The sequence below is a fragment of the Cryptomeria japonica genome, chromosome 1 (genome assembly GCF_030272615.1).
Source record: "Cryptomeria japonica chromosome 1, Sugi_1.0, whole genome shotgun sequence".
In the NCBI taxonomy this organism is placed as follows: Eukaryota; Viridiplantae; Streptophyta; class Pinopsida; order Cupressales; family Cupressaceae; genus Cryptomeria; species Cryptomeria japonica.
Window position 1 is genome coordinate 238,441,914 of NC_081405.1, and position 72,089 is coordinate 238,514,002.

Sequence of the window (72,089 nt, forward strand, 5' to 3'; positions counted from 1 at the left end):
CCCAATTTTCAATTTCACCAAACATTGCTCACTTACCAACAACTTATGATCATCCTGAATCCATGCTATCTGATAAGGCTTAGGGTGTTTCAATCTTTCCAAATTCAACTTATTCACCATCTCTTCTAAAACAAGATTATCCGCACTACCACTATCAATAACAACTTTACAGCTCTTACCAGATACCTTACATCTAGTTTTGAACAAATTCTTCCTCTGCAAGGGATCTTCATCTCCTCCTGTATGACACAAAGCTCTCCTCCTCATCAACAGTTCTCCATCTTCTAGTTTATTAGTTGATCTGGTGGGATTTTCTTCCACCACTATTGTTCTTCTGGTATTCTTTGTCTTCTTACATTTGAAAGAACGATGTCCTTCTCCTCCACATTTATAGCAAGTTCCTCTAAACACTCTCTTGTCTTGTCTTTTGTCATCTTTTCCAAAATTCTCATTCTGGTAGTCATTCGGTTCTCTCCTTCGGTAGAAATTTCTATCATCCTTTCGGTATGAATTACCTTCTTTGCTCAGTTTCTTATCCTTAATCTGATCCATACAGGTTCCTCTACCTCTGGTATATCCTCTTCCTCCTCAAAATGTTCCTCCGGAAAACCTTCCACCTCTACCTCTCTGTCTCTTCTCATGTCTTTTGTTCAGTTTCTCGTCTACTTTCAGGGCATACTGGTAAGTTTCTTCAACACTCTGCAATTTGATCAAATTGAGTTCATCTTGTATGGGCATCCGCAATCCCTTCAAATATATTGCAACTTGTTCAAATTCATCATCAACATGTCTGGATCTGATATTCAACTTGTAAAATGCTTTAGTGTACTCCTTCACACTAGATTCCTTCTGCCTCAAATTCTACAACTTTTGGAACAGATTCACCTGATAAATAGCTGGCATAAATTTTGGTTTCAAATTAGCAACCATCTGATCCAATGTCTTGATCTTTTCTTTACCTCTTCTCTATCTATCAACCTGCAAATGGTCCCACCAAAGAGATGCATGACCTTTCAACCGGGTACAGGCATATTTCACCCTTCTTTCTTCTGCAGTGTTTTCAAAATCAAAATATTTCTCCATCTCCGAGATCCAATACATCAATTCATCTGAATCCAACTTTCCATCATATTCTGATGGGGTAAAATGAGGTTTAGTATTCTCCCTACTCAAAACCCTCAAAAACCTCTCTTCATCTGGATCAGTCACTGGTGGTTTTATTTGTTTTACCGAGGCTTCTTCTCCTTCATCTTCACTCACATCTTCAATATGTTGGCCTCTTCTCTAGGCTGTCTAAACGGCTTCCAACCAAGTTGCAATTCCTCACAACATTTCCATCACAGCAAGGTCTACATTCACACATGCTCCACCACTCCTATTTCCTCTTCACGCCATCTTCACGCCAGTCCTCTGCAATTGCAGGTCGGATCCATAGTCTGCCACCCTATAACAAAATTTCTCAGGACAATACAATCTCCGGAATGAAAGATCACTCTGATACCACTTGGTGCAATCACCGGTTAGGATGGACCTCAAAGAGATCAATATGGACCAGTCAGCAAGATTAAACACAACAGAAACACAAGGATATGATGGAGGCAATGCAAAACTGAATGGATTATATAATGAAAATTGTTTACAATCAACTGGTAATAATCGTGTTACAAAAACCGGCTCACTAGCCTGCTAAAACATGCTTAATTACAGAACAGGTCACAACTGGGACCTCAAATTTTAAGATCTATATTTTATGTTCTATATCCTAACTTCTCTCTACTTATCTACATTCTAATGCTCAATTACAATGATTTATATGATCCAAGGGGATCCAGTCGGCCCAAAAAGGATCAAATGTTGAAGAACAAAACCTAACGTATAAAAACAATAAGGTCAACCTCCGCCAAAGAAATTCCTCTAGAAAATCCAAAGGATGAAGTTTATATGAAAGGGAAGGTCGGCCACACCCCAAGGAACATCAAAATCAACGTTCAAGGCTTTTGAAGCTACGAAAGGGATCTGGTAGATCCTGGTAGATTACAAATGCAAATAGGTCCAGGCAACCAGTGCCAAAAAGCTATCTCGAAAACCAGTAGCAATAACTTGTCGGAAAATGATCCAAATGATTTGCAGTTTAGGAATAAGGTAGATGATCAAGTCCTCGAGAAAAATACAACTCCTTAAGATCCGGTGAGCCGATTCTAGAAAATGCAAAATGAAATATTGAAACTGCAAGAAAGCAAAACAAAAAGGAAATATTTTTGGTTGATGCAAGATTGCCAAGAACCGGGGATGCTCCTACATCATCTTGTCTTCCTCATCCAATTCACCTTTCTTCGAGAGCTTCCTAAATTTATTTTTCATCATGCTTTGTCTATAAACAAATCCCATAGCCACTTTCCTCATAATTCCATCAGTGATGGCACACAAAGAGCTTAAGGAGTGCCCATTTGATTATATCTCTGCCTATACTTTTTAATTTTTTCTTGAAGGTTCATCACCCTAACTTACAGTTTTATTATCTGGTTTTGCATCTTCCTAATGTATCCTTCTCCGTGCCAGCTTGGATGAATCCTGATAGAAGGGTACTAGATCAATGTCATCCAGAGAGTTATGGGGTGGGGAAACTAGTTCAAAATCCTCCCTATCCTCTGAGGATTCACTCTCCCCTTCCATTTTCTCCTTGTAGTGTTCCTCATGTTCTTCCTTTTCCACATGAAACTCCTCATCAGATCACTATTCTCATTAAAGGAAGCTTCAGCCTCTTCTAGGTTAAATTCATTGGCAATTTCATGAGTGGCCACTTTAGATTCAATCTTGACCCTTCTATCTTTGGCCAGGAGACGAGTAGACCTTCTCTCTTCAAAGTTGCTCTCCTTCTTTTGCTTCTCATGTTACCTCTCCTCATCCTTCTTAGAGTCATGTATGTCAAGGTCTATGGTGATGCTTTTTTTGGAGGAGTCTTTATTGAGCTTTATGGCTTTAACAAGACTATTTTTAGGGGTTTCCAATTTTCTTTTATCGAGATCAATTTTAAGTAGGGCCACCTCTAGGTTTTCTTTTTCTTGTGCAGCATAGGGCTTATTGCCTTTGGATTTGATCATAGGAGTACTATCAGGAGAAGGCAGGGAATTGGTCTCAATGAGCTCAATTTTAATAGAGGAGACATGGGCATCTTCCTTAGGTTTAGAGTTTCCAGGAAGGGTACGAAAATAGTTTTGATGGGGGGAGTGGTCAAAGGCATATTTATACATAATATAAATAAGCCCTTAATGCAGTAGAGGGTTAGCGCCATTAGCAATACTAGCCACAAGTGAAGTTAAAAGAAAATAAGGCAAATTAATCTTATCACCATGCCTAATGTGATTCGGGATGGGAAAATGGTAGTCATGCATAGAGGTGTAGCTACCTTCTAAGGTAAAACATTTCATAACAAAATAGCTAACAATAGCATAGGGATTAGGAAGGACAAAACGACCATACCCATTTTGCACTACCACCGGCCTCTCTCCTTTCTCAAAGAATTTCTTCATGTAAGGCTTGTAATCTCCAAATCTTTTCCTTTCCACTTCTCATCCTCATTCTGCAACCCTCTAACTTCCACTATGAGCTCCGGTGAAACAACAAAGGAAATTTGACCAACAGACACCTCACTATTCTACCAAGAGTTGCGGAATCTCGCCGACAAGGCTCTGTTATAACCCTTCATGGCCATAAAGAAGGGTATCATACTAGCTTTGTGAAAAAGACCCACACTTCTTTGTTTTTTTTAAGTTCCTTGCAACTTTTAGGCTCAGTCCTCTTCAAAGGGGCCCCTAGGTTTTTGGGGGCTTAGTTAAAAATAGGGATAATTTTAATTAGAGAAAAGGTTGTAAGTATATGAGCTTTGTAATTTTTGAGTATTCAAAATAAAGGAATCGTTGGAGTCTGTGTGCTATTAATGATTTTGTATTACTATTTCTTATGTGTATAATAATTATTTTAACTTTGTTATTTTCAGATTGATTATCATTTATTTTTAGTTTGAAACTTAGATTAGTTTCATTTTAAGATAGTAAATTAGTCTATGTTCTAATTCTTATTTTGAAATTGAGTCTATGGTTTAGATTACTATACACGTATCTTTTGGATTCCAAAATAACCATCTATAAATTGTTATTATGATATATCTCTTTTTCCTTTTAAAGTTTATTGTATGTCATAGAAATATTGTCTTTTGGTTAACAACTTATGAAAATTTAAATTCCATCATACAAGAGAGTTGTACCTTTTAATTAGCTTATCCAATTATTAGTACAATGTGATGTCTCAATTGTAAAAATGTGATTTTAAACGTTTTCAAACAAACAAAAAAAACAAAATATATATTATTTTCAAGCAACCTACATTGAAAATTGACAGAGCCCATCGAACCTAAAACACCCCCAAAGTCTAAAACACACACTACAAACTATACACTACACATTTATGATTTTGACAGCTGAAACAATGGATGAAAAGCCATTAAAGCTTAAAGCAGTCAAAAGGGATTATGAGCAATTAGATAACTTGCATGTTTAATACTTCAACGTTGAATTCCCTGACATTCAATGCATGCAAGAATTTTAATATACAAACACAAAACGCCAAAAGGTAGTGGTCAAAATCAGACCAAACTTCGTATAGAAGATCAGCCAAGTGCAGAATTATGCAAGTGGATGAACTCCAAAATCAAACATTGGAGTGTCACATATATTTTATTAGCTTGGACTGGCAAGTTTCTATTAGCTTGGACTATATTCATGCCAAATATTTTTCTATCCTTACACAATATCACATTTGTGGTCCGATTCTAGGAATTCAAACATTTTTTCTTCTTTCCAACATTTTTTCAAACAACATGTTTGTAGACCTCTATCTTTAGTACCAAAAAACACTTTGGAATTTAAGAATAAAAAGTTAAGTTTTTGAGTTGACCAAAGAAATTATTTGATCAGAATATTGAAGTTTTATTGTCTATGTCTATTTTTATTTTTTCTTGTTTTCAAATTTGTTTTTCAATAATGTGTATTGACTAGTTGTCATATTAGTTTCCATCATATTCTTGATATATTTGAAGTCTCTATATGTATCAAAGTAGTAACACTTAAAGTTGTTTGTAATGTTTAGGTGTGTAAGGTGAATTTTGATTTTGATTATAATTATCAAATGATTTGATTTGTTTATTTGAAGAATTTTCTCGAGTGTCCAAGCCTTTAAAGGAGAAGCGCAAAGTCATGGTCATGAAAGGATCTTCTTTTCAATTCTCTAATAGATGGAATGTGAGTTGTACTCTTGTTAAGTTGTTTTAGGTTTACAAATTTGTCTCTTTGTAATGTTCGAGTTGAGTTGTTTGATGTTTAGTTGATTTGAATCTGCTTCTTTGTTTGCAAACATGAATGGTTGACATATTTTTTTGCGATTTCATTCAAATCCTCTAAGCATGTCTCTTTTTTCAACACCTTATATAAGGATAAACATATTTTATACAAGTTGTGGGTTATGTCATTGGTTTGAATAACTTTCTAGCTATGAGAAAATCTGTTTTTTCCTTCCAAGGCTGAAAAAACATAAGCTTTCCTATAAATAGTGATATGCAACTATGTCTAAACCTGAGTTATGTAAGGATTATCTTGTGCATTGAACGATTGTGTATTTTAAACAACATTATACGTTTGAAAACCAATTTAGTGCATCACCCAATAGAAGTAGGATCATTTTATGTCTTTCCATTTCCCTTTTCCCAACAAATCAAGTAGGATAGGTGAAGCTCTGACAAAACCAACCATCTTTGGAGGTTGGTCTCAACTATCATAGCCCACACTATATGAAGTGGCTAAAAACTATTTTGTAGGTGAAATAAAATATTATAAGGCTTTCACGTGTAAAAGTAAAAAATATCATGTTCTTTTTTATAATGTGAGCGCATTAAGGATCAATCATGTTGCAAATGTATTTAGGCTCAATAAGTCCAAACCTAAATATGCTCACATTATAATATGAGCATGTTATGATGACATAAAGCCAAAACATAGAATAACTAAGGGCTACATTATTTTATTTTACCTTTTTCATTGAGATCAATACATAAGTGGAAGAAAGTATAAGGCCCCCAGATGTATGTGCCTCATCTTTCTACTTATTTTGTTGTGAATATAATTACCACACATTCTAATGATGTTTAATATTTCTAACAAAATATTTGATTGTACATTTTGGATGCTTATGCTATTACTTTATATGTTTTCTTACTATATGTCATGTTTTAAATTACCATTAAATTTTAATATATTAGCAATATTTTGTATTGGTGTCCAATTCCTTACAATATTTTGTATTGAGGTCACAAACGGGGGACCTCATCCCCACACTTCACTTGTTCAAATCCGTGAGCACAACAGCCCAGCGAAGGCACAAGGCAGGCCCAGTAGGATTTGAACCTCAGTGGCCACTTCATCGACGAAGTGTTTTAACCGCGGCACTACATGTCCGGAGCCTTTTTTTAAGGGGTAAACGCTTTTAACCCGGAGCTATGAACCAGTGGGGCTTGAACCTTGCTGGCAAGAACAATAACACAACAACTTAACCATCACAACATGCCACTATTGACAACTATTGTAGTGTATAAACTTCACTATTTTCGTTAAATTATTTTATGTGATTTAATTATGATATATCTAGTGTAACATTATAATTGCAGCTTATTATTAATTTTACATCTTATTGTCTAGATCATGATTATCTATAGTCTAAAGTTTAGAATTATATGTAATGATTAATATCATGTTAGGAATTATACAAAGTTGGATGCTTTATAATATGCTTGAATCATTCTTTTATTATATAGTTACCTAAAGGTGTGTGAAAAAAGATGGAAGGGGGACCAAAATTTGTCAAGCCCATTTTATATTGCATTATGTATTTAACATGGTCAAGATCAATTTGTTAGAACGTTTTGTTCAATGTCTGAAGAATTCATGTGCACTGTTTGACTCCATGGAAGCAAGATTGCCAGAGCAATATAGTTCTGCAACACCAACAATGGAATGTTTATTCATGGCTCCAATCATATGCAGGCCCATTCATTATTTGTCACAGGAGGATCAGAGTGATGGACATCCCACTGTAATATAAACTACCATGAATGTAAAGCTTATGTCAAAGAAAGAAGAACATTACAGAATGGAAATAGAGGATAATATCGAACAATCTTAAATCTAGAAATCAAAACTTAATATGTATGATTTAAACCGTCCGAACAATAACCAGCTACTTCTACTATATCAATCTTCTCCACTTGAACACCAGCAACAGAGCCAATTTGTACACAAGATCAATTAATGTAAAGCAATTTAAACTGTAAGAGATGTGAGAAACTCAACAGAAAATCCTTACAGCAACAAACCAAATATAGAATTTTATAAATTGTCATATAATATCATTTATTTCTGCATGGAACCTAATTTATCTTGAGTGCAGAAGAATTTTTTAACGGATGACGAATGTTTTAGAAATGAGAGCATGAGATGGCATGCAACGTCAGGGGTATGCATGCAATAAAAAAGGCAATGATGTTCAATGCATGCAAGAATTTTAATATACGTAAAGGTAATGTTCAAATTCAGACCAAACTTTGTATAGAAGAACACCCACGTGCAGAATTATGCAAGTGGATAAACTCCAAAATCAAACATTGGACTGCCACAGATATTTTACTGCCTTGGACTATATTCACAAGTTTCTATTACCTTGGACTATGTTGATTGGAGAAATTTATCCTTAGACAATAACACATTTGTGGTCCGATTCTACTAATTCAAAAATAGTTTCTTTCTTACCAACAGTTTTTCAAACAACGTGTTTGTAAACCTTTTATCTTTCATATCAAAATATTTGGTATTTCTTTTATTTTTTATATCAAAAGACTTTGTATTTAAAGATAAAATTAAGTTTTTTAGTTGACCAAAGAAATTATTCGTTCAAAGTATTAGAGTTTCAATTGTAAATATCACACAGCCAATTTATTGTCTATGTCTATTTATATTTTTTCTTGTATTCACATTTGTTTTTCAACAATAAAAATTGACTAGTTGTCAAATTAATTTTCATGCTTATTCTCTATATACTAAAAGTCTTTGTATGCACCAAAATGGGCACACTATAAACTAGAGTGAGCAACCGTGACTTTCTGAATTTGGGTCAAAGCAAGCTACTAAGGTTGGTTTGGAATATCAAATAAGAGACCCAAGATAAAGTCTAAAAATATACACAAGATATATTTTAAAAACTCTCAATGAGACATTGCGATGGTCAAGAAGTTCAGTTGGCAAAGCATTGGGTTGATTTGACATGTTTAGGCAAATTGATATATTTTTCAATGTTCTTATTGTTGGGATGTGGCAACCGATCATGCAAATATTGTACACTTGTAATGTATCCTTATCGGGTCGGGCCCTAAGCAGGGGTTTGGAAAAACAAAAATGGCATTATTATTTTTTCTTGAAAAACCAACATTGAAAAAGCCCTAAAAAGATGACTTTGTAGGTTGCCCTAAAATTGCATGTTATAAGCGGTTGTAATGAAAAGGGCATTGTAATGGTATTGTATTGTTTTACTAGATAATAAGAAAAGATTGGACGGTTGTGTTATGTGGATGTAGCCCACCTTGGGTGAACCACATTAAATCTCTGTGTTATTTGTGTTGTGTATTATTTTGCATTTTATGTATTCAAATCTTCATATAATTGTTAATTTGTATTTGCTCCAAATCTACCAAAACCCTAACAATTGGTATCGAGAGCCATGTATTTTTGTAAATTGGCAGGGGCTTTCATATTTGAGTGGGAGCAATGGAAGAAACCAAATTCAAGACTGAGAATTTCAATAGACAGAATTGTCAATTATGAAAAATGTAGATGGAGGATTACTTGCATCAAAAGGATCTATAGTGGCCATTGCAAGGAAAGTCAAAGAAAGCTTCCATGATGTCAACTGAAGAATGGGACATTTTGGATAGAAAGGCACAAGGGACCATTCAATTGTGCCTTGCAACACCATCTATAGCATTCAATATATCAAAAGCAACAACGATTGAAGCCATGATGGTGGCACTGGCTAAATTGTGTGAGTAACCCTCAGCTTTGAATAAGGTATTTCTTATGGAGTGTTTTTTTAATATAAAAATGAATGAAGGAGGATTTGTAGTAGATCATTTAAATGAATTTAACACATTTACTAGACAATTGACTTTTGTAAATGTCAACTTCGATGAAGAGGTTAGGGCTCTGTTAATTTTATGTTCTCTGCCAGAAAGTTAGAATATCTTGGTTATGGCTATAAGTAACTATATCTTTGGTACAAGCACTTTGAAATTTCATGATGTTATTGGTGTTACCGTAAGCGAGGAATTGCGACAAAAAAGCATAGGTGAGACTTCAACATCATCAAGTACTGCTTTGAATGTAGAGAGCAAGGGAAGACCAAAGGAAAGAGGGAAAACCCCGAGAAATCATGAGAAGTCATGAGGAAAGTCAAAGAAAGGACGAGCTCTCAATCCAAAGCAAGAAAGGATTATTGGTACTGCGGAAGCCAGGACATTTAAAGAAAGATTGTTGGTCTTAAAAAAAAATAAGAAGACATAAATGAAGATGACAACAAGGAAGCCAATGCTGCAAGTAATACTTTACAAGATGTCTTAATTCTTTGTTTAGATAATGTTAATGATTCTTGGGTAATAGATTCAGGGGCTTCATTTCATGCCACACCCCATAGAAATTATTTTTGAGATTATGTTCAATGTGATTTTGGACAGGTATATTTGGGTGATGATGAGCCCTGTCAAATTATGGAAAAAAATCAAGTTGCAAAATGGAAATGATTGTTTGCAAGAAGTAAGGCATGTCCCTAATCTAAGAAGAAATTTATTTTTTGACAGAAAACTGGGTAGTGAAGGTTGCATAGTTACCTTTATAGATAATGTCTGAAATGTCACTAAAGGTACATCAGTAGTAGCTAAAGCTACAAAGGTAGCCACATTGTATTTTTGTACTAGTAATACTTATAATATCTTAGTTGCTACAAAAAAAGTTGCTACAGGGATAGCTACAATAGATGTTGCAAGGATATATACAAAACTATGGCACCATAGACTTGGGCACAAGAGTGAGAAAGGGATGAAAATCCTTCACTCTAAAAATTTGTTACCAGGACTGAAGCAAATTTATTTAGAGTTCTGTGAAAACTATGTTTATGGTAAATAGATTAGAGTCAAATTTCTCAAGGTTGGGAAAGACAAGAAGAGTGAGAAATTAGAGCTTGTGCATTCAGATGTATGGAGACCGACTCAGGTATCATCTCTTCGTGGCTCTTGTTATTATGTTATTTTTATAGATGATGCAACTAGGAAAACATGGGTGTATTTCCTAAAACAAAAATCAGATGTTTTTGAAACTTTTAAGAAATGGAAAACTTTGGTTGAGAATGAGATGAGAAAAAAGTTGAAGTGTCTCAGATCTGATAATAAAGGCGAGTATTGCAACAAAGTATTTGAATATTACCGTTCTTTCAATAGAATCTAAAGGTAGAAGACGATTCCAGGAACCCCACAAGAAAATGGTGTGTTTAGGAGAATGAATAGGACCATCATGGAGCATGCAAGGAGCATGAGATTGCATGTTGGACTGCCCCTACATTTATGGGCAGAAGTTGTACATACTATTGTTTATTTGATAAACAAAGAACCTTCAAATCCTTTGGATGGTGGCATTCCTGAGGAGGCATGGACCGGTAAAAAAGTAAATTATTATTTTCTGAAAACTTTTGGTTGTGATGTATTTTTCCATGTTGATAAAGAAAACACAACCAAGCTTTTTGCTAAATCTCAAAAATGTACCTTTGTTAGATATGGAATAGATGACTTTAGTTATTGATTATGGGATTTTAAAAATTAAAAAAAAATTAGAGTTATAGATGTTATATTCAATGAGAAGATCATTTATAAAGAACGGATGGAAGAAAAGAAGCATGAACGGGTCCAAAAGGAATATGTGATGTTGGATGAGATTCCTAAAAATAAAATGTCATTGGTACCTGATGCTCAACAACAATAAAATTTCCCAGAAACTCCTACAAGTGCTAGACATTCTACGAGGTTAAGTAGACCTCCTGAAATATTTTCTCCTTCTTTATATTCTATTCTACTCACTAATTCTAGTGAACTAGAAGGATATGAAGAAGCAATGCAGGTGGATGCCAAACAGTAGTGGGATCTATGTATGAAAGAGGAAATGGATTCCTTGATGTAGAATCAAACTTGGTACTTAGTCCCATTACCTCTAGCAAAAATAGTCTTGCCAAATAAATGTATTTACAAACTGAAGGAGGAGGATAGAGGACATAAAAGATATAAGGCTAGACTTGTGGTAAAAGGTTTTGCACAAAAATAGGTATAGATTTTGATAAAACATTTTCTCCACTTGTAAATATGACTTCAATTAGAATTGTTCTAAGTGTTGAGGTTGCAAAAGACTTGCATCTTGAACTGCTAGATGTTAAAATAACTTTTCTCCATGGGGATTTGAAAGAGGAAATATGCATGCAGCAACCACAAGGATATGAGATTAAAGGTAAGGAGGAGTTAGTGTGTAGGTTGAAGAAGATTTTGTGTGGCCTAAAGCAAGCACCCCGGCAATGGTATTTGAAATTTGATAGTTTCATGGTTGAACAAGGTTACCATAGATGTCATTTTGATTAAATTGTGTTTATTTTAAGAGATTTGATAATGGTAGTTATATTATCTTGTTACTTTATGTTGATGAAATGCTTCTTGTTGGATCTCACATGAAGCATATAAATAAACTCAAACAAAAATTAGCAAATTCATTTACTATATGAAGGATTTGGGTGTAGCTAAGCAAATCCTTGGCATGAGGATTTTACAAGACAAGAAAAATAGAACATTAACTTTGTCCCAAAGTGAGTATATAAAGAACATGTTGAAAATATTTAACATGCACAATGCAAAAGAAATTGGTACACCTTTGGCTACTCATTTCAAATTGACTAGGGAGATGTGTCCAAAGCCACATGAAGAGGTAAATAAAATGTCTAACATTTTGTATTCATCAATTGTTGGCAATCTAATGTATGTGATGGTATGCACACAGCTAGATATTGCACATGCAGTGGGAGTTGTGAGCGGGTATATGAGAAATCAAGAATGGAACATTGGAATGTTGTCAAATGGATTTTCAAGTATTTGAGAGGCACTCAAGGCATTGTGTTTCAGAGGATCAAACTTTGCTCTACTAGGATATGTTAACTATGATCTAACAGGTGATATTGATACAAGGAGGAGTACTATAGGGTATGTTTTTACTGTAGGAGGAACTCCAATTAGTTGGATTTCTAGACTGCAAAAGGTCGTTGCACTTTCAACCATTGAAGCTAAGTATGTAGTTGTTACTGAAGCTAGCAAGGAGATGATTTGGTTACAACATTTTTTGGAGGAATCAGGCACAACAGAGGAGGATAACCCATTGTACACTGATAGCCAAAGTGTCATTCATCTTGCAAAGAATTATGCTCTTCATTCAAGGACAAAACACATTCAGCTCAAGTACCACTTAATATTGTCTGGTTTGGAGGATGGCCAATTACCGCTTGAAAAGATTCACTCAAGTGACAATCTTGTAGATATGTTCACGAAGGTATTTACATGGGAGAATCTTATTTCCTCATCACTTTCTATTGGCCTTCTTGACTAAAAAAATTGGAATTAAGGAACAGTCGAGTCCAAGAGTTTTATCCAGTGGGAGTTGCAAGTGCAGTAGTGTTGTGTAGGATCAATCTCCAAGTGGGAGGATGTTTGTTGTGGAGCCTAATCAATCTTAAAGTGGGAGGGAGGTTGTTGGTATGTGGTGACTGATCATGCGAAAACCAACATTGAAAAAACCCCTAAAAAACTGACTTTGTGGTTTGCCTTAGAATTGCATATTATAAGTGGTTGGAATGAAAAGGGCATCGTAATGTATTGTTTTATTGGATAATAAAAAAAGATTCATCAGATGTGTTCTTTGGATGTAGCCCACCTTGGGTGAACCATGTTAAATCTTTGTGTTATCTATGTTGTGTATTATTCTTTATTTTGTGTATTTGAATCTGCATATAATAATTTGTATTTGCTCCAAATCTGCCAAAACCCTAACAGTTATGTTATCTAGAAATGTTGAAAAGATGATTATAAATATTTTCTTGAAAATATTTGTGAAAAGTTCAATCATTATTCATAATATGTATTGTTGCATGGTATAGCATGTTTAAATGTTATGAACTTATAGGCATTGAATGGCTTTAAATTATTCGTGGTGCTTCGGTGTGTAAGGTGAATTTTGATTTTGATTATAATCCTCAAATGATTTCATTTGTCTATTTGAATAAGTCTCTCAAATTCCTAGGCCTTTAGAGGAGAAGCACAAAGTCATGGTCATGAAAGGATCTTCTTTGATTCTCCAATAAATGGAATGTAAGTTGTACTATTGTCAAGTTGTTTTAGGTTTACAAATTTGTTTCTTTGTAATGTTTGATTTTGTTTGATGTTTACTTGATTTCAATGTGCATGTGAGAAAAAAAAAATGTTGGCTTGTTCTCTTAGATTTGTATAAAATGAAATAATGAATGGAAAGAAACTATTCTAAACATAAAGAATAGTATCAATATAACAATCTAACAACCTAAGTAATTAATGAAATCAAACTAATAATCACATAAAACTAGAGTAAACTGTACTAAAATATTCAAATTTTAGTTTAATTAAATATAGACCAAGAGTAAGTTTGATTGAAGAAATGGAGATGTTTATGCCAAAGTTGATTTTCCTTGGAGGAAACTCCCTCTTTGCAAAATTTTGTGAACAATTAATTGCATAGAGATTCCTAAAAGAAGTTGAGCGTGGTAGAAAAATATTTGGATAATGAAATAGGAGTATATAGACTATCTAGTTGTAAAAATTATGAAATGACAAAATGGATCATAAGCTATTGGAATATCTAAGTAAGGAAATCAACAAAAAGAACTTGTTGTAACTTGTTTGGAGTCTCGTAGTGTATCCACATCACCATTTCTACTAAATTATTTTATTTGATTTAATTATGATATCTAGTTTAATATTATGATTGTGGCTTATTATTAATTTTATATCTTATTATCTAAAGCATACTATTTATAGATTATTTACAATTATGTGTGATGATTGATATGAATTATACTAAATAGGATTCTATATGAGATGCTTCAACCATTATTATATAGTGTAGTACACCTAATGTTTCATGTAAGGGTGTGTGAACAAATATGGAAGGGGGACCAAAAGTGGTCAAACCCACTTTTTATCCTATTATGAGTGCATTATAACACACTCATATTTTGTTTTTCAAATAATAAACAACACATGCTTTTAAATTATCGCATTATAGCTTGCCTTGGAAACCACTAATCCTTAGCATTGGGTTTGCCTTGGGCATCCAACCCAAAGGGTTGGCATTACATGTCAATGGCCAAAGATGTGTATTTATTAAATATAGAAAAATAACTAAATCTTGAGCATGCTCTACATTGGGTTTGTATATTTTTTTATGTTTGTTGCCTAAATTTTTATTTTCATGCTCGAGTTCCCCAAACTAAATAATTGGATCTTATTTTTCTTTGAATGTTAAAGTTTATTGTGTCATTGGAAAAATCCCTAAGTTTCAAAACCTGTGTCGATTCTCAAGGATCTTGTCAGAACCTTTTCAAATTTTGAAAAGATTATTCTAACCATGTTAGAAGCTGATGATATTATTTCAACTTTCACTTAAATGAAGAGTTCATAGTGCAATACATTCTTTGGGATATCTAAGATCTAGAAGGTGATAAATTTGAGTTAGCGGATTCCATATATCTCAATCACATACAAATACTTTCCAATTTACCTATCAATTGGAGTACCAAAGAAGTTAGAAATATAGAGGAGAGAATAGTAGTTGTACTCAAAATAACAAAGGAGTGGATAATAAAAAAGACAACAGAGAAGTCAAGTCCAAGAGTGTCATGAATTAGAGGAGCTACCTAACAAGAATAGATAAGTTAGGTGCATCTTTCTCCATGTCAACCAAAATCATCTTTGGCAAACCCTCAAACCACTAGACATGGAGATGGAGATGAAGAGTCGCATGGAAGGAATCCAAAGAGGATTTGCAAGGACAATCCAAAGAGAAAAAGTACGAAGTTGAAGGATAAATAGAATAAGACACTGGAGACAAAAAGTTTAGCTTACTTACCTTCATCTCCTTCCTAGGTGCGTGACTCATTTTTACCTCCTCACTCTTCATCAAATCTCTCTCCTCCTCACATGTATCAAGTTCTCCTTATCACCTCTAATCCATATGCCTCCTCCTCTCTTGATACATCATTTTTCACCACACCTCCTCCTAATAGATCATTAAAATTTTCCCCTTGTACTACTAAAAATCCTATTAATAACCCTCCTAGCACATCCACCTCATGATTACAAAAAACATTGTCCAAAAAGAGGAAGGTAATAGAGCTAGATATTCTAGAAAATTGTATTGTTAAAAATATCCTCAAGAGAATACCTCAACCTATGAAGCCGAAAACTAATCCAAGGTTGTTGTCAAATTTGACTTCTTGACACATGTACATGTGAAGATTTCTCACCCCTCTATAACCAAGAATGTAGATAAAATGGTTACTGGAGATTTTAATATTACCAAAGTTAATCTAGGACCTTCTTCACAAGATGGAGATATTCATAATTTTCATGTATCAAGTACCAAGTTGGTGAAAAGAGTTGAAAAGGATTTAAACAATCTAAAGATGAATTGAAATAGTAGGTGAATTCTTAATTCCTTACCTCAAATCCATATATATGCATCAACATAGCCAATCTAGGCCAAACTATTTCTTCCTTGATCCCAATTCAACCAATAGAAATTAAATCATTAAAAATATTCACAAATATAAATTCTATGGATAAACGATTGATGAAATATGAATGATGTTGTGCAAAAGGCATCAAAGTTCATGAAGGAAGCCAAGAAATTATATAGTGAAATTAATAATGATATTGCAACCTCAAATAGGAAGAAGTAAATTGGTTGAGAGTAGGCAAAAATCTTAAGGAAATGATAGATATGGGGACCAATAAATTGGTTACTAAGTGATTTCTTTCCAATACCAATGATGATAGATCCTTCATGAGGAAAAGAAGTGTGAAATGGAAAGTAATAGCTTTTAAAGAGAACATCCAAGAGCAAACAAAGTTGCTATAAGAATGTAATGAAATCAAACTGAATATTCAATCCGACTTCCTATCTATCAACTCAAATACTCAAGCAAGCTCTCAAGGTACGGATATCCAAATTATTGGAAGCAGGATTGCAGGAGAAAAATGGTTTTGCAAGAGCAACGATGGAACATTTATTTATGGCTCCCATGGCCCATTCATTATTTGTCAGATGAGGATGACGAATTTGTCAGAATGGTGGACGTCCTTACTGCAATATAAGCAACAAAAACGCCATGAATGCAAAGCTTATGGCCGAGGAAGAACATTACATAGTGGAAATAGAGGGCAATAACCTTACTAATTTTGGTCAATGGAAACTTACTATTTTTAACTAAGTTCTATTTTTATAAAAAGATACATGAAAAAGTACTTCCTTCTTAAAATTTCTTGTCTTCAACTGAATATAATGCTCCATGATGATATCTTGTCAGATTTGATTTTAAATCTGACTCTAATGCCTTGGAATGAATCAATTAAGTTTTCTTCCATGGAAAAGAAGATCCGGGATGTTTTAGAGCTCTTAGATAAGAGTGATGAAACAATGATGGATTCTGAAAGGCTCTGTGAAGATAGAAGAGATGTTTCTTGTGGGGCTGAACAAAATTATTATAGTGTAGGAAATACATCAATTCATGTATATGATCAGAAACAAATTTGAAGTATCGAAAAAATATTTTCATATTTTTTTCTAGTTTTTTTTACATGTTAGTAATTGGGTTTTTTGAAGGCCTTCGGGGCATTTTCAGCCCTTGAAATTTTGGTCAGTCTTTAAGAACATTGTCTTAGGCCGGTTCTTTCAGGACTTCGCCTTCAACTCTTGGAGACCTTTCCAACGAGTTAAACGGCTCGTAATTGTTATATGTTGGATTTTCGAATAGAATGGATTAATTTTTGGCTTGCTTCAATTTTGCGTTTACCTTGTTTGTGTAAGCAAATCCACAATACCACAGGTTCTCACTCAGATATTGTCATCCAATTCCATAATTTGAATCAGTACAAAAAGTGATTCAACAGACTAAAGGGGACTAGCTCTTGTACATCTTCGAGTGATTCAAATGGAACCCATGATCTTGTTGAAGCCATCCAATGCATGTTAAAAGAATTGGTTTATCCAACTGGAATGCAAAAATTATGGCCAGGGAAGGAGACCATTACAGAATGGAAATAGAGGGAAACAACCAGCTACTTCTACTATGGCAATCTCCTCCATTAACATCTATCTCCATTTGGAAACCAAAAAAAAATTGTTTGAAGAAATCTGATCTACTTCAATGTTCAATGCACAAAACACCAAAAGATCGTGTTCAAATTCACACCAAACTTCGTATAGAAAAATACCTTCTTGTCTGAGGCTACATGTATGATCTAAAGGTTGTAATTTTATGATTGTTCAATCTCTAGCATACATCAAGATGATATTATTTAATATTGTACTATGACTATATATTGGCATCGACTTCTCTCTTGGTGACAATATTAAATAGCAATAACGATAAAGTTGAAAGGCAACAGTCTTTCAAGGACAATGTTTTTTTTTTAAAGCAACATTTACTAGCACCTATATCTAAAGGAGGTTCAAGGGTTACGTTGCTATTAAAATATTTTCTGGATAATACATTGGAGGATACAATATATTCTGATAATTACAAGAAGTTATACAAATTTTCTTTAAAATATATCATGTTTCTAAAATATATGTAAAGGATTAACTAACAAAATCAATTACATTGAATATATTTGATGGTTATAGAGTTATTTTCATAATATTTGTCATAATTCAAAAAATATACATAATTTTTTAGTATCAACCTCATTACTCTATGAACTTAATCATTTGTTCTCTTGTCATCCAAAATCTTTTTAATTTTAAACACAAATTTGGTTGTCTTTCCTCAAAACCTATAGATAATAAGCAACAAATTTATTAGATGCCCATTTTATATTGATTATTGATATTTCCTTCTTCTAATTAATGTAGATTTCTAGCAAAAATAATATTTTTTCTAAAAGATAGCATATAATATATAATATGGTAAAAAGTCCAGTAATAAATAAATAGAAAAAAAGAAAAAATTAATGCAATAAATTATATAATAATATTTAGAGACAAGTATTAAATAATTAGCAATATCTATTTTTAATAAAAACTATAACGCCCCGCTATGAGGCCCAGAGGACTTAAACAAATAATTCAAGGAAAATGCAAATAATAATTTATTTATTTTTAGATAAATAATACATATGCAATGAGCTACATACAACATGATAAGACAAGATATTCAATAACAACTATCAAAATTCCTCAAGGCCCAACAATGTCATTACTAAGCTATAACAATAACCCAATATACATGATTCAAGAATCATCACTAAATCTTAGAACACCGTTATTTATAAAGAATCATGTTGCACATTACATAGCCATGAGAATTTACATATGATCATAAATTACATTACATTGCATCCATAAGCATATAATCTCCAAGAGTACAATAATGAAATGAATACATGGATTTGGATCAATACGAAGGCCTTCAAACCTGCACTCGAGTCATCACGAACATGAAGAAGAACGAACAAAACCCTATGGGTGTCAAAAGCACTCCACCCAAACATGTGGTACCATTAGGTCCAACCCCCATGCTAGGAGGTATCAGCCAGCAAAAAAAATTATACATCATAGCAGCGCCTTCCATTGAGTTTTTTTGGTGACTGACTATGCATCATAGTAATGCCTTCCAACATTGTTCAATCATCATCAACCATCGCCTAGCAGTCATACTCATCCATTTAGGTTCTTTGTTCAAACTTCACAAGCTATTTCTCAATTTGTCATAATTGTAATTATTATTCACTTAACAAATTTGACCTTTGAGAATTGTAAAATTCTCTATTTTGGAGGGTGTCTATTTCCTATTCATATTTTTGCACTCTTATATATCATGGTAGACCCAAGGATTGAATTTCTTGAAAAGAAAAATCATGAGTTTTGACAATTACTCAAGCTACATAACATTTATGTTTCTTCTACATCAAGTTTATGTCCTCCCAAACATGAGGATAAATCTCTTGATTGCAAAGAAGAGGATTATGCCTTGATTACCACTCATGGCCCTAGGAACATTGATTGTGATCTTTTGGAGATTTTAAACACCTCATTTGATGTTGTTTTGGAGTTTCCTAAATCTTCTTCATAGTCACTGAGTGAGTCTTCCATCATTCTTGACCAACAAGAATACCATTGTCCTTCACATTTTGTTAAACGAAATATTTTAGTATATTCATCATTGGACCTTGCTCCATATCAATTTCTACATAGTTTTATCTTGTCACTTTCTTGCTTGTTTGGGTATGTGCCTAAATGGACTCTGGCATCATCGTCTTTCATGGACAAGGAGACACAAGTAGCTTTTAGAGACATCATCTTCATTCATTCCATATCCAGAATGAGAAACGTCCCTACATCTATATATGGTTTTGTTTCTTCCAAAGGGGGGACAATTGGCTTTCAAGTGTTGGATCATGTTTTTTCTTTCAGCCACTTACTATTATTGCAAGCATTTATTCACTATAGAGGGCTACATTATCTCTCTCTTTTCCTCCTATGGGGGAGCTATCGATTGTATTCTTGTGATGGATGTAGTTCTTGGGGGGCATTGATATAAGACCTCTATACATCACATGATCTATCACTTGTCTATATCTTGCATATCTCTTTTTTTGGAGAGGATTATTGTCCCATGAGGTTTTCTCCTTTTCTTTGTTTATAAGAGATTAGTTGCATGATTAGTTGTGCATGGGTACCAGGCATGGCCTATTTGTTGAGACCCATGTATTGCAACTTCAAATAATTAGTCTTGCATAATAATTTTTCTCCCTAAGTTATACTTAAGGGGGGTTGCTAGTGTGAATAAGAACATTTCCTAACTAGTTATTGATTAGCACCTATTCACACATGTTAAGTTTACTTAGGATAGTTTAGTTGTCACATGATGCAATCATTCATTCTAGTTATATTATGTGTCATTCTAGATAAAAATGAGTTAGAATTTGACATTTAATTTCATCGTAGGGTTGTTGTAACTACCCCCTTTTTACTTACCTATATAAGAAAACTCATCTATGCAATGTATCATATCAATTGATCATCAATTAATTTCAATTCAATCTCGTTGTTCTTCATTGCTTAAGTTGCAACATTCTTGTGTGTGGTTGGATAGTTTCCCGGTTTGATCCCTTGAAGTGTTGCCAACTTCACGATAGGCTCCTAATCTCCCCAACATAATGAAATAGGAGTACATAAACTATTTGGTTGTCGAAACTTTAAAATGACAAAATTGACAAGCTATTGGAATATCGAAGCAATAAAAACAATAAAAATAACTTATTGTAGTTTGAGTATGATGAACAAGAAGCAAAGAGTTGGTTTTATAGATGATATATAGAAATTTTGTAGAGTACAAATTATAATAGACGAGTAGTAGACTATTAATTTCATCCTCTAATGGAAGGATAAGTTTCCAATGAAGAGTAAATGACTTCCTAGAGAAAAAGACCCCTAAAATAATTTCTAAATCATGTTTAAATAAAGAGAAGGAGATATCAAGATGACATAGACATGCCCAAAGAAGGAAGGCCAAATTTCAATTTCACTAAACTAGTGAAATTATTGGAGGCACGTTAGAAACTATCATGGTAGTTATGAAATAAATGGGATAATTATAAAACCTATTGGCATTATTGGCATTAAGTTGTCATTGATGTCAACTGGTTGGGCATGATCATCGGTGAGTAAGAAGTGGTGACCGGTATAGGAGAAGTAAGATATGATGATGTCAATCCATATGTAGGTAAGCAGATTGAAGGTAAGTTACCAGTACACATGAAATATATCATCTATCGGTAAAGCAGGATCACCAGCAAGACAAAGCAAGCAAGAGAAGAACTGAAGGATGTAAACCGGTATACTCAAAGAATATTAATGGTGTCGGTAAATGGATTGAGTAATAAGGCCAACATGTTTGATGGAAGGTCCAGTTGATCCACTGATAGAGAAGAGGTATGCACGTATGAATGCCCACTAGTGGAGTTATGTTTTACTGGTAAGGTAAGTTGAACTAGTAGTCAATCTTCGTCAATGAAGAATGTCAAACTGACATAGAATTCAAGCAGAGGTGGATGTCGACAAAGATGACAGCTAGAAGCTAGGTGGTCATCATGCACGAGTTGGTGAAGTGTGCATCGACATAGCAATCAGCAAGCAGGTCAACTTTTATAAAGAACCCACAATTCATGGAGGATGCCAGAAGATTGCGACTCGAGGAAGACAAGCTGGCAAGCGATTGAACTTATCCTACAAGAAGATCTGATCTTTGTACCCGTTTGCTGAAGGAAATAGTCAAGCCATTAATGGCGTGTAACAGACAAAAGCAGAAAAGCATGGTGCAGAGCTCTAGATTTAGAAAATGCACATTGGAATGCGAGGCGTTGGTGGTACTAATCAATGACATGCATATCATCTCTCTGGAAAAGAAGATCGAATCAAATCCAATACGGATCGAGTCAGTGAAGTCAAAACCTAACACAACACTATTTGAATGTTGTTTTGGCGAGAACACTAGAAGATAAATATGTGATCTCGAGACTGAAATCAGTTGATGCTTGATGCGAAGATTGAGAGAGAGAAGAGAGCTTGAGAAAGGAGAAAGATCATCTTCCTAAGAGTTTGTTCTAAGAAAGTTGCAGATTGAGTTAGCAGGCGAACCAGTGAGAGGGTCTAATCGGTAGAGACAGAGTAACTAGTAAATTATTGTAGGTCTAACAGTTAAGATAAGTAGTGAGGTGTGATTGGTCAAGAAGGCATCCGAGAGTGACATAGTGTGGTGTGAGGATGTGGGAGAAAGAAGAGAGGCTAAGAGTAATTGGTGAGTGATCAAAGAGAGTAATCTGATAACCTGCAGTGTGAGAACTAGTGAAGAAGAGGAAGTTGTTAACTGGCAGAAATCTATTGTTCGGGTGTTGCAGAACTCATTTGCAACCCGGTGCTATAACTATTTCTGAATTGTATTTCATTATATAACACTAAGTTGGAGCTTGGTGCAGGGGTTGGTTCTCCTTGGGTTGGTGCCCTAATTTAGTAGGGGTTGGTGCCCTAAATCATTGTAATCCATTGTTTTACTTGTGAGGCCGGATTGGAGTAGTAGACTCTAGCAGTATTTCTCACCGAGGTTTTTCCCACATTGGGTTATCCTCGTACATCTGGTGTTGTGGGTTGTATTTGTGTGTTTGCCTCTTTTGATATCTACATTTGTCTTACTGATTTGATTGTTTAGTGCTTAGGGTGATAACCGGTATTCCAAGGTTGTTTAAAAAAGAAAAGAATTTAGGAACCATTGATTCACCCCCCTCTCAATGGTACATTGTGTTCAACAAAACCATCATGACAATTTTAAGATTGATGAAAAAAAGGACAAAAATCATAAAAAAATATTATAAATGAAAAAAATAGTGGCCTTTGATAAAAATTAACACAATGGAAAAAGAAATCTAGAAGATTGAATACAAGGAATCTTAAGAATTAAAAATAATTGTCACTAAAACTAAGAAGCACCATTTATCTTCATATACATAAGTGCACAAGTTATATAGTTTCAAAAGAGTACTTAGAGAAAAATTTTGTGCAAACAAGACTATATAGCATTTTAGGAGGAATAGACCACAAATACAAACCTTTTAGGCAAAAACTATATTTTGTTATGTTCAAGATTCAATATTAGATTTCAATAACTGACTACATTCATCATTGGCTATCTAAAATAAAAAATAATAAACTTTAAATCCATTCTAAGTTTATGATCTATTCCCGAATGAATCAAAAGACAATCTTACAAATCAGCTAGTGATCTAGAATATTATAAAATATTTATAAATAGAAAATAGAAATACAAATCCAATACACATTATATATGTAGAAGTCTTATGATAGATATGCCACTTCATTTAATAATTAATAAGGAAACTATGTTCATAAGGGTTACAATGAGAATCTTGTAAGTCGTCTTTCCAACTATACACAATGTACAATGCAGGTATATGTACTTAATATCATATTTAGGCTACTAGATAGGATTTAGGTATATGTGACCAAATGTTTGATGCATGTAGTCAGATGACACATGTGGATGAAGATAATGACATATGGTGTAGGATCACTTGGGCACATCTACAATCAGCACCAACCAAAAAAAAAATGTTTCTTCAAATTTTGATTTATCCCAAAAGCTAACAATTGGTGGAAACTTAATTGGTTCTCATAATTTATACAATTGATAGCCACTCTTGTAGACCTGCATACAAATTGACATCTATGTGCTTGAAGTCACAATTGATATAACAAAAGAAGGCTTCACAAAACAAAATTAGCAGATATAAAGTTGAATTCCTCAAACAAATTGATAGCCATCAAGGCACAATGTTATTACTGCCTTGGATTTCAAATAAGTCGATATAAACATATGCAATTGGGAAGCTTTGATTGAACGCCAATGCCAACGTTGAAAGAAAGGCAATGTAGAGGATTCAATTCCCATTCCAATTTAAAGAAATCAATTAACATTGGAAGAGGAAATGAAACGGCAAAAAATTCATTGTAGATTAGTGGAATCAATTAATATAGCCAATGAGGTAGTGTGATAAGGTGTGTATGGAAAGAAGACAAAGGTAGGCGTTGCATGGTAATAGAGGAGATAAAACCCCTACACAAAGAGAAGAAGATCAAACATAGAGTTGTGTGGTAGTTTGACACCCTACGTAGGGAATCCAAAGAAATTATCCCTTTTGTTTGGGCTGCCAAAGTCCATAAAGTGTGAAAAAATTCTTTCTTTTGAGTCTATGTTGAATTTGTGTTGTGATTGGAATTGTGTGTTTATTCTATTTTAAAATACAAAGGGTTGAATTGCATCAAATGATATCAGAATCAAAGGTTCTAAGTGCATATGAAAAGCGTTGAATGTGATGCAGCCTATGTCAAGACTACTGGGTTGATAGAGGAAGCACAGTAAAGAAGAAGAGCTCGAGAGACCTATTGTAGGTGAGAGAGGAAACCTAAACATCAAGAGCTTGAAGTTGTTCATTAGAAGGGGTAAAGATGCCACCTTGAAGAGGAATGCCTAGAATTGAGGAGGTGTTGCAGTGATTTCAAGAAATGATACGAAATTATATCAGAGATGATAATGAAAATGAGATGAGATTAGCTACAGGAAATAAAAGAGATCATGTGAGTGAAGAAGAAAGTGAATTCGAAGAACAAGAACAAGGAGGGGAAGAAGAACAGCCTATGGTTGTTGGAGAAGATAAAAAATTTAGGGCTCTTTCGAGATTCACAAAGAGCAACAAAATGGATGTGCCGAGATTTTGTCGAACATTAAATTTAGATGACTTGATTCATTGGATAGGGGAGTTGGAAGAACACTTTGAAATGGACAAAATTAGAGATCCACAAAGGGTAAAGTTAGTCCAAACAAAGTTGAAAGGGCATGTTGTATTATGGTGGAAAGTGTTGCAAAGAGAATGAGTAATGAATGGAGATCCTAGAATAACAAGATGGAATTAGATGCTAACCAGATTGAAGAGAAAATTCATTCTTGGAGACTATGAAATGGAATTATTCAAGAAGCTGCAAAATCTGAAACAAAAAGACATGAGTTTAAAGGAATAAATGGAGGAGCATGAGATTGATAGGGAAAAGGTAGCCAAGTATGTGAATGGCTTAAGGTTCAATATTCAAGACAAAATGAGTAGGTAATACAATTTGGGATTGAGATGAATAATAGAAATTTTTTGGATTTAGATATAGATAGCTTATGGAGGAGTGGATTTGAATACACTTCTTTGATGTATTCATTTTTTCTTTAGGACCTACATTGTATTTATACTTCCCATGTGATGGGTGGGACTATGTTTTTTAGATTGATTTTGATTTTGGATCATATTTTTATTTGCACATGTTGACATGTTGCAACATGGTTATCCTTTATTTTTTGTGGATTCTTTGTTTTATATGTTTGTCCATCCAAATTTCTTGTAAATGCAATGGTATGGTCCCATGGAGAGGGATTATTTTTAAAAACAAAGACTATTGAAAGGATTTTCTTGATTTTCTAAACTAAGAAAATCCATCCACAACAACTAAAGCAAAGACTACTTGGACAAAAATACTCATCATTCAAGAAGGTCAACAAACACTATAAGGTTATATATTCTATCAAATGAACAAATTCAAAAAAATTGAACTATTCAAGATCGCTCTATTTGTCTAATTCAAGAAAGATTGAACATTTTAACTTTAAATGCATAATATTTTCTATAAAACAAAAAAAAAATGAACTAATCAAATAATTAAAAATTAAACCCCTCAAACATTTAGGGTGATCTTGCAACAAACCATTTAGACTATGGTACTTAATAAATGAGGGGGGATTATTAGTTAAACTTAGGGGTTTTAAAATATCCCCATAACCTTTACTCAAATAGATAAATAACACAATAAGAACAAAATTAAGGGTTTTAAAAAGTCCCCATAACCTTGCTTGAAATTAATAAATAACACAGTAAACATGAACAAACAAGATTCTAAGCTTTTAAACCACCACAACCCTAATAACATATCTATGTTATTGTCATCTTCCTTTGTTTTTTTATCTCTAATACTTTTTCTTCAATCCATCTTACAAATATTTGTTTTTTTCTTGTACTTAATCAATCCTTATTTGTGTGGATAGCATCCAAATGAGTATTCATGCCAACTTCATCCACCTACTTAAAAACTTTGCAAGGGGTGATCCCACAATAATGGGTTACACTTTTTGACTAAACTTGACATTGAAAAGTACTAATTTGCGAGATTTTACAACTTACTTTTTATAGTAATCAACTATTCTTAGAAGTAACATTTATCATGCCATGCATAAAAATTTTATAGAAAGATAAAATTCTATAAATATAGATTTGTAGATATTTTTTAGGGTAGTTATAATTTTGATCTTTTTGTGCTGAAATGAGGATATCAATACCTAAGGAAAAGATTTTTTTTCTCTATTTTTCTATTTTTTCACAGTGTGAAACAAAGACCTTAATGTTCGATAAAAAAAACCTACATTCATAAGAAATTAAAAAATAAATAGATCAATAAAATTAAATATATTTATATATACTTTTTTGAAAGCTTATAATAAGAACTACATACTTACAAAACAAAACTTCTAAATGAATTCATTGGACTCCCCAAAACCTAATGTTAAAATAGTTTTTTGTCAACATTTTGATAGGTGCAAAGGAGACTCCATTGCATGTATGTTTTAAGACTATATATGTTCTATCCAAGGGGGTTCGATCTAAGAGACTTTAACCCTCTTCAATTAATTCCTTCAAATGAAACCTCTCAAGGCTTAAATCATTGTATTTTTAACCTATAGGCTATATAGAGTCGGAATGCCCGCCATAACCGTATATTTTCTGATGCCAGATTATCTGTCAATGATATTTCACGCTATCAAATTTTCCTCTATTGTCGTAAATGGGCAAGTGCAAGGTAATGAGTCACAAATTCACGGAAGTCCGCATGTTGGAAAACGCGCTCTTATAAACGGGGGCCCGTTTTCAAAAAACGGGGGCCCGTTTGTGCTTCGGGCTCCCGAGCCGAAAGGTAACGGGGGTCCGAAGCAAAAAAAAATGGGCCCCCGTTTTGTTCTAAAATGGGGGCCCGCTTTTAAACAAAACGGGGGCCCGTTTCTAAAAACGGGCCCCCATTTCTAAATGGCATTTTTCCTTTTTTTTCCACAAGCCGCCCTTGTTTGAAAACGGGGGCCCGTTTTGTGGAAGTTGATTCCACAACCCGCCACTTGGCTCGGGATTAGGCGCGGGATAGGCCTGGGATGGCCACACCTGAGACATGGACCTGCAAATTCAAATCTCCATGAATGAAAGCACAAATATGAACTTCAGAAATAGTTTACGCGCCTCTAATCAGAGAATTTTTATACGAAATTAAAACCCATTTTAGATTATACTGTCTAGATTCTAAATATGTAAATTTATTTAAAAATTTATTATTTTAACTATTTTTCAGTTAATTTATACTAAATCGGGTCCATAAATTTGAAATATTAACTAATTTTGTTAATTTAATAACTTTTTTATTTTAAAGAATTTTGGAAAAAAAATTATATGTCATCAATCTACACAAAATTCTTTTGTATTTGAAAAAAATAAAAATAAAAAAATGTTAAGTTTACATCAAATTATGTGGGTCGTACACGTCAAATTCTTAAAACGATAATTATGGCCATTAAAAAATTAATTAAAAAAAAAAATTAGAAAAAAAAATATAGAAAAATATGCTCATCAATCTTCAGTGTGTTACAAACCATTTCCCAAAACGGTTTGAGAAAATAATTTTAATTGTGTCAAAAAGTGTGGGTCGTACACATGCATGGTATGGTCCTGAAACAGGCATTTTTAAAACATAGTTTTCAGAACTCCATTTAAAAAGTTATTTTTTATTATGTGGGTATTAAAATAAATTATATATTTGGAAAGTACACTCAGAGGGCTATCTTTTATATTACTGAATTTTTCCAAGATTCAATCTCTAAGTGTTTCAAAATTTAAGCTCAAATGAGACAAAATCTGAAAATCAGGGAAAACACTTCCACTTTTTGGCCAAAAAGTGGACTCATCTTCTTGCACTGACCCAAATGGGAGATGGCAGTGTATGCATTGTCACCCAAGAGATCCCTGGAGGAAAGCCTAAGTTTAATTTTCATACTTGAACCCATTAGACCTTGAACTATATTTACACCACACAAAGATGCCATGGAGCTTCCCAAACTTCTTGAGCATTTTTTAGGTATCAAATAAAACCTTGGCAAGCGAAAGCCCTCTACTACCCTCAATAACAAAACTGCTCAATACTTTTCCACCATAGTAGTGAGACTCCAAAGCGTTGAAACATTTGATAAATTGTGAAATAGAAGTGCTTGAGTCATAGGCATAGAATTGGAAATTCATATAATCAAATGATTTATCATACTTATTCCACAAGGCATCGTAATGGCATTGCACTTTGAAATCGTCAAAGGGGGTGATGGAGGCAAAGGAGATAGCTTTCTTTTGCTTTAATTGTGCAATGAGCTACCCAATACATGTGGAAAATGTATTGAGATCATAATAGTCAGAATGCTCATAATCAATGTTAATGGATGTCAATGTTGTCAAGATGGTATTGTCACATTGTCTTTATCCCAGAAAAAAATGAACTTTTAATTTGTGGGAGAGCTTCCTAATGGGATGTAGTCGATGGTGAAGGATAGAATGAAATCAACCTGTGTGCCAAAATTAATTGGCACATTCAATAATTTGATGCCATTGACTAATGGGCTCTAGCTATTCTGGCTCCAAAAAGGCACTATCGTACGCACAATTACTTTCATGTTATGCAGACACTAAAAGATGCAGTAAGTAATAGATCTTGATAGAACTCGACATAATAGTTGTGTCTGATGTCTTTTACTATCTGCGTAACACAAAAGTAATCATGTGTATGACATGCCATTTTGGAGCCAGAATAGTTGTGTCCTTAATGATGCACCTATGTCCCTTGAAGACCTTTGCATGTACACAATGTACACAAATTCCACAAGTTAAGTTAGACATCAATCTAACAACCCATTACTTTCTTTCTAAAAACCAATTTAAGAACATCAGATTGAGAATTGCAGGCTTTTAAGATATTGGTATTTGTTATTTTAAGCTTTTTCATGATTGCCAGTAGTATAGTGTTCCAAGGAATTTGTATACATATATAGATTCCTATGTGTCAATAGAATTAGGGTTCTTTTGGGTAAGTTTTAGTTTCAGTAATATAGTTTGGTGTGACATAAAATTAAGAGAGTTGATTGTTGATGAGTATTTTGTGACACCATTCAACACATAATAAAGTATCGAGTACTCTATATAATCTTAAACAAAAACCTCTTGGATGATAAATTATGTGATCAAACGAGATGACTCAAAGTTTCTAATAGGCAAGTCTTGACTTTATATTGTGGATAAACTCAGTGAAAATGATGTGATTTGTCTTGAATCACAAAGGGACTTACATTTTGTTTAAACTTTGTTGGAACTTAACTTCAACTTCAACTTGGAAAATAAAGATAAAAGGATAAGGGTTTGGAGATATTACGCTACTCCTAGGATGAATGATGATGATGAATGTTACTTAGATAGATGAATTCCCTCAAATCAAGCCTCGTTTTGCCACGATGACAACAACTACACAAGACTGATACAATCTTCTAAGAAAATGGAAGATTTTCACACTATGAATATATCACCCAACTACCCAATGCTAGTGCAACTTGAACCAGTATCCACATTTGAGCTTAGAATAATAACAAGGTTTAGGCTAACTTTGCACTGTGACTTTCAATTAGCAAACCACAAAAAGTATGAACAGGGGAATTCATTAACATATATTAATAAGAATCCACCATAATATTTATTAACTCTATATAATTTGAGGATATAACAAGAAATTATACAATATACAAAAGAAGAAACACCACTATCCACCATAAATTCAATGAGAAGTATGTTTATTTACATGCCTTAGAAACACTTTTTGCCTTCTCCTACTCTACTCTACTCTACTTGATTCTTCTATTAACTATTGATCAAATAACAACTATTAACCTTTGGCAAATGAGGAGTTTGAGCCTTATATAGAGCTCTCTTTACAAATGAATGTTTAGATCAAATCCAAATCAATGGCCAAGATTACAAGATAAAACCCTAATTACACTTAGTTATAACTAACTTTGCATTATATTTAATACTTGACAAATAATTTGATTACATATTTTGGACACATGTCCAACATTGAATTCTAACCAATAAGAATCAAGGTTAGGTAAGATAAATAATATTTGATGAAGTGACATGTGTCACTTGCTCCACTCTTGGATACATCAGATTCAATGTATTTGAATGTGTTGAGTTTGATTGATGAATGAAGGTGAGTTGTCACCACCTCAACTTGCTCATCTTGTTGATCAGGTTGAAAGCACTGGAATACTGAGATTGGGGGGTGAATCAGTATTCCCACTTATTTAAAACAATAAACTTTTTACCAATTGAAGTTGTCCTAAAAAGGATCGAACAGACTTGATTGAAGTAAAACAGTTAATGCAGAATAAACAAGAAGAACACAACCACAAGATAAACACCAAAATTTGTATGTGGAAAACCCAAATGAGAAAAACTACGGAGAGTATTAACTCTTAGGAAAATATAACTAGTTATAGTTGTGTTTACAAATAGGTGCCTTATTGTCAGGTGGCTCACTGTCAGATTACAAAAATGACTCACTATCAAACTACTCACCGCAGATACAATAAGAAACGGCTAACTGCAGGAATGCTCACTGCAACTAAAAAGGTTGAACTGAGAAGTTTTGCATCTCCAAATGCATGAGATCAGTTCTAAGTTTAAGCTCAAATTACAAATCTCATATTTTACAGAAGATCTGGTTAGAGATCTCTACACCATTGTTCTACAACAGGTCTAGGAAAGGACTACTGCACTACTATCACACTGATTACCTTTGTTGTCTACAACTCTCACATTAACTGCCTTTTTTGTTGTCAACTATCTTCCGCACATCACACACACTCTCTCTTGATTGATGTCTCCATTCACCACTCATGTACATGTATATATACTGGAGAGTAAAATTATAGAATTGTGTGTCGGTCAAGCCCAACACGTTATCAATAAGCTCATGTCGGCCTCTGTAATACTTCTACACAATTCCTTTACATACTTCTGATTACCAATGCATATATCGAGATTATCGAAAAAAGGGCAAGGATCATTTGGATCCAAGAGAACAAACATATTATCACAAGATCAAGCCCAATATCTCCAAACTATAGAGTCCACGCGTACCAACGAAACCGCAATCATGGACGTCGAAGAGATACTTTTGATAGCTATCAAAAATGCAAACCCTAGGATACACAACTGATACCGAGATCAACAAGAATTCCTGACACTGGGATATTGGGGTCAATGAGAACTCAATAGGACCTCAAAAGGTCATCATCCAAAGCTATCGATGTTGCATAATAACTTCTAATCAAAAACCGCAACACCTCAACTGTACATACATACTGATTGCATACAATCCTTGCATAACTATATCCATATATCATCCATAACACCCATGACATCCGAACTGATATTCGGGCCTACATACACTGTTTGATATAGGATCGGATGTTTGGTTTGACATCAATGACAACATTATTTACACAAGTCCAACACACCTTGTAGATCATCACAAATGTTTGTGATTGTAATTCCTCTTGATCATTTCACCATTCATTTTCTTGTTGGGAATTATGCCTTTGTGCCACACTTTATGTAGATTTTGTGATGTCTATTTCTAGTGTACTTGACTTGCTCCTTGTATTGGTTATTGATATTAATTGACATGATGTTGTCCTCTTATTTGCATTGTTTAATCTTCCTTGAGTTTGTAAGGTGACCCCTATGTAGTGTTGTATAATGCTTAGAAGCCCTAGCCCTAATCATGAGTTGCATTGGAATTGATATCTTGGCTTTCATCCTTGATATTGCAATTTCCTCCTTCACGCCTTTTATCCTTTCTCTTCATTTATGTATCAATTGTTAAACTCCATGTCTTGATGAGTTTCATCTTTAAGTCATTTCCATTAACCCTTGTCCTTAGTCATACCTACAAAATAAACAAAGATAGCATCAAACACATATGATATAGATAGATTTGACCAACCCCCAATCTAATATGCATACTAAATGATGGTAAAATAGTGACTTGATCTCTTATTTCCATGTATAATTTTGTAATGTTTTATGGTCAGGGGCCTAATTTGAATTTCCAATTCACATCTTATTTGTCTTTAATTCATGCTAAGTCACTCATGACAATATAGCTCCTAAAGCTGATATGCAAGTGTGTCTAACTGTGGAAATGACTTGCTTCAAGGTTTGAAATAGTTTTCCTTCAATCAAATATAACTTAGGGTTCTGATCCTTAAATTTGTAGGCCTACTTCGCTTGCTATGAAATTCACCTCTTAGGTCTTCTCTATTTGCACCAGGGATTGCTAATAATTTTGCTCCAATCAATATTCAAAATTTCACTCCAATGTGTAATATACAAGTTCAACTCACTGTGGAAGGAAATTATCCCACGATCCGAGGAAATTCTCCTCATTGATATTTGCCTTTGATTCACCTTGTTGTGCCCATGATTGCTTGTGACTTGAATTGATTTGGATTAGGTGAGAAAACTAAATGCTCACCCCTCCATATAGGTTCTCAAATATGATTCACACCCCCTAGCCTTTCAATCCCCAAAGAGTGCCAACCTTTCAATTTTCCATTTAAATTTAAATTTGAAATGCTTTTGTCTTCATGGAGGGCCGACTTATCATTCATTTGTATATAGTTACAATTTTCATATATGATCCCTCTTTCTACCCGGCTTTCACATCCTTCACATGTTTTACTTGTGTTATACACATTTTGTATTTCTCTCTCCTTTATTTAGGTCAACTAGAGTTTTTTAATGCCTCCTTGAAAGAGGGTATAAATGAGAGATCCAGCACTACCATTTAAACCAACCAATCATATTTAAATAAATGTTTTGCTTTAATTATTAGGTCTAACTTTAGGCAAATTAGGTCTACTCTAAGTTTTAGGTCTGACTTTAGGAAAATTAAGTCATCTCTAAGTTTTAGGTCTAACTTTAGGTGAATTAAGTGGATTCCTTGAGGTCAAGGAATCCTTTCCTATTGGTCATGGATTTCTTGGCTTCAAGGATAAATTTTTCTCATAAAAAATTCTTGGATTTCATCAAATGGAGGATAAAATTGTTGCATTGCATCATACTTGTCTTGTTTTCATTGCTTTCTTCTATCATTTTCTCATCTTTCTTCCATGAACTCACTTCACTTAGGGGTTCATCCCTTCAAACACACTAGGTTGTGGATTCCTTCGAGTCAAGGAAAATGAGATGTGGGGGTAGGGATTATTTTTGTCACAAAAGTTTGCACCCTTGCCTGAGCTATTAACTCAGAAAACCTTCTGAAACATGTAAACAACCTCCAAGTGTGGGACCTTGCACATGAGAGGTTAAAACATTGAAGAAGTTCAGCTTCCTTTCCAATAAAGGTGTGGTGTTGAACCAACCCAACACTTGTAAAACCTATTCCTAAATCTATTCTACTAATTTGCAAAGAAAAGGGGAGGAGTGCAGAAAAGTAAAATGGAGGTGATACACCAAGATTAGAATTTTCCTTCCCTTCCTATATTGCACAAAACATAAAAGAAAGTTATCCAAACATACACAAACCCCTATCTCTAACTTGTCTTCAAACGAGGCAAGGAGGTTAGAATCCAATGAGATGTTGACAGGGATTGAGAAATATCCACAAACAGCCCACATAAGAACTTTTAACATAGCTTGCAATTTGAAAATAGAGAAAAAGAAACTATAAGTGTGAAGGTGAAAATACACACAAAATACTTGAAAGCATAGAGAAGGTAAAATAGATAGCTTTATTGATACGAAGGCTAGGCCAATTTTATAGTTATAAGAGTGATTTTCATAAGAGAAAAAGGGGAAAATCCCTAAAAAAATGCTACAAAATTGCCTTTATAGTGCAAGCATAACTCTGGTTGGGTGTTTAACTAATGAATCCTTAACCAACTAGGGTTAGGTTACAAAGGAGGACAAAATACATGGATCAAATGGAAGATTTGATTGCTTGCATGCAAGAATAGATCCATAAGATGGGAAAGACATTGCTACAGTTGTGTAGATAGAAGGCATTAACATCCAGGTGGCTCTAACACTAGGATCGTATCTGATCATTATTTATAATGAGAAGAAAGTCTTTTGCACAATAAATGGGCATGGAAAAATTTGTGAACCGTTTGTAGAGCCTGAAGTAAGTAATTGAAGTTGTTTTGCATTGGCTTGAAGTAGTTGGAATAGGATCTAATCGGGCCACTGACGAGGTCAGAAAAAAAATGTCCAGCTACTAGTTGACAACTACCCTGGGCAACTGTTTGAATTGAAACGTCCATCTCAGGTTTGAACGTGAGCCATTGCATTTGGGCCTCATGTGCAAATGAAAGGTTGAGATCGAGCGAGTAATTCCTCACAACAAGTGATTACAACACCATTGTCGATTTGCATCTACTCTGGAAAATGAATGGTTGAGATTGGATAAGGGGACGCATTATTTGCCTTATGCACCCTTCACAGCTCTGCAAGTGAACGTTTCTTTTCATTTGGTTACTTGTGAAACTACAGAGTAAAATATCACTTCACATGCATCTTACTCTGAAACTTCATAGGTCACCTTTTATTCATTTGTTACCATTTGCTGACCTATAGGGGAACTCACCATCTCACATGCTTTATTTCAACCTCTCCACAGACTCATTTCCCTTTGCATTTTGTCACTTGTAGATGTCAACACTTGGAGGTTATCAATCCAATGGCCCCACATCAATTTATAATAGTGCTTGAAAGTTATCGTTGACCCCACATCAATTTATGCCACCTCCCCACAGCTCCGCAAGTCACTTTACCAACTACAATTTTTACTTGTAAAATTGTGGAATACATTATGTATTAACCTTTTCACCTATCATTTATTAGATCTCTCAACAACTCCGAGGTGACGAAACCAACTATCATGTGCTTATTTTCATAACTCCACGAGCTCATTTTTTTAACCTAATTTTCTACATACAGATCTATAGAGTAGAATTTGCTCTAAGACAAGGCAATTGGTAGTGATTAACTTGTGACCGGTGAAGGAATTCTTTGGGGAACCTCTAGATAGCGACCTTAAGTGATATGACCAGCCATAAAAAATCAACTAAAGATGAGAACGAGGTCGATAGCTAAGGCATGAAGGCTTAAAGGTTTAGGGTTTAAGGCCTTAGGTCAACTACAGAAGGGTTTAAGCCATTTTGACATCTCAGAATAATTATAATTGATGGCTTTAAGGGTGACATAGAAATGTCAACATTTATGGTGACTCATAGGGGATGCAAGCCTGCTTTGTATATGACCAAATGCCTGTGTATCCATTGGGCATAGAGTCATGACTGCAACAAATGAGGAAAAATTTTCCTCTGTAACCTGCAAAAAGATTAAAATTCTACCATTCCAAGAAGGAACATCTTGTGCTCATGCACTTCTTGAGAAGAAAAGAACATATAATCTAATATTTTTAATACCTCAATACCTTTTTCAGAAGCAAGTGTTGAGATAAATCCCATTCATAGGAATGGGTAGCAATTCACCATTTGGCCTGGATAGTTGGAACGATTTCGCCTCTTTGCACTGGTGATGACATATCACCCACTCTAGATGGCATCAAACTTTAAATGTTGGCCTGGATTAGCTCTATTTGCATCCCATTTGAAGACTAAATTGCTCTCCTTGTAGATTATTTTAGTAGCCTTCTTGTCAAAGCCCTTCTTGATCTACTTTGGTGTGTCTCTAGTGTTAACATAGCTTGACTTTTTACTTCTTTCAGGTCCATTAGTTTAGCTAACCTAACTGTCAATGTATCCTTCTTTGTCAACTCTAACCGGTGTGCTAATTCAAGAGAGGGCAACTCAAGAGATAGGGGAAGTCTTGCCTCTCTTTTATATACCAACATGAAAGATGAGTTGCCAATAGCTCGCTTGGGTGTAATTATATTATCCCATAATGTTGTATTTAACCTGATATGCCAAGATTTATGATTGTCTTCAATGTTCCTTTTAATTATCCTAATGAGATTCTTGTTAGAGGACTCAGCCAAGCCATTGCCTTGGGGATAGTAGTTTGATGAGGTCTTTAGGTAAATACCCTACTTCACAGCCCATGAACTGATTTGGGCTCCTAAGAACACCTTGGAATTATCTAAAATGATGGTGGAAGGGTACCAAACCTTGCCACAATACCATCAAGAAAGTCAAGAATTGAAGTTTCAATGGCATTTCTCAATCCTACTATCTTTGTCCATGTAATATGTTACTATCAAAATCCATTTATGACTAGTACTTGATGGAGGATTAATGGGTCAAATGAAATATAATCCCCATTAAGAAAATAGTTTATCTACTTGAATTGGATGAAGGGGAAGGGTGGCTAGCCTTTTTTTTCCTGAGAAGAAGGCACATTTGTCACATTTCCTCACCCTTTGATATGAATCTTTGAATCGGGTTACAAAAACCGACTCACCGGTATGCTAAAACATGCTTAATTATAGAACAGGTCACAACTGGGACCTCAAATCTTAAGATCTATCTTCTATGTTCTATATCTTAAATTCTCTCTACTTATCTACATGCTAATGCTCAATTACAATCATTTATATGATCCAACGGGATTCGCTCAGCCCAAAAAGGATCAAATGTTGAAGAACAAGACCTAACGTGTAAAAACAACAAGGTCAACCTCCGCCAAAGAAATTCCTCTAGAAAATCCAAAGGATGAAGTTTAGATGAAAGGGAAGGTCGGGCACATGCCAAGGAACATCGGAATCAACATTCAAGGCTTCGCAAGCTACGAAAGGGATCTGGTAGATCCCGGTAAATTACAAATGCAAATAGGTCCAGGCAACTGGTGCCAGAAAACTATCTCGAAAACCATTAGCGATAAATTGTCAAAAAATTATCCAAAATGCTTTGCAGTTTAGGAATAAGGTAGATGATAAAGTCCTCAAGAAAAATCCAACTCTTTAAGATTCAGTGAGCCGATTCCAGAATATGCAAAATGAAATATTGAAACTGCAAAAGAGAAAGCAAAACAAAAAGGTAATATTTTTGGTTGATGCAAGATTGCCAAGAACCGAGGATGCTCCTGCATCATGTTGCCTTCCTCGTCTAGTTTGCCTTGCTTTGAGAGCTTCCTAACATTCTTTTTCATCATGCTCTGTCTGTAAACAAATCCCATAGCCTCTTTCCTCGTAATGCAATCAGTGATGGCACACAAAGAGCTTAAGGAGTGTCATTTGATTATATCTCTGCCCATACTTTTTTATTTTTGCTTCAAGGTTCATCACCCTAACTTGTAGTTTTATTATCTAGTTTTGCATCTTCCTAATGCTCTCCTTTTCTGTGCCAGCTTGGATGAATCCTAAGAGAAGGGTACTAGATCAATGTCATCCAAAGAGTTATGGGGTGGGGAAACTAGTTCAAAAACCTCCCTATCCTCTGAGGATTCACTCTCCCCTTCCATTTTCTCCTTGTAGTGTTCCTCATGTTCTTCCTATTCCACATGAAACTCCTCATTAGATCACTATTCTCATTAGAGGAAGCTTCAGCCTCTTCTAGGTTAAATTCATTGGCAATTTCATGAGTGACCACTTTAGATTCAATCTTAACCCTTCCATCTTTGGACAGGAGACGAGTATACCTTCTCTCTTCAAAGTTGCTCTGCTTCTTTTGCTTCTCATGTTGCCTCTCCTCATCCTTCTCAGAGTAATGTATGTCAAGGTCTATGGTGATGCTTTTTTTGGAGGAGTCTTTATTGAGCTTTCTGACTTTAACAAGACTATTTTTAGGGGTTTCCAATTTTCTTTTATCGAGATCAATTTTAAGTAGAGCCACCTCTAGGGTTTCTTGTTCTTGTGCAGCACAGGGCTTATTGCCTTTGGATTTGATCGTAGGAGTACTGTTAGGAGAAGGCACGAAATTGGTATCAATGAGCTCAATTTTAACAAAGGAGACATGGGCATCTTCCTTAGGTTTAGAGTTTCCAGGAAGGGTAAGAAAATAGTTTTGATGGGGGGAGTGGTCAAAGGCATATTTATACATAATATAAATAAGCCCTTAATGCAGCAGAGGGTTAGCACCATTAGCAATACTAGCCACGAGTGAATTTAAAAGAAAATAAGGCAAATTAATCTTATCACCATGCCTAATGTGATTCAGGATGGGAAAATGGTAGTCATGCATAGAGGTGTACCTACCTTCCAAGGTAAAACATTTCATAACAAAATAGCTAACAATAGCATAGGGATTAGGAAGGACAAAACGACCATACCCATTTTGCACTACCACCGGCCTCCCTCCTTTCTGAAAGAATTTCTTCATGTAAGGCTTGTAATCTCCAAAGCTTTTCCTTTCCACTTCTCATCCTCATTCTACAACCCTATAACTTCCACTATGAGCTCCAGTGAAACAACAAAGGAAATTTGACCAACAAACACCTCACTATTCTGCCAAGAGTTGCGGAATCTCGCCGACAAGGCTCTGTTATAACCCTTCATGGCCATAAAGAAGGGTATCATACTAGCTTTGTGAAAAAGACCCACACTTCTTTGTTTTTTTTAAGTTCCCTGCAACTTTTAGGCTCAGTCCTCTTCAAAGGGGCCCCTAGGTTTTTGGGGGCTTAGTTAAAAATAGAGATAATTTTAATTAGAGAAAAGGTTGTAAGTATATGAGCTTTGTAATTTTTGAGTATTCAAAATAAAGGAATCGTTGGAGTCTGTGTGCTATTAATGATTTTGTATTACTATTTCTTATGTGTATAATAATTATTTTAACTTTGTTATTTTCAGATTGATTATCATTTATTTTTAGTTTGAAACTTAGATTAGTTTCATTTTAAGATAGTAAATTAGTCTATGTTCTAATTCTTATTTTGAAATTGAATCTATGGTTTAGATTACTATACACGTATCTTTTCGATTCCAAAATAACCATCTATAAATTGTTATTATGATATATCTCTTTTTCCTTTTAAAGTTTACTGTATGTCATAGAAATATTGTCTTTTGGTTAACAACTTATGAAAATTTAAATTCCATCATACAAGAGAGTTGTACCTTTTAAATTAGCTTATCCAATTGTTAGTACAATGTGATGTCTCAATTGTAAAAATGTGATTTTAAACATTTTCAAACAAAAAAAATAACAAAATATATATTATTTTCAAGCAACCTACATTGAAAATTGACAGAGCCCATCGAACCTAAAACACCCCCAAAGTCTAAAACACACACTACAAACTCTGCAAACTATACACTACACATTTTGATTTCGACAGCTGAAACAATGGATGAAAAGCCATTAAAGCTTAAAGCAGTCAAATGGGATTATGAGCAATTAGATAACTTGCATGTTTAATACTTCAACGTTGAATTCCCTGACGTTCAATGCATGCAAGAATTTTAATATACAAACACAAAACGCCAAAAGCTAGTGGTCAAAATCAGACCAAACTTCGTATAGAAGATCAGCCACGTGCAGAATTATGCAAGTGGATGAACTCCAAAATCAAACATTGGAGTGTCACATATATTTTATTAGCTTGGACTGGCAAGTTTCTATTAGCTTGGACTATATTCATGCCAAATATTTTTCTATCCTTACACAATATCACATTTGTGGTCCGATTCTAGGAATTCAAATATTGTTTCTTCTTTCCAACATTTTTTCAAACAACATGTTTGTAGACCTTTATCTTTCGTACCAAAAAACACTTTGGAATTTTAGAATAAAAAGTTAAAGTTTTTGAGTTGACCAAAGAAATTATTTGATCAGAATATTTGATGATGTTATTGGTGTTACCGTAAGCGAGGAATTGCGACAAAAAAGCATAGGTGAGACTTCAACATCATCAAGTACTGCTTTGAATGTAGAGAGCAAGGGAAGACCAACGGAAAGAGGGAAAACCCCGAGAAATCATGAGAAGTCATGAGGAAAGTCAAAGAAAGGACGAGTTCTCAATCCAAAGCAAGAAAGGATTATTGGTACTACGGAAGCCAGGACATTTAAAGAAACATTGTTGGTCTTAAAAAAAAACAAGAAGACATAAATGAAGATGACAACAAGGAAGCCAACGCTGCAAGTAATACTTTACAAGATGTCTTAATTCTTTGTTTAGACAATGTTAATGATTCTTGGGTAATAGATTCAGGGGCTTCATTTCTTGCCACACCCCATAGAAATTATTTTTGAGATTATGTTCAATGTGATTTTGGACAGGTATATTTGGGTGATGATGAGCCCTGTCAAATTATGGAAAAAAATCAAGTTGCAAAATGGAAATGATTGTTTCCAAGAAGTAAGGCATGTCCCTAATCTAAGAAGAAATTTATTTTTTGACAGAAAACTGGGTAGTGAAGGTTGCATAGTTACCTTTATAGATAATGTCTGAAATGTCACTAAAGGTACATTAGTAGTAGCTAAAGCTACAAAGGTAGCCACATTGTATTTTTGTACTAGTAATACTTATAATATCTTAGTTGCTACAAAAAAAGTTGCTACAGGGATAGCTACAATAGATGTTGCGAGGATATATACAAAACTATGGCACCATAGACTTGGGCACATGAGTGAGAAAGGGATGAAAATCCTTCACTCTAAAAATTTGTTACCAGGACTGAAGCAAATTTATTTAGAGTTCTCTGAAAACTATGTTTATGGTAAACAAATTAGAGTCAAATTTCTCAAGGTTGGGAAAGACAAGAAGAGTGAGAAATTAGAGCTTGTGCATTCAAATGTATGGAGACCGACTCAGGTATCATCTCTTCGTGGCTCTTGTTATTATGTTATTTTTATAGATGATGCAACTAGGAAAACATGGGTGTATTTCCTAAAACAAAAATCAGATGTTTTTGAAACTTTTAAGAAATGGAAAACTTTGGTTGAGAATGAGATCAGAAAAAAGTTGAAGTGTCTCAGATCTGATAATAAAGGCGAGTATTGCAGCAAAGTATTTGAATATTACCGTTCTTTCAATAGAATCTAAAGGTAGAAGACGATTCCAGGAACCCCACAAGAAAATGGTCTGTTTAGGAGAATGAATAGGACCATCATGGAGCATGCAAGGAGCATGAGATTGCATGTTGGACTGCCCCTACATTTATGGGCAGATGTTGTACATACTATTGTTTATTTGATAAACAAAGAACCTTCAAATCCTTTGGATGGTGGCATTCCTGAGGAGGCATGGACCGGTAAAAAAGTAAATTATTATTTTCTGAAAACTTTTAGTTGTGATGTATTTGTCCATGTTGATAAAGAAAACACAACCAAGCTTTCTGCTAAATCTCAAAAATGTACCTTTGTTAGATATGGAATAGATGACTTTAGTTATTGATTATGGGATTTTAAAAATTAAAAAACAATTAGAGTTATAGATGTTATATTCAATGAGAAGATCATGTATAAAGAACGGATGCAATAAAAGAAGCATGAACGGGTCCAAAAGGAATATGTGATGTTGGATGAGATTCCTAAAAATAAAATGTCATTGGTACCTGATGCTCAACAACAATAAAATTTCCCAGAAACTCCTGCAAGTGCTAGACATTCTACAAGGTTAAGTAGACCTCCTGAAATATTTTCTCCTTCTTTATATTCTATTCTACTCACTGATTCTATTGAACTAGAAGGATATGAAGAAGCAATGCAGGTGGATGCCAAACAGTAGTGGGATCTATGTATGAAAGAGGAAATGGATTCCTTGATGTAGAATCAAACTTGGTACTTAGTCCCATTACCTCTAGGAAAAATAGTCTTGCCAAATAAATGGATTTACAAACTGAAGGAGGAGGATAGAGGACATAAAAGATAGAAGGCTACACTTGTGGTAAAAGGTTTTGCACAAAAAAAGGTATAGATTTTGATACAATATTTTCTCCAGTTGTAAATATGACTTCAATTAGAATTGTTCTAAGTGTTGAGGTTGCAGAAGACTTGCATCTTGAACCGCTAGATGTTAAAATAACTTTTCTCCATGGGGATTTGAAAGAGGAAATATGCATGCAGCAACCACAAGGATATGAGATCAAAGGTAAGGAGGAGTTAGTGTGTAGGTTGAAGAAGATTTTGTGTGGCCTAAAGCAAGCACCCCGGCAATGGTATTTGAAATTTGATAGTTTCATGGTTGAACAAGGTTACCATAGATGTCATTCTGATTAAATTGTGTTTATTTTAAGAGATTTGATAATGGTAGTTATATTATCTTGTTTCTTTATGTTGATGAAATGGATCTCACATGCAGCATATAAATAAACTCAAACAAAAATTAGCAAAGTCATTTACTATATGAAGGATTTGGGTGTAGCTAAGAAAATCCTTGGCATGAGGATTTTACAAGACAAGAAAAATAGAACATTAACTTTGTCCCAAAGTGAGTATATAAAGAACATGTTGAAAATATTTAACATGCAGAATGCAAAAGAAATTGGTACACCTTTGGCTAGTCGTTTTAAATTGACTAAGGAGATGTGTCCAAAGCCACATGAAGAGGTAAATAAAATGTCTAACATTTTGTATTCATCAATTGTTGGCAATCTAATGTATGTGATGGTATGCACACAACTAGATATTGCACATGCAGTGGGAGTTGTGAGCGGGTATATGAGCATTCCAAGAATGGAACATTGGAATGTTGTCAAATGGATTTTCAAGTATTTGAGAGGCACTCAAGGCATTGTGTTTCAGAGGATCAAACTTTGATCTACTAGGATATGTTAACTATGATCTAACAGGTGATATTGATACAAGGAGGAGTACTATAGGGTATGTTTTTACTGTAGGAGGAACTCCAATTAGTTGGATTTCTAGACTGCAAAAGGTCATTTCACTTTCAACCATTGAAGCTAAGTATGTAGTTGTTACTGAAGCTAGCAAGGAGATGATTTGGTTACAACATTTTTTGGAGGAATCAGGCACGATAGAGGAGGATAACCCATTGTACACTGATAGCCAAAGTGTCATTCATCTTGCAAAGAATTATGTTCTTCATTCAAGGACAAAACACATTCAACTCAGGTACCACTTAATATTGTCTGGTTTGGAGTATGGCCAATTACCGCTTGAAAAGATTCGCTCAAGTGACAATCTTGTAGATATGTTCACGAAGGTATTTACATGGGAGAATCTTATTTCCTCATCACTTTCTATTGGCCTTCTTAACTAAAAAAAATGGAATTAAGGAACAATCGAGTCCAGGAGTTTTATCCAGTGGGAGTTGCAAGTGCAGTAGTGTTGTGTAGGATCAATCTCCAAGTGGGAGGATGTTTGTTGTGGAGCCTAATCAGTCTTAAAGTGGGAGGGAGGTTGTTGGTATGTGGTGACTGATCATGCGAAAACCAACATTGAAAAAACCCCTAAAAAACTGACTTTGTGGTTTGCCTTAGAATTGCATATTATAAGTGGTTGGAATGAAAAGGGCACTGTAATGTATTGTTTTACTAGATAATAAAAAAAGATTCATCAGATGTGTTCTATGGATGTAGCCCACCTTGGGTGAACCATGTTAAATCTTTGTGTTATCTGTGTTGTGTATTATTCTTTATTTTGTGTATTTGAATCTGCATATAATAATTTGTATTTGCTCCAAATCTGCCAAAACCCTAACAGTTATGTTATCTAGAAATGTTGAAAAGATGATTATAAATATTTTCTTGAAAATATTTGTGAAAAGTTCAATCATTATTCATAATATGTATTGTTGCATGGTATAGCATGTTTAAATGTTATGAACTGATAGGCATTGAATGGCTTTAAATTATTCGTGGTGCTTCGGTGTGTAAGGTGAATTTTGATTTTGATTATAATCCTCAAATGATTTCATTTGTCTATTTGAATAAGTCTCTCAAATTCCTAGGCCTTTAGAGGAGAAGCACAAAGTCATGGTCATGAAAGGATCTTCTTTGATTCTCCAATAAATGGAATGTAAGTTGTACTATTGTCAAGTTGTTTTAGGTTTACAAATTTGTTTCTTTGTAATGTTTGATTTTGTTTGATGTTTACTTGATTTCAATGTGCATGTGAGAAAAAAAAAAATGTTGGCTTGTTCTCTTAGATTTGTATAAAATGAAATAATGAATGGAAAGAAACTATTCTAAACATAAAGAATAGTATCAATATAACAATCTAACGACCTAAGTAATTAATGAAATCAAACTAATAATCACATAAAACTAGAGTAAACTGTACTAAAATATTCATATTTTAGTTTAATTAAATATAGACCAAGAGTAAGTTTGATTGAAGAAATGGAGATGTTTATGCCAAAGTTGATTTTCCTTGGAGGAAACTCCCTCTTTGCAAAATTTTGTGAACAATTAATTGCATAGAGATTCCTAAAAGAAGTTGAGCGTGGTAGAAAAATATTTGGATAATGAAATAGGAGTATATAGACTATCTAGTTGTAGAAATTATGAAATGACAAAATGGATCATAAGCTATTGGAATATCTAAGTAAGGAAATCAACAAAAAGAACTTGTTGTAACTTGTTTGGAGTCTCGTAGTGTATCCACATCACGATTTCTACTAAATTATTTTATTTGATTCCATTATGATATCTAGTTTAATATTATGATTTAGGCTTATTATTAATTTTATATCTTATTATCTAAAGCATACTATTTATAGATTATTTACAATTATGTGTGATGATTGATATGAATTATACTAAATAGGATTATATATGAGATGCTTCAACCATTATTATATAGTGTAGTACACCTAATGTTTCATGTAAGGGTGTGTGAACAAATATGGAAGGGGGACCAAAAGTGGTCAAACCCACTTTTTATCCTATTATGAGTGCATTATAACACACTCATATTTTGTTTTTCAAATAATAAACAACACATGCTTTTAAATTATCGCATTATAGCTTGCCTTGGAAACCACTAATCCTTAGCATTGGGTTTGCCTTGGGCATCCAACCCAAAGGGTTGGCATTACATGTCAATGTCCAAAGATGTGTATTTATTAAATATAGAAAAATAACTAAATCTTGAGCATGCTCTACATTGGGTTTGTATATTTTTTTATGTTTGTTGCCTAAATTTTTGTTTTCATGCTCGAGTTCCCCAAACTAAATAATTGGATCTTATTTTTCTTTGAATGTTAAAGTTTATTGTGTCATTGGAAAAATCCCTAAGTTTCAAAACCTGTGTCGATTCTCAAGGATATTGTCACAACCTTTTCAAATTTTGAAAAGATTATTCTAACCATGTTAGAAGCGGATGATATTATTTCAACTTTCACTTAAATGAAGAGTTCATAGTGCAATACATTCTTTGGGATATCTAAGATCTAGAAGGTGATAAATTTTAGTTAGCGGATTCCATATATCTCAATCACATACAAATACTTTCCAATTTACCTATCAATTGGAGTACCAAAGAAGTTAGAAATATAGAGGAGAGAATAGTAGTTGTACTCAAAATAACAAAGGAGTGGATAATAAAAAAGACAACAGAGAAGTCAAGTCCAAGAGTGTCATGAATTAGAGGAGCTACCTAACAAGAATAGATAAGTTAGGTGCATCTTTCTCCATGTCAACCAAAATCATCTTTGGCAAACCCTCAAACCACTAGACATGGAGATGGAGATGAAGAGTCACATGGAAGGAATCCAAAGAGGATTTGCAAGGACAATCCAAAGAGAAAAAGTAAGAAGTTGAAGGATAAACAGAATAAGACACTGGAGACAAAAAGTTTAGTTCACTTACCTTCATCTCCCTCCTAGGTACGTGACTCATTTTTACCTCCTCACTCTTCATCAAATCTCTCTCCTCCTCACATGTATCAAGTTCTCCTTATCACCTCTAATCCATATGCCTCCTCCTCTCTTGATATGTCATTTTTCACCGCACCTCCTCCCAAGAGATCATTATAATTTTCCCCTTGTACTACTAAAAATCCTATTAATAACCCTCCTAGCACATCCACCTCATGATTACAACAAACATTGTCCAAAAAGAGGAAGGTAATAGAGCTAAATATTCTAGAAAATTGTATTGTTAAAAATATCCTCAAGAGAATACCTCAACCTATGAAGCCGAAAACTAATCCAAGGTTGTTGTCAAATGTGACTTCTTGAAACACGTACATGTGAAGATTTCTCACCCCTCTATAATCAAGAATGTAGATAAAATGGTTATTGGAGATTTTAACAATACCAAAGTTAATCTAGGACCTTCTTCACAAGATGGAGATATTCATAATTTTCATGTATCAAGTACCAAGTTGGTGAAAAGAGTTGAAAAGGATTTAAACAATCTAAAGATGAATTGAAATAGTAGGTGAATTCTTAATTCCTTACCTCAAATCCATTATAGATATATGCATCAACATAGCCAATCTAGGCCAAACTATTTCTTCCTTGATCCCAATTCAACCAATAGAAATTAAATCATTAAAAATATTCACAAATATAAATTCTATGGATAAACGATTGATGAAATATGAATGATATTGTGCAAAAGGCATCAAAGTTCACGAAGGAAGCCAAGAAATTATATAGTGAAATTAATAATGATATTGCAACCTCAAATAGGAAGAAGTAAATTGGCTGAGAGTTGGCAAAAATCTTAAGGAAATGATAGATATGAGGACCAATAAATTGGTTACTAAGTGATTTCTTTCCAATACCAATGATGATAGATCCTTCATGAGGAAAAGAAGTGTGAAATGGAAAGTAATAGCTTTTAAAGAGAACATCCAAGAGCAAACAAAGTTGCTATAAGAATGTAATGAAATCAAACTGAATATTCAATCCGACTTCCTATCTATCAACTCAAATACTCAAGCAAGCTCTCAAGGTACGGATATCCAAATTATTGGAAGCAGGATTGCAGGAGAAAAATGGTTTTGCAAGAGCAACGATGGAACATTTATTTATGGCTCCCATGGCCCATTCATTATTTGTCAGATGAGGATGACGAATTTATCAGAATGGTGGACGTCCTTACTGCAATATAAGCAACAAAAACGCCATGAATGCAAAGCTTATGACCGAGGAAGAACATTACATAGTGGAAATAGAGGGCAATAACCTTACTAATTTTGGTCAATGGAAACTTACTGTTTTTTACTAAGTTCTATTTTTATAAAAAGATACATGAAAAAGTACTCCCTTCTTAAAATTTCTTGTCGTCAACTGAATATAATGCTCCATGATGCTATCTTGTCAGATTTGATTTTAAATCTGACTCTAATGCCTTGGAATGAATCAATTAAGTTTTCTTCCATGGAAGAGAAGATCCGGGATGTTTTAGAGCTCTTAGATAAGAGTGATGAAACAATGATGGATTCTGAAAGGCTCTGTGAAGATAGAAGAGATGATTCTTGTGGGGCTGAAAAAAAATTATATTTTAGGAAATACATCAACTTCTGTATATGATCAGAAACAAATTTGAAATATCGAAAAAATATTTTCATTTTTTTTTTAGTTTTTTCTACATGTTAGTAATTGGGGTTTTTGAAGGTCTTCAGGGCATTTTCAGCCTTTGAAACTTTGGTCAGTCTTTTAGAACATTGCCATAGGCCGGTTCTTTCAGGACTTCGCCTTCAACTCTTGGAGACCTTTCCAACGAGTTAAACGGCTCGCAATTTCGAGTCCTGAGTAGAAAGTCATTTCTAGTCAAAGTTAGGACAAAATTTGATATAGTTTTTTGAAAATTTCATAGTTTTTTATTTTATTATGTAATATACAAATATGACTGTTGAGTTTCGATTCTCAAGGGGTTTTGGTGACCCTTGGAATCTCATGAATTGTTATATGTTGGATTTTCTAATAGAATGGATTACTTTTTGGCTTGCTTCAATTCTGTGTTTACCTTGTTTGTGTAAGTAAATCCACAATATCGCAGGTTCTCACTCAGATATTGTCATCCGAATCCATAATTCGTATCAGTACAAGAGTGATTCAACAGAATAGAGGGGACTAACTCTTGTACATCTTCTGATTGCCTGTATGGGTTCATGATCTTGTTGAAGCCATCCAATGCATGTTAAAAGAATTGGTTTCTCCAACTGGAATGCAAAAATTATGACCGGAGAAGGAGACCATTACAACCAGGGAAGGAGACCATTACAGAATGGAAATAGAGGGAAACAACCAGCTACTTCTACTATGGCAATCTACTCCATTAACATCTATCTCCACTTGGAAACCAAAAAAAATTGTTTGAAGAAATCTGATCTACTTCAATGTTATATGCAGGCAAAGAATTTTAATATATGAAGACAAGTCACCAAAAGATCGTGTTCAAATTCACACCAAACTTCGTATAGAAGAACACCCACGTGCAGAATTATGCAAGTTGATGAGATCCAAAATCAAACATTACGGTCACAGATATTTTATTGCCTTGGACTATTTATAAGTTTCTATTACCTTGGACTGCATTAATAGAAAATATTTGTCCTTAGATAATACCACAATTGTGGTCCGATCATACTAATTCAAATATAGTTTCTTTCTTTACAACATTCTTTCCAAGAACGTGTTTGTAAACCTTTATCTTTTATAGAAAACACTTTGAATGGGAACTATGGATATTGTATTTAAAGATACAAGTTTTTTAAGTTGACCAAAGAAATTAGAAATTATTTATTGTCTAGATTTATTTTTCTTTTTTCTTTTTTTAATAATGAGGATTCATTAGTTGTCAAATCCGTTTTCATGCTTATTCTCAATATATTAAAAGTCTCTATATACATCAAAATGGGCACTATAAACTAGAGTGAGCGCACATGGTGTCTTGAAGTTGGGTCAAAGCAAACTACTAAGGTTTGTTTGGAATCGCGAATAAGAGACCCAAGATAAAAGTTTAAAAATATACACGATATTTTTTTAAAACTCTCAATGAGACATTGTGATGGTCAAGAAGTTTGCTTGGCAAAGCATTGGGTTGATTTGACACATTTAGACAAATTGATATATTTTGCAATGTTGTTATGTTATCTAAAAATGTTAAAAAGATGTTTATAAATATTGTCTTGGAATTATTTTTGAAAAGTCCGTTCATTATTCATAATATGTGTTGTTGCATGGTATAGTTTGTTTGAATGATATGAACTTATAAGCATTAAATGGATTAAAGTTGTTTGTAGTGCTTAGGTGTGTAACATAAATTTTTATTATAATTATCAATGATTTGATTTGTTTATTTGAAGAAGTCTCTCAAATATACAAGCCTTAAGAGGAGAAGCACAAAGTCATGGTCATAAAAGGATCTTCTTTCATTCTCTAATTAAGAAATGTGAGTTGTACTCTTGTCAAGTTGTTTTAGGTTTACAAATTTGTTCTTTTGTAATGTTAGAGTTTGACTTGTTTGATGTTTTGTTGATTTGAATGTATATGTAAGAATAAAATGTTGGTTTGTTTTCTTAAATTTGTATAAAAAGACATAATGAATAGAAAAGAAACTATTCTAAACATATAAACTTGTCTAATTAGTATCAATATAACAATCTAATAAACTAAGCAATTAATGAAATCAAACTAATAATAACATGTTAATAGAGTAAACTACTAAAATATTGAACTTTTAGATTAATTAAATAGACCAAGAGTGAGTTTGATTGAAGATAATAGAGATGTTGATCTGTCAATGTTCATTTCCTTGGGAGGAAACTCCCTCTTTGCAAAATATTGTGAATAATTAATTGTGTAGAGATTACTAAAAGAAGGGGAATGTGGTAGGAAAAGATTTGGATAATGTGTTGATGTGAATAAGGAGATTTCCTAACTAGTTATTGGTTACCACCTATTCACACATGTTAAGTTTACTTAAGATAACTTAGTTGACACGTGACACAATCATTTAATATTGTTCATATTGGCTATGGTGAGATCCTTATACAAAGAAGGAATTGATATTTTCATTTCACCATTTATTTGATGCATCTCATTCCTTCCACTAACATCAACAACAATAAATCAAAATTAAAGGGTCGATATTTAAGTTGGTGTGATTTCAATTTGACATCATTATTGTGGGGTGTGATTGCCTGGTCTTCTCCTATCACAATACTTTAGTTGGTTTGCCATTCTCAATACCTTCTTGTCTGAAGCTACATGTATGATCTAAAGGTTGCAATTTTACGCTTGTTCAATCTCTAGCATACATCAAGATGATAGTATTTAATATTGTACTGTCGACTTCTCTCTTGGTGGCAATATTAAATAGCAGTAATGATAAAGTTGAAATGCAACAGTCTTTCAAGGACAACGATTACTTTGTGAACTTACTCATTTGTTATCTTGTCATCCAAAATCTTTTTAATTTTAAACACAAATTTGGTTGTCTTTCCTCAAAACCTATAGAACATAAGCAACAAATTTATTAAATGCCCATTTTATATTGATTATTGATATTTCCTTCTTCTAATTAATGTAGATTTCTAATAAAAATAATATTTTTTTCTAAAACATAGTATATAATATATAATATGGTAAAAAGTCCAGTAATAAATAAATAGGAAAAAAGAAAAAATTGATGCAATAAATTATATAATAATATTTAGAGACAAGTATTATATAAAGTATTTAGCAATATCTATTTTTAATAAAAACTGTAACGCCCTCGCTATGAGACCCAGAGGACTTAAACAAATAACTCAAGGAAAATGCGAATAATAATTTGTTTATTTTTAGATAAATAATACATATGCAATGAGCTACATACAACATGATAAGACAAGATATTCAATAAAAACTATCAAAAGTCCTCAAGGCCCAACAACGTCATTACTAAGCTATAACAATAACCCAACATACATGATTCAAGAACCATCATTAAATCTTAGAACACTATTATTTATAAAGAATCATGTTACACATTACATAACCATGAGAACTTACATATGATCATAAATTATATTGCATTGCATCCATAAGCATATAATCTCCAAGAGTACAATAATGAAATGAATACATGGATCTGGATCAATACAAAGGCCTTCAAACCTGCACTCAAGCCATCACGAACATGAAGAAGAACAAACAAAACCATATGGGTGTAAAAAGCACTCCACCCAACCATGTGGTACCATTAGATCCACCCCTCGTGCTAGGAGGTATCAGCCAACAAAAAAAAGTATCCATCATAGCAGCACCTTCCATTGGGTTTTTTTGGTGACTGACTATCCATCATAGCAGCACCTTCCAATGTCATTCAATCATCATCAACCATCGCCTACCAGTCGTACTCATCCATTTAGGTGCTTTGTTCCAACTTCACAAGCTATTTCTCAATTTGTCATAGTTGTAATTATCATTCACCTAACAAATTTGACCTTTGAGAATTGTAAAATTCTCTATTTTGGGGGGTGTTTATTTCCTATTCATCTTTTTGCACTCTTATATATCATGGTAGACCCAAGGATTGAATTTCTTGAAAAGAAAAATCATAAGTTGTGACAATTAATCAAGCTACATAACATTTATGTTTCTTCTACATCAAGTTTATGTCCTCCCAAACATGAGGATAAATCTCTTGATTGCAAAGAAGAGGATTGTGCCTTGATTACCACTCATGGCCCTAGGAACATTGATTGTGGTCTTTTGGAGGTTTTTAAGTTTTAACACCTCATTTGATGTTGTTTCGGAGGTTCCTAAATCTTCTTCATAGTCACTGAGTTAGTCTTTCATCATTCCTGACCAACAAGACTACCATTGTCCTTCACATTTCATTAAATAAAATATTTTAGTATATTCATCTTTGGACCTTGCTCCATATCAATTTCTGCATATTTCTATCTTGTCACTTTCTTGCTTGTTTGGGTATGTGCCTAAATGGATTTCGACATCATCATCTTTCATGGACAAGGAGACACATGAGTAGTTTTTAGAGACGTCATCTTCATTCATTGCATATCCAAAACGAGAAACATCCCTACATCTATATATGGTTTTGTTTCTTCCTAAGGGGAGACAAGTGGCTTTCAAGTGTTGGATCATGTTTTTTCCTTCAGCCACTTACTATTATTGCAAGCATTTATTCACTATAGGGGGCTACATTATCTCTCTCTTTTCCTCCTATTGGGGAGCTATCGATTGTATTCTTGTGATGGATGTAGTTCTTGGGGGGCATTGATATGAGACCTCTATACATCACATGATCTATCACTTGTCTATATCTTGCATATCTCTTTTTTTGGAGAGGATTATTGTCCCATGAGGTTTTCTTCTTTTCTTTGTTTGTAAGAGATTAGTTGCATGATTAGTTGTGCATGGGTACCAGACATGGCCTATTTGTCGAGACCCATGTATTGCATCTTCAAATAATTAGTCTTGCATAATATTTTTTCTCCCTAACTTGTACTTAAGGGGGGTTGTTGGTGTGAATAAGAACATTTTCTAACTAGTTATTGGTTAGCACCTCTTCATGCATGTTAAGTTTACTTAGGATAGTTTAGTTGTCACATTATGCAATCATTCATGTTAGTTATCTTATGTGTCATTCTAGATAAAGATAAGTCAGCATCTGACATTTAATTTCATCATAGGGTTGTTGTAACTACTCCCTTTTCACTTACCTATATAAGAAAACTCATTTGTGCAATGTATCATATCAATTGATCATCAAATATTTTCAATTCAATCTTGTTTTTGTTCATTTCTTAAGTTGCAACATTCTTGTGTGTGGTTGGATAGTTTCCTGGTTCAATCCCTGGAAGTGTTGTCAGCTTCACGATAGGCTCCTAATCTCTCTAGCATAATGAAATAGGAGTACATAAACTATTTGGTTGTAGAAACTTTGAAATGACAAAATTGACAAGCTATTGGAATATCGAAGCAATAAAAAGAATAAAAATAACTTATTGTAGTTTGAGTGTGATGAACAAGAAGCAAAGAGTTGGTTTTATAGATGATTTATATAAAAAAATTGTATAGTACAGATTATAATAGACAAGTAGTAGACTATTAATTGCATCCTCTAATTGAAGGATAAGTTTCCAATGAAGAGTAAATGACTTCCCAGAGAAAAAGACACCTAAAATCATTTCCAAATCATGATTAAAAAAAGAGGAGGAGATATCAAGATGACATAGACATGCCCAAAGAAGGAAGGCCAAATTCCAATTTCACTAAACTAGTGAAATTATTGGAGGCACATTAGAAACTATCATGGTAGTTATGAAATAAATGCAATAATTATAAAATATGTTGCCATTATTGGCATTAAGTTGTCATTGATGTCAACTGGTTTGGCACGGTCACCAGTGAGTAAGAAGTGGTGACCAGTATAAGAGAAGTAGGACATGATGATGGCAATCCATATGTAGGTAAGTAGATTGAAGGTAAGTTACCAGTACACATGAAATGCATCATCTATTGGTAAAGCAGGACCACCAGCAAGACAAAGCAAGAAAGCAAGAGAAGAACTGAAGGATGTAAACTGGTATACTCAAAGAAGATTAATGTTGTTGGTAAATGGATTGAGTAATAAGACCAACATGTTTGATGGAAGGCCCAGTTGATCCACTAACACAGAAGAGGTCTGCAGGTATGAAGGCCCACCAGTTGAGTTAGGTTTTACCAGTAAGGTGAGTTAAACTGTTAGTCAATATTGATCAATGAAGAATGTCAAACTGACATAGAAAACCAAGCAGAGGTGGATGTTGACAAAGATGACACCTAGAAGCCAGGTGGTGATCATGCACAGATCGGTGAAGTGTGCATAGACATAACAGTCAGCAAGCAAGTCAACTTTTATAAAGAACCTCCAAGTCATGAAGGATACCAGAAGATTGCGGCTCGAGGAGGACAAGCTGGCAAGCGAATGAACTTATCCTGCAAGAAGATCTGATCTTCATACCCGTTTGTTGAAGGAAACAGCTGATCCATTAATGGCGTGTGACAGAGAAAAGAAGAAAAGCATGGTGCAGACCTTCAGATTTAAAAAACGCACATTGGAATGCAAGGCATTGGTGGTACTGATCAATGACATGCAGATCATCTCTCTGGAAAAGCAAATTCGATCAAATCCAATACGAATCGAGTTGGTGAAGGAAAAACCTAACATGGCATTGTTTGAATGTTGCTTTCGCGGGAACCCTAGAAGATAAATATGTGAGCTCGAGACTAAAATCAATTGATGCTTGATGTGAACAGTGAGAGAGAGAAGAGAGCCTAAGAAAGGAGAAACATCATCTTCCTTAGAGTTTGTTTTGAGAAAGTTGTAGAGTGAGTTATCAAGCGAACCGGTGAGAGGGTCTAATTGGTAGAGACAAAGTAATCGGTAAACTGTGGCAGGTCTCACAGTTAAGCTAATCGATGAGGTGTGATTGGTCAAGAAGGAATCCAAGAGTGACATAGTGTGGTGTGAGGCTGTGGGAGAAAGAAGAGAGGCTAAGAGTAACCGGTGAGTGATCAGAGAGAGTAATTTGATAACCGGCAGTGTGAGAACCAATGAAGAAGAGTAGGTTGTTAACCAATAGAAATCCATTGTTCAGGTGTTGCAAAACTCATTTGCAACCAGGTGCATAACTGTATCTAAATTGTATTTAATTATACAACACTAAGTTGGAGCTTGGTGCAGGGGTTGGTGCTCCTTGGGTTGGTGCCCTAAATCATTGTCATCCATTGTTTTACTTGTTAGGTTGGATTGGAGCAGTAAACTCCAGCAGCATTTCTCACCGAGGTTTTTCCCATATTGGGTTTTCCTCGTACATCTGGTGTTGTGGGTTGTATTTGTGTGTTTGCCTCTTTTGATATCTGCATTTGTCTTACCGGTTTGATTGTTTAGTGATTAGGGTGATAATCGGTATTTCAAGGTTGTTTAAAAAAGAAAAGAATTTAGGAACCACTGATTCACCCCCCTCTTAGTGGTACATTGTGTTCAACAAAGCAATCATGACAATTTTAAGATTGATAAAAAAAATGACAACAATCATAAAAAAATACTAAACAATGAAAGAAATAGTGGCCTTTGATAAAAATTAACACACATGGAAAAAGATAGGGGCAAATAGAAAGCATTGTAAAAAGAAATTTAGAAGATTGAATACAAGGAATCTGAAGAATTAAAAATAATTGTCACTAAAACTAAGAAGCACAATTTATCTTCAAATACATAAGTGCACAAGTTATATAGTTTCAAAAGAGTACTTAGAGGAATTTTTTGTGTGAACAAGACTACATAGCATTTTAGGAGGAATAGACCACGAATACAAACCCTATTAGGAAAAAACTATATTTTGTTATGTTCAAGATTCAATATTAGATTTCAATAATTGACTACATTCATCATCGGCTATCTAAAATAAAAACAAATAAACTTTAAATCCATTCTAAGTTTTATGATATATTCCCGAATGAACCAAAAGACAATCTTACAAATCAGCTAGTAATCTAGAATATTATAAAATATTTATAAATGGAAAATAGAAATACAAATCCAATACACATTATATATGTAGAAGTATTATGATAGATATGCCACTTCATTTAATAATTAATAAGGAAACTATGTTCATAAGGGTTATGAGAATCTTGTAAGTCCTCTTTCGAACTATACATGATGTAAAATGTAGGTATTTGTACTTAGTATTATATTTAGGCTACTAGATAGGATGATTTAGGTATATGTGAACAAATGTTTGATGCATGTAGTCAGATAACACATGTGGATGAAGATAATGACATATGGTGTAGGATCACTTGGGCACATCTACAATCAACAGCTTTTTGATTTATCTTAGTTGTGTATCTCTTTTAAACCAAAAGCTAACAATTGGTGGAAACTTAATTGGTTCTCTGTTGAGTATGGTAAAATAATTTATACAATTGACAGCCAGTCTTCTAGATGGACGCGTCTATTTTGGCTCCAAACCGACAGTACGGATCGACTAACACGCATGCTAGTCGCGCATTTTACATCGTCGATTTTGCAATTAACAGCTATGATTGACTAACCTGTCACTAACACACTGTACAAAAGGTTCATTTTGGAATCAGAATAGACGTAGCCCTTCTAGACCTGCATACAAATTGACATCTATGTGCTTGAAGTCACAATTGATATAACAAATGAAGGCTTCACAAAACAAAATTAGCAGATATAAAGTCGAATTCCTCAAACAAATTGATAGCCATCAAGGCACAATGTTATTGCTGCCTTGAATTTCAAATAAATCGATATAAACATATGCAATTGGGAAGATTTGATTGAACGTCAATGCCAACATTGAAAGAAAGGCAATGTAGAGGATTTATGACTTTCAATTCACATTCCAATTTAAAGAAATCAATTAATATTGGAAGAGGAAATGAAACGGCAGAAAATTCATTGTAGATTAGTGGAATCAATTAATATAGCCAATGAGGTAGTGTGAATAAGGTGTGTATGGAAAGAAGACAAAGGTAGGGGTTGCATGGTAATAGAGAAGATAAAATCCCTACACAAAGAGAAGAAGATCAAACATAGAGTTGTGTGGTAGTTTGAAACCCTGCGTAGGGAATCCAAAGAAATTATTCCTTTTGTTTGGGCTGCCAAAGTGCATAAAGGGTGTGAAAAAATTCTTTCTTTTGAGTCTATGTTGAATTTGTGTTGTAGTTGGAATTGTGTGTTTATTCTATTTTAAAATTGAATCAAATGATATCAGAATTAGAGGTTATAAGTGCATATGAAAAGTGTTAAATGTGATGTAGCCTATGTCAAGACTAGTGGGTGGATAGAGGAAGCACAATAAAGAAGAAGAGCTTGAGAGAACTATCGTAGGTGAGAGAGGAAACCTGAACATCAAGAGCTTGAAGTCATTCATTAGAAGGGGTAAAGATGCTACCTTGAAGAGGAATGCCTATAATTGAGGAGGTGTTGCAGTGATTTCGAGAGATGATACGAAATTATATCAGAAATGATATCGAAAATGAGATGAGATTAGCTACAGGAAATAAAAGAGATCATGTGAGTGAAGAAGAAAGTGAATTGGAAGAACACGAACAAGGAGGGGAAGAAGAACAACCTATGGTTGTTGGAGAAGATAAAAATTTTAGGGCTCTTTCGAGAATCACAAAGAGCAAAAAAATGGATGTGCCAAGCTTTTATCGAACATTAAATATAGATGAGTTGATTCATTGGATAGGGGAGTTGGAAGAACACTTTGAAGTGGACAAAATTAGAGATCCACACATGGTAAAGTTAGTCCAAACAAAGTTGAAAGGGCATGTTGTATTATGGTGGAAATAGTTGCAAAGAGAATGAGTAATGAATGGAGATCCTAGAATAACAAGGTGGAATTAGATGCTAACCAGATTGAAGAGAAAGTTCATTCTTGGAGACTATGAAATGGAGTTATTCAAGAAGTTGCAAAATCTAAAACAAAAAGATGAGTTTAAAGGAATAAATGGAGGAGTATAAGATTGATAGGAAAAAGGTAGCTAGGTATGTGAATGGCTTAAGGTTCAATATTCAAGACAAAATGAGCAGGTAATACAATTTGGGATCAAGATGAATATTAGAAATTTTTGGATTTAGATATAGATAGCTTATGGAGGAGTGGATTGGATTTTGATTTTGGATCATATTTTTATTTGCACATGTTGACATGTTGCAAAATGGTTATCCTTTATTTTTTGTGGATTCTTTGTTTTATATGTTTGTCCATCCAAATTGCTTTTAAATGCAATGGTATGATCCCATGGAGAGGGATTATTTTAAAAAACAAAGACTATTGAAAGGATTTTCTTGGATTTTCTAAACTAAGAAAATCCATCCACAACAACTAAAGCAAAGACTACTTGGACAAAAATACTCATCATTCGGGAAGGTCAACAAACACTATAAGGTTATATATTCTATCAAATGAACAAATTCAAAAAAATTGAACTATTCAAGATCGCTCTATTTGTCTAATTCAAGAAAGATTGAACATTTTTACTTTAAATACATAATATTTTCTATAAAACAAAAAAAAAATGAACTAATCAAATAATTAAAAATTAAACCCCTCAAACATTTAGGGTGATCTTGCAACAAACCATTTAGACTATAGTACCCAATAAAAGAGGGGGGATTATTAGTTAAACTTAAGGGTTTCAAAATATCCCCATAACCTTTACTCAAAGTATATAAATAACACTATAAGAACAAACTAAAATTAAGCGTTTTAAAAGGTCCCCATAACCTTGCTTGAAATTAATAAATAACACAGTAAACATGAACAAACAAGATCCTAAGCTTTTAAACAACCACAACCCTAATAACAAATCTATGCTATTGTCATCTTCCTTTGTTTTTTTATCTCTAATACTTTTGCTTCAATCCATCTTACAATTTTTTGTTTTTTTCTTGTACTTAATCAATCCTTATTTGTGTGGATAGCATCCAAATGAGTATTCATCCCAACTTCACCCACCTACTTAAAAAATTTGCAATGGGTGATCCCACAATAATGGGTTACACTTTTTGACCAAACTTGACATTGAAAAGTACTAATTTGCGAGATTTTACAACTTACTTTTTACAGTAATCAACTATTCTTAGAAGTAACATTTATTGTGCCATGCATAAAATTTTTATAGAAAGATAAAATTCTATAAATATAGATTTGTGGATATTTTTTATGGTAATTATAATTTGGATCTTTTTGTGCTGAAATGAGGATATCAATACCTAAGGAAAAGATATTTTTTCTCTAATTTTCTATTTTTTCACAGTGTGAAACAAAGAACTTAATGTTCAATACAAAAAACCTACATTCCTAAGAAATTAAAAAATAAATAGATCAATAACATTAAATATATTTATATATACTTTTTTGAAAGCTTATAATAAGAACTACATACTTACAAAACAAAACTTCTAAATGAATTCATTTGACTCCCCAAAACCTAATGTTAAAATAGTTTTCTGTCAACATTTTGATAGGTGCAAAGGAGACTCCATTGCATGTATGTTTTAAGACTATATATGTTCTATCCAAGGGGGTTCGATCTAAGAGACTTTAACCCTCTTCAATTAATTCCTTCAAATGGAACCTCTCAAGGCTTAAATCATCGTATTTTTAGCATATAGGCTATATAGAGTCGGAATGCCCGCCATAACCGTATATTTTCTGGTGCCAGATTATCTGTCAATGATATTTTATGTTATCAAACTTTCCTCTATGGTCGTAAATGGGAGATGCCAGTGTATGCATTGTCACCCAAGAGATCCCTGGAGGAAATCCTAAGTTTAGTTTTCATACTTGAACCCATTAGACCTTGAACTATCTTTACACCACACAAAGATGTCATGGAGCTTCCCAAACTTCTTGAGCATTTTTTAGGTATCAAATAAAACCTTGGAAAGCGAAAGCCCTCCACTTTCCTCAATAAAAAAACTACTCAACACTTTTCCACCATACCAGTGAGACTCCAAAGCGTTGAAATGTTTGATAAATTGTGAAATAGAAATGCTTGAGTTGTAGGCATAGACTTGGAAATTCATATAATCAAATGATTTATCATACTTATTCCATAGGGCATTGTAATGGCACTGTACTTTTAAATTGTCAAAGGGGGTGATGGAGGCAAAGGAGATAGCTTTCTTTTGCTTTAATTGTGCAATGAGCTACCCAATACATGTGGCAAATGTATTGAGATAATAATAGTCAGAATGCTCATAAGCAATGTTAATGGATGTCAATGGTGTCAAGATGGTATTGTCACATTGTCTTTATCCCAGAAAATGTTGAACTTTTAATTTGTGGGAGAGCTTCCTAATGGGATGTAGTCGATGGTGAAGGCTACAATGAAATCAACCTGTGTGCCAAAATTAATTGGCACATTCAATAATTTGACGCCATTGAATAATGGGCTCTAGCTATTCTGGCTCCAAAAGGCATTATCGTACACACAATTACTTTCATGTTATGCAGACAGTAAAAGACATAGTAAATAATAGATCTTGACATAACTCGACATAATAGTTGTGTTTGATGTCTTTTACTATCCGCGTAACACAAAAGTAATCATGCATATGACATGCCATTTTGGAGCCAGAATAGTTGCATCCTTAATGATGCACCTATGTCCCTTGAAGACCTTTGCATGTACACAATGTACACAAATTTCACAATTTAAGTTAGACATCAATCTAACTACCCATTACTTTCTTTCTAAAAACCAATTTAAGAACATTAGTTTAAGAATTGTAGGCTTTTAAGATATTGGTATTTGTTATTTTAAGCTTTTTCATGATTGCTAGTAGTATAGTGTTCCAAGTAATTTGTATACATATATAGATTCCTATGTGTCAATAGAATTAGGGTTCTTTTGGGTAAATTTTAGTTTCAGTAATACGGTTTGCTGTGACATAAAATTAAGAGAGTTGATTATTAATGAGTATTTTGTGACACCATTCAACACATAATAAAGTATCGAGTACTTTATATACTCTTAAACAAAGACCTCTTGGATGATAAATTATGTGATCACACGAGATGACTCAAAGGTTCTAATACTCAAGTCTTGACTTTATATTGTTGATAAACTCAATGAAATTGATGTGATTTTTCTCGAATCACAAAGGGACTTACATTTTGTTTGAACTTTGTTGGAACTTAACTTCAACTTTGACTTGGAAAATAAAGATAAAAGGATAAGGGTTTGGAGATATTACACTACTCCTAGGATGAATGATGATGATGAATGTTACTTAGATAGATGAATTCCCTCAAATCAAGCCTCGTTTTGCCACGATGACAACAACTATACAAGACTGGTACAATCTTCTAAAAAAATGGAAGATTTTCATACTATGAATATATCACCCAACTACCCAATGCTAGTGCAACTTGAACCAGTATCCACATTTGAGCTTAGAATAATAATGAGGTTTAGGCTAACTTTGCACTGTGACTTTCAATTAGCAAACCACAAAAAGTATGAACAGAGGAATTCATTAACATATATTAATAAGCATCCACCATTATATTTACATGCCTTGGCAACACTTTTTGCCTATCTCCTACTCTACTATACTCTACTTGATTCTTCTATTAACTATTGATCAAATAGCAATTATTAACCTTTGACAATGAGGATTTTGAGCCTTATATAGAGCTCTCTTTACAAATGAATGTCTAGATCAAATCCAAATCAATGGCCAAGATTACAAGATAAAACCCTAATTAGGATTAGTTATAACTAACTTTTCATTACATTTAATACTTGACCAATAATTTGATTACATATTTTGGACACATGTCCAACATTGAATTCTAACTAATAAGAATCAAGGTTAGGTAAGATAAATAATATTTGATGAAGTGACATGTGTCACTTGCTCCACCCTTGGATGCATCAGATTCAATGTATCTGAATGTGTTGAGTTTGATTGATGAATGAAGGTGAGTTGTCACCACCTCAACTTGCTCATCTTGTTGATCAGGTTGAAAGCATTGAAATACTAAGATGGGGGGGTGAATTAGTATTCCCACTTATTTAAAACAATAAACTTTTTACCAATTGAAGTTGTCCTAAAAAATATCAAACAGACTTGATTGAAGCAAAATAGTTAATGCAGAATAAACAAGAAGAACACAACCACAAGATAAACACCAAAATTTGTACGTGGAAAACCCAAATGGGAAAAACTACAGAGAGTGTTAACTCTTGGGAAAATATAACTAGTTATAGTTGTGTTTACAAATAGGTGTCTCCTTGTCAGGTGGCTCACTATCAGATTTCAAAAATGACTCACTATCAAACTACTCACTGCAGATACAAAAAGAAAAGGTTAACTACAGGAATGCTCACTGCAACTAAAAAGGTTGAACTGAGAAGTTTTGCATCTCCAAATGCATGAGATCAGTTCTAAGTTTAAGCTCAAATTATAAATCTTAGATTTTACAGAAGATCTGGGTAGAGATCTCTACACCATTGTTCTGCAGTAGGTCTAGTAAAGGACTATTGCACTACTGTGACACTAATTACCTTCGTTGTCTGCAACTCTCACATTAACTGCCTTTTTTGCTGCCAACTATCTTCCACACATCACACACACTCTCTCTTGATCGATGTCTCCATTCACCACTCATGTACTTGTATATATATAATTGTGTGTCGGTCAAGCCCAACATGTTATCAATTAGCTCATGTTGGCCTTTGCAATACTTCTACACAATTCCTTTACATACTTATGATTACCAATGCATATATCGAGATTATCGGGAAAAGGGAAAGGGTCATTTGGACTCAAGAGAACGAACCTATTATCACAAGATCAAGCCTAATATCTCCAAAATTTAGACTCCACACATACCAAAAAACCCGCAATCATGGACGTTGAAGAGATACTTCTGATAGCTATCAAAAATGAAAACCATTGGATACAAAACTAATACCGAGATCAACAAGAATTCCTAACACTAGGATATCAGGGTCAATGAGAACTCAATAGGACCTCAAAAGGTCATCATCCAAAGCTATCCATGTTGCATAATAACTTCTAATCAAAAACCACAACACCTGAACTACATGTACATACTGATCGTATACAATCCTTGCATAACTATATCCATATATCATCCATAACATCCATGACATTCGGACTGATATTCGGGCTTGCATACACTATCTGATATAGAACCGGATGTTTGGTTTGACATTAATGACAACATTATTCACACAAGTCCAACACATCTTGTAGATCATCACAAATGTTTGTGATTGTAATTCCTGTTGATCATTTCACCGTTCATTTTCTTGTTGGGAATTATGCCTTTGTGCCACACTTGATGTAGATTTTGTGATGTCTATGTCTGGTGTACTTGACTTGCTCCGTGTATTGGTGATTGATATTACTTGACATGATGTTGTACTCTTTTTACATTGTTTAATCTCCCTTTTGTTTGTAATGTGACCCCTATGTAGTGTTGTATAATGCTTAGAAACCCTAGCCCTAATCATGATTTGCATTGGAATTGATATCTTGACTTTCATCCTTCATATTGCAATTTCCTCCTTCATGCCTTTTAGCCTTTCTCTTCATTTATGCCTCGATTATTAAACTCCATGTCTTGATGAGTTTCATCTTTAAGTCCTTTCCATTAACCCTTGTCCTTAGTCATACCTACAAAATAAACAAAGATAGCATCAAACACATATGATATAGATAGATTTAACCAACCCCCAATCTAATATGCATCCTAAATGATGGAAAAATGGTGACTTGATCTCTTATTTCCATGTATAATTTTGTAATGTTTTAAGGTCAGAGGCCTAATTTGAATTTCCAATTCACATCTTATTTGTCTTTAATTCATGCTAAGTCACTCATGACAATCTATCTCCTAAAGTTGATATGCAAGTGTGTCTAATTGTGGAAATGACTTGCTTCAAGGTTTGATATAATTTTCCTTCAATCAAATATAACTTAGGGTTCTGATCCTTAAATTTGCTAGCCTACTTCGCTTGCTACACCTCCTAGGTCTTCTCTATTTGCATCAAGGATTGCTAATAATTTTTCTCCAATCAATATTCAAAAGTTCACTCTAATGTGTAATATACAAGTTCACCTCACTGTGGAAGGAAATTATCCCATGATCTGAGGAAATTCTCCTCATTGATATTTGCCTTTGATTCACCTTGTTGTGCCCATGATTGCTTGTGACTTGAATCTATTTGGATTAGGTGAGAAAATTAAATGCTCACCCCTCCATATAGGTGCTAAAATATGATTCACACCCCCTAGCCTTTCAATCCCCAAAGCATGCCAACCTTTCAATTTGCCTTTTAAATTTAAAGTTGAAATGCTTTTGTCTTCATGGAGGGTCGAATTATCATTTGTTTGTATATGTTTACAATTTTCATATATGCTCCCTCTTTCTAGCCGGCTTTCACATCCTTCACATGTTTTACTTGTGTTATACACATTTTGTATTTCATTCTCCTTGATTTAGGTCAAGAGTTTTTTAATGCCTCCTTGAAAAAGGGTATAAATGAGAGATCCAACACTACCATTTAAACCAACCAATCATATTTAAATAAATGTTTTTCTTTAATTATTAGGTCTAACTTTAGGCAAAGTCTACTCTAAGTTTTAGGTCTGACTTTAGGAAAATTAAGTCTTCTCTAAGTTTTAGGTCTAACTTTAGGCAAATTAAGTGGATTCATTGAGGTCAAGGAATCCTTGCCTATTGGTCATGGATTTCTTGGCTTCAAGGATAAATTTTTCTCATCAAAAATTCTTGGATTTCATCAAATGGAGGATAAAATCATTGCATTGCATCATACTTGTCTTGTTTTCATTGCATTCTTCTATCATTTTCTCATCTTTCTTCCATGAAATCACTTCACTTAGGGGTTCATCCCTTCAAACACAATAGGTTGTGGATTCCTTCGAGTCAAGGAAAATGATATGTGGGGGTAGGGATTCTTGTTGTCACAAAAGTTTGCACCCTTGCCTAAGCTTTTAACTTAGATAACCTTCTGAAACATGTAAACAACCTCCAAGTATGGGACCTTGCACATGAGAGGTTAGATCTATGAAGAAGTTCAGCTTCCTTTCCAATAAAGGTGTAGTGTTGAACCAACCCAACACTTGTAAAACCTATTCCTAAATCTATTCTACTGATTTGCAAAGAAAAGGGGAGGAGTGCAGAAAAGTAAAATGGAGGTGATACACCAAGATTAGAATTTTCCTTCCCTTCCTATATTGCACAAAACATCAAAGAAAGTTATCCAAACATACACAAACCCCTATCTCTAACTTGTCTTCAAACGAGGTAGGGAGGTTAGAACTCGATGAGATTTTGAAAGGGATTGAGAAATATCCACAAACAGCCCACATAAGAACTTTTAACATGGCTTGCAATTTGAAAATAGAGAAAGAGAAACTATAAGTGTGAAGGTGAAAATACACACAAAATACTTGAAAGCAGAGAGAAGGTAAACTAGATAGCTTTATTGATACGAAGGCTAGGCCAATTTTACAGTTACAGGAGTGATTTTCATAAGAGAAAAGGGGGAAAGTCCCAAAAAAATGCTAGAAAATTGCCTTTATAGTGCAGGCATAACTCTGGTTGGGCGTTTAACTAAGAATCCTTAACCAACTAGGGTTAGGTTACAAAGGGGGACAAAATACATGGATCAAATGGAAGATTTGATTGCTCACATGCAAGAATAGATCCATAGGATGGGAAAGACATTGCTACAGTTATGTAGATAGGAGGCATTAAAATCTAGGTGGCTCTAACACTAGGATGGTGTCTGATCATTATTTATAATGAGAAGAAAGGATTTTGCACAATAAATGGGCATGGAAAAATTTGTGAAACATTTGTAGAGCCTGAAGTAAGTAATTGAAGTTGTCCTGCATTGGCTTGAAATAGTTGGAATAGGATCTAATCGAGCCACTGATGAGGTCAGAAAAAAAATGTCCACCTACTAGTCAACAACTACCCTAGGCAACTATTTGAATTTGAACATCCATCTCAGGTTTGAATGTGAGCCATTGCATTTGGGCCTCAAGTGCAAATGAACGGTTGAGATCAAGCAATTAATTTCTCACAACAAGTGATTACAACACCATTGTCGATTTGCATCTACTCTGAAAAATGAATGGTTGAGATTGGATAAGGAGGCGCACTATTTGCCTTATGCACCCTTCGCAGCTCCGTAAGAGAATTTTTCTTTTCATTTGGTTACTTGTGAAACTGTAGAGTAACACATCACTTCACATGCATCTTACTCTGAAACTTTGTAGGTTGTCTTTTATTCATTTTTTACCATTTGCCAACTTATAGGGGAACTCACCATCTCACATGCTCTATTTCAACCTCTCCACAGACTCATTTCCCTTTGCATTTTGTCACTTGTAGAACTGTAGAGTAACACACCACTTCACATGCCACTTTCATACACATCAGCACTTGGAGGTTATCGAGCCAGTGGCCCCACATCGATTTATGATTGTGTTCAAAATTTATCTTTGGCCCCACATCAATTTATACCACCTCCCCGCAGCTCCGCAAGTCACTTTACCAACTGCATTTTTTACTTGCAAAATTGCGGAATACATTATGTATTAACCTTTTCACCTGTCATTTATTAGAGCTCTCAACAACTCCGCAGGTGAGGAAACCAACTATCATGTGCTCATTTTCATAACTCCACAGGCTCATTTTTTTAACCTTTTTTTGTACCTACAGATCTATAGAGTAGAATTTGCTCCAAGACAAGGCAATTGGTAGTGATTAACTGGGGGCCGGTGAAGAAATGCTTTGGGGACCCTCTAGCTAGCGACCTTAAGTGATATGACCAGCCATAAAAATTCAACAAAAGATGAGAACGAGGTTGATAGCTAAGGCATGAAGGCTTAGAGATTTAGGGTTTAAGGCCTTAGGTAGACAACAGAAGGGTTTAAGCCATTTTAACATCTCAGATCAATTATAATTGATAGTTTTAAGGGTGACATGGAAATCTCAGTATTGACTCAGAGGGGATGCAAGCCTACTTTGTATATGACCAGATGCATGTGTATCCATTGGGCGTAGAGTCATGACTACAACAAATGAGGAAAACCTTTCCTCTGTAACTTGCAAATAGATTAAAATTCTACCATTCCAAGAAGGAACAGCCTGTGCTCATGCCCTTCTTGAGAAGAAAAGAACGTATAATCTAATATTTTTAATACCTCACTACCTTCTTTAGAAGCAAGTGTTGAGATAAATCCCATTCATAGGAATGGGTAGCAATTCACCATTTGGCCTAGATAGTTGGAACGATTTCGCCTCTTTGCAGTTGGTAATGGCATATCACCCACTCTAGATAGCATCAAACTTGAAATGTTGGCCTGGATTAGCTCTATCTTCATCCCATTTTAAGACTAAATCACCCTCCTTGTAGATTATTTTAGTAGCCTTCTTGTCAAAGCCATTCTTGATCTCCTTTTGGTGTGTCTCTAGTGTTAACATAGCTTGATTTTTTACTTCTTTCAGGTCCATTAGTTTAGCTAACCTAACTGTCAATGTATCCTTCTTTGTCAACTCTAACTAGTGTGCTAATTCAAGAGAGGGCAACTCAAGAGATAGGGAATGTCTTCCCTCTCTTTTATATACCAACATGAAAGTTGAGTTGCCAATAGCTCTCTTGGGTGTAATCCTATTATCCCATAATGTTGTATTTAACCTGATATGCCAAGATTTATGATTGTCTTCAATGGTCCTTTTAATTATCCTGATGAGATTCTTGTTAGAGGACTCAACCAAGCCATTGCCTTGGGGATAGTAGTTTGATGAAGTCTTTAGGTAAATACCCTACTTAAGAGCCCATGAACTGATTTGGGCTCCAAAGAACACCTTGGCATTATCTAAAATGATGGTGGAAGGGGTACCAAACCTTGCCACAATATCATCAAGAAAGTCAAGAACTGAAGTTTCAATGGCATTTCTCAATCCTACTATCTTCGTCCATCTTGTAAAGTAATTTGTCACTGGCAAAATCTATTTATGACCAGTACTTGATGGAGGATTAATGGGTCAAATGAAATATAATCCCCATTGTGCAAATAGTTGATCTACTTGAATTGGATGTAGGGGAAGGGTGGCTAGCCTTTTTTTCTTGAGAAGAAGGCACATTTGTCACATTTCCTCGCCCTTTGATATGAATCTTTGAATAGGGTTGGCCAATAATAGCCAGCCCTCGTTATCTTTGTGTTCCTAGTCCTTGCAAATAAATGGTCACCTAAGGATCCATCATGAAATTCTTCTAGTAGTTTGTTGACTTGATCTTCTTGCATGCATCGTAACAAAACACCATTAAGGTATTTTCTGAAAAAAATGCCATCCACCAAAACATAGGGAATGGAATGCAGTCTAAAATGTCTTATTTTTGTTCAATCAAGACCTTGATGATATTTACCTTCCTCCAAGAAGTTAATTGTATCTTCCATCCAACTAATTTGTCTATCATCATTGTTGGATTGTTGTTCTTCTTCTTGTAGTACAAGGGCAGCCTTTAGTTGAGTTTCAAATGATGAAACAAATTGCTCACATAGACCTTTGCCTCTTACAAGCTTAGTAATCTTAATGTCCAAGTCATATTCCATGACCTTTGTGATCAATCCAACTCTCTTCTCACTGATTTCCTTGTTCAAAAGGAAATCCTTAACACTTTCATGAAGAACTAGTAGCTAGATCATGTTGTCGGATAGCATATGTCTAAACCTTTTTAATGCCCTTATAATAGTGAGGACTTTCTTCTCAACATAACTATACCTAAGTTCATACTCTTTAGGTCCTTCATTGAAAAAGGCAATAGGTTGCTCTGAATATTCATCATTTAGTTGGGTTAGGATAGTTGATATTCTTGAATCTCGTCCTAGGGTATAGCGGATGAAATCCTTTTTCATAATTAGGATTGACAAAAGTGGGAGCATGTGCAATTTCTTGCTTGATTTGTTCAAACTATTTCTCCCTTCCTTGGTCCAACTTAATACTAAATTATTTTTTAAATAGGTTTGTGAGAGGTTTTACCATGGCTACAAGGTTGGGGATTAACCTTCTCACAAAGTTGATTCTACCAAGGAAGCTCTGCAATCCTTTCTTGTAACTAGGGAGTGAAAGAGAAATAATAGCCTCCACTATTTCTAGATCTATGGTCAAACCATCCTTTGATTCAATGTGTCCTAATAGCTTACCTTGATTAATAGAAAACACACACTTTCTTAGGTTCAAAGATACACCATATTCTCTACACTTTTCAAATACTTGTTTGAGATTATCAAAATAATCAATTGCATGTGTTGAATAAATAGTCACATCATCAAGATACACTAGCACAAATTATGTTAATACAACTTTAAAAGCTATATCCATTTCCCTTTGAAATGTAACCCTTGCATTGGTTAGACCAAATGGCATCTTACAATAGGCATAAGTGCCCCATTTAGTAGTGAAAGAAGTCTTATATTGGTCTGATTCTTAGACTAAAACCTAATTATAACCTGAATACCCATTCAAGAATGAAAATCTTTCAAAGCCACTAACCTTGGAAAGAATTTATTTCATGGATGTCTTGGTTCCCAAACCAATAGTTTTTTAGTTCTAGAGGAATTTCCACTAACTCATCAACAAAATCGGAACGAATGAGATTCAGTCATAATGACTGAGATCTCCGATACTTTTGGCTCTGTGAGACCAAGGCGGGTGAACCTATGCAATGTCAAAACAACTAACAGCTTCAAAAATACTCAAGACATTACATTTACAACAGATCATCCCAATGAGAATGTACTAAGGGAGATGAACAACTAACAGCTTCAAAAATACTCAGGACATTACATTTACAACAAATCATCCCAATGAGAATGTACTAAGGGAGATGGATAAACTCTTGGTTTTGGCTATAAGCTTAGTTTATATGCATCTATGCACTCATTGATGAGGGTTTTCAACACTAATCCTACTCCTAATACAAAAAAAAATGAGATTTTGATTATGAAAAGATTCTGAAAACTGAAAACAACTCCATGACTAGTGTCGTGTATGGGTAGTAGAGTCAACTTCACAATATGTAGATTTGACATCCAAACAGGGTTATATGCAACCATTGTGCTTGAAATAATAATGCATTACACAAAAATTCTCCCTTCTAGTTTCACCAATAGCCACGCTTGATAATCTCACATGCACAACACTATTTCTCTACCTTGTAATAAGAAAATTAAACTCTTCCTTGAAGAGAAGAAAATAACAAAGTAAACACCTGATTTGAAGAGACAAAACAAAAGACCATTGTTCATTACATCCCATAAAACAGTGTATACATAAGAGAGACGACTGCAAATGAAACCTTTAAATTTGTTTGTATTCAGGTTACAAACTGTTTGAAACACCAAAAAACTACCAACTAAAAGAAAACTAACTCTAGTTGTCATTAAAACTTTGCACAATACATGGAAGCCTTACTTCCAGAATGATGAGGAAATTAAATTTAGAATGATAGAATTGAGAAGAGGAGAGAGTATACATCCAAGAGATAAAGACCTAATGTAAACCCTAAAGGCATCTTGAGAATTGACTTGTCTTTTCTCTTGAAATCTACAATTTAAAGCTTGCTCTCCTCCATTCAAAATTTGCCAAAAACTGCACCCTGTCACACTTGCCTGAAAACTGAGTTGAAAATCTGAAAATGCCTCTTATGTTGCACTTGTCAACTCAGCTCTTGCACCTTAGCCAAATTTATCTCCTGCCGCACTTTTGTCAAGATCTCACTTTTCTCTCTATGCCTGAAAATTGAAAATTTTCCATATTGGTGAAAGTCAAAAATTGACTTTCAGCTGCACTTTCCAACATGTTCAAAAGTAGTAAAAATCACTTCCCTTAACTAGAAGTGACATGTTAGTGTCCAAATATTTTCAGTCGTTCCCTCTTTGTTGCAATTTACACCCTGGTCAAAAATACTCCTCTTTCATCGCTCATCAATATTCAGTATTTTGTGCATTAACCTGCCACATCAAAACCCTTTCTACATCATCCTCTCATTTCATGTCTCTAACTCGACATTGTTGGATACATGTTGCTGCTAGCCTTACAAATAAATCAGCTTTAACATCAACCACATGGAGCACACAAAAATTTATTTGGAAAATGGGATCTAGATTCATTTCTAAGGTGACCCCTCCAACAACCTTGCAGCCGCCTTAGTTAGAGATTAGCTACCGTGACCCCTTTCCTATTGTAGGATAATGCTTTCAATCATTTTGGTACAATGGATCTTAATCATTATCAAGCCCACAAATAAACATTGAAGATGCCCCTTTTCCACTTACTTTTACATTTTTGAGCTACAACATAACCTATAGGTAGGATCGCACTGAGATCCGCCATTAAGGCATCACATATCCTTGAGCCTTCCACATCATGGTTACTAGAGAATATTCCCATGCAAAATAGTGCACAACCCTCTTTAATCACCTATGAACATGTAAAAAATTGCGGCCACAGAAGATCTCTAAAGAGCAACACCCTAATACAAGGGTCGAGGCAAGTAAAGGTAAATGAAGTATAGTCATCTATCGCATCTTGATCTTGATGTCATATTCAAATTAATTGTTTTGCACTACAATTCTTAATGTAACCATGACTACCATTGGTGCCCTTATGCGGATTTGTGCCCTCCACTTATCCACTATGTAACCCATCCTAGTTAGTGGCAATGTGTGCCTGACTTCCATCATGCTTCTGCACTTTCAGATTCAGCAACACTACCATCACTTTTCTCTTAGGGATTGAGCAAGATCACATCATAGTTAACTTGGTGATGATTTTATCCTGCTATCGCCAGCATCTCATACCTCATCAATAACACAGTTTCGCTTTCGCGGAAAACCCGCATCCAATGCATCAACCACACATTTGATTTGCAAGTTGTATGTGTAGACACCTAAAATTGTCCATGTAAAATTAAATAAATATTTTATTTATTTAATTACTTTAGCCTAATTCTTCTATTAATTGAATAAATCTTTATTTATTTAATTAATTCATTTATCCTCTTCTAGCATTATTTCTCATTTAAATAAATACTTTTATTTATTTAAATTATCATTTTCCTAAATTAAATAAATACTTTTATTTATTTAATTGATCCCACTTCTTCTATCAATTAAATAAATATTTATTTATTTAATTAATTCATTAACCTTTTCCACCTATGACACATGTCATTCATCTCTTAATTCATACACTACCTACCCTCTCATTATTTTCTTATTTCCTCTACCTACCCCCTAATCATAGCCGACCATTTATCTTTTACACCTCTCAATCTTACCCCTCCATTTCTTATAGTGTCTTCTATATAAGAAGATGCTTCCTTCATTATCAAGCCCCCAATGATTATTCGACTACACTACGCCTTT